The following is a 72089-nucleotide window of genomic DNA, read 5'->3' as shown; positions in this document are numbered from 1 at the left end:
TGTAGACAATCAAAATAGTTCATTACAACATGTGTCCGGAAATGCTTTACTTCCGAGTTATGGCCTTCACAACATTCAAATTCACCGGAACCATACCTCATGTTTTAGAAGACACTCCACTGATCAATCGTCAACACATTCACTTCTTGCATGATGGCGCTCCTACACACTTCAGTCGTACGGCTCGCCGGTACTTGGATCGAAGGTTTCCTGATCGATGGATAGGGTCCACACCTGTGGAGTAACGGTTAGCATGCCTAGCCGCGAAACAAGGTGGCCCAGATTCGATTCCCGGTTGGGGCAAGTTACCTGGTTGAGGTTTTTTCCGAGGTTTTTCCTCAACCCAATATGAGCAAATGCTGGGTAACTTTCGGTGTTGGACCCCGGACTCATTTCACCGGCATTATCACCTTCATATCATTCAGACGCTAAATAACCTGAGCTGTTGATAAAGCGTCGTAAAATAACCTACTAAAAAATCGATGGATAGGTAGAGGTGGCCCAATTGCTTGGCCTCCACGCTCACCTGATCTGAACCCTCTCGATTTCTACTTGTGGGGCCATTTAAAATCATTGGTTTATTCGTCTCCGGTTCCTGATTTGGAATCCCTTCGGAATCGAATTGTGGCATGTTCTGAGGACATACGCAATATTCCTGGAGTTTGGGATCGTGTTCGCAGGTCAATGAGACATCGATGTGAGGTCTGTATTCAAGCAGGATGTGGACATTTTGAACATCTTCTGTAATGACAACGACCTGCGGAAAGAAAATCGTTCCGGTGAATTTCAATGTTGTGAAGGCCATAACTAGGAAATGAAGCATTTCCGGACACATGTTGTAATGAACTATTTTGATTGTCTACATGTGGGAAATACATACCTGAAATTATGCCCCGTATTTTTGAAACACCCTGTATTAGCTTACTATTGACTAAAATCTTTGTATTGGCCAGTGAAGGAAGTAATTAGGGTCATTTAGTGACATCTTGACATGCTAAGGAAAAATGATAATTTTGAGACCAATTTATGCAAATTTTATTCTATTTTTCCCCTAATATGTATGGAAAATTTTCCGTAAGTTTCGTATATCTGGTGCCAATTTCATCATGTTGTATCACTGTATTAAAAAAATACAATTTGATGCCGAAGTGGGGAAGATTTCGACGTAGTATTACAAACATAGGAAACACTTTAAAACTCGACATTTAAGATACAAATTTTGCTTCTGAAATATTGATAAATATTTTTTAATACTCCTACTCGCGTTGGTCAAATGTGAATTTTTCATCGGTGTTATTTTCTACATCTGCCTTGTGAAACCATTTTTGTTATTTTGCAACACACTGAATGCTAAGTTCTTTATCTCAGCGGTTCCCAAAGTATGCTCCGCGGCGCCCTTGGGGCTCCGCGAATGATTCTCAGGGGCTCCGTCCGCGACAGTTATGAAGATGACAAAAATATCTGCTTCCATCTGGTCTCTAGCGAGAAAAACGCAAACTACTTCCATCAAGCGAAAATACTTTCTCAGAAAATAGTTTGCGTTTTCTTTCTAGATAGAAGCACCAATAATAGATCTACTCGTTACTGGAACTATCTCGATCTTTCTTTCTTGCCCAGTAGGCCTACTGAATGATTCTCGAAATTTATTTTATGTTTTATATACCAAGCAAGTAGCGTTTGCTAATTGTGATACGTGGAATCTACAATCTATTGACTGTTATGTTGCCTAAAAAATATATATATACACCTTTATGTTAATTTGATTGCTAAACTTTCGTTGAACTGGAACTGTGGCTTAAGACGGGCTCCGTAATACCTGATAATCATCAGCTACCAACCAGTGCTCAGTCAAAGAGGGATAACAGCAGCTGTAACCTTACTTTAAAAGAAGATAATGCGAATTCCTTGAGATTGAGTTTGGAATATGCTGAACATGATCCTGCTTCAGAGTCTATGGTGCCTAGTGTGCAAGTACTGAAAGGAATTAAAAAACGAAAATATTGTGATTCATATTTGGACATAGGATTCACTGAGTTTGCTGATGGACGTCCACGGTGAGATATGTAATAAAGTTTTGTCCAGTAGTTCTATGTTCCCTGCCAAGCTTAGAAACGGCATTTCAAAACTCATCCTGACTTCAAAAATGAAACGGGAGACTAAGTATTTTAAAAGAAAAACTGACGAACTCAATGCAGTCCAGACAATATTTTTATCTCGTGTAAAAAATAAATAACGAGAAAGCACTGGAAGCGTCGTACTTGATTAGTCATGACCTGGCTCTTGCCGGTAAATCTCACTCTTGCTGGAACTCTTATGAAACCACTATTAGTGAAGATAGTGAAGTGCATGTGGACGAAAAAACTGCAAACTTGATCTCCAGTGTGCCCTTATCAAATAACACTGAGCGTAATCGAATACAGAATCTATCAAACGACGTTATCATAATTTCGCGTATCAGTCAAATGAAATTTTCGCTACAACTTGACGAATCCATGGACGTTGCCGGATTAGCTGCGTTAATGACGTTTGTGCGGTACGAGTTTTCAGGTTCTTTCTTGAAGATATTTTGTTCTGCAAGCCATCCTCCACAAGCGGTACTGAAATTTCATTGAAAACCTTGGGACAATTGCATTGACGTGTGCACAGATAGCGCAAAGGTCATGGTAGGTCCTGTTTCTGGCGCTATTAAAAGTATCAAGAAAGTTAAAAAAAAAACTGCACACGTAGTCATTATTAAAGCGCGGACCTCGTTGCTTTTTCATTGCCTACTGCCGCCATACAAGTTGTCTGCACAAGGACTATACCGAGAGTCTGACGTCACGTCCACATCACTCGTGATGGGTACGGCGTCTCGACGCATTCTCCATACGTACAGCAGTCGGTCGGGCACGTGTAGACCGTGCAGAGTTGTAAACAAGAGTGCCAGTAATGTCAGACGTAAAGAAACAGAAGTTGTTGCAATATGTGGAGGAATTTGGCCGTGATTATTTCACTATACAAGAAGTAAATATATTTTGCAAAGTATGCCATATACAGTTTAAAGGCCACAGAAAAAGTTTCATCCAGAAGCACTGTAAGTCTAAACAACATGAAAAAGTATAACGCTGTTTGGCAGACATGATACACCATCGAGTTCAAATTCATATAAGCCTACTCAGAGAGAGTTTTGTAACGACCTCTGGAATATGATGGTAAGTTGCAATATTCCGTTACACAAGTTACAAAATGCTACTTTCAAATAATTTCTGCAGAAATATACTGGGCGAAACGTTCCATGCGAGTCAACTCTACGCAAAAGATATCTATCCCCGTGCTATGATCATGTCACCAACGGCATTAGGAAATCTGTCGCAAATAATAAAATATGAGTTTCTATAGACGAAACGGCAGATGTGGAAGGAAGGTCTATTGACAATGTTATTGTTGGAATATTATCTACGGACAAACCTTCACAAAAATACATTTTAACAACCGAGGTGCTTACTGCAGTAAACAGTTCCACAATTGATACTCTCTTTGAGACTGCTATGAATCTTTTGTGGCCTGATGGAATACAAAGAGAAAATATCCTTCTTTTGTGACCGATGCTGCAGCATACATGTTAAAAGCAGCACGCCAAATCCGGACTAGATATCCAAACCTGCTACATTTAACTTGCTTGGCCCATGGTCCGCATAGAGTAGCTGAAGAAATTAGGTCGTTATTCACTGATATTGACAGCTTAATTTCCAACGGGAAGAAAATCTTTTTGAAGTCCCCGTCTCGAAAATAGCAATTCAAAGATATCATACCAGGAATTTCTTTGCCACCACAGCCCATTTTAACTTGGTGGGGAAATTGGTTGAAGGCGGCATTTGAACACTACAAGGAAGTCCGTGGTGTAATTCAAACATTTGATGATGAAGCGAGTACGTCATTAAAGGTTGCAAAGTCGTTATTTTTGGAACCACTCTATGAAAATCTGTTGTACATAAAAGATGTTTACAAAGATGTTCCCACAACAATAAAACAACTAGAATCGTCAACCCTCGAAATATCCAATGGGCTCCAACTCGTAGAACATTTGTACCAAAGTCTGTGTGAAGCAAAACCACATCCAAGTTTGGAACCGCATAAGACGAAATTTGGGATCCTGTTGAAAAAGAACTGTGGATTTTCAGCAATGTGTGAAATAAGAGATATTTTGTCGGTTAATGGCGAGCCCTCAGATGATACGTGTGACAGCTCATATTTTCGTTTCGCACCACTTACGTCTTGCGATGTGGAACGCACATTTTCTCAATTCAAAATGTTTCTAAGTGATAGGCGAAAAGGTTTTTCTTTCGACACTTTACGGAAATGTATTGTTCTTTATTGTAATGGAACTGTGGACGCATCAATAGGGGAATCATAAATGAAAACTGTTGTACAGTATTGCATTCTATTAATAATATGTTATTAAAGTTCTAAGGATGTGTTACAATGCATTTATTTACAACAGCGCTGTCATGTAAAGAAGGTGCAACTTTGTCCTTCACCGCACTGAACCTTTACAACGGAGGGAACGTCCGTATCTTCCCCTCCCATCACACATCAAGCTAGGCATACACCACACTATCCAAGCGCAGGTAACTTATGAATGCGGGCAACGAAGACCGTGCTTTAGTCATTATGTACTACACGAACACGCTCTCGTAACGAAAAAATGCCAGCGTTATTAAAGCAAGTATACTACGTACACAACGTCGTCAAAATTATCAACTTTGTTAAGGCACGACCTTTGCAGTGTAGGCTACTCAGTATTCTGTGCGTAGATATGGGAAATATAGGCCTACACAAGTCATTGTTATTACACATAGAAGTGCGTTGGTTGTCGCGTGATAAAGCGTTGTCCCGTTTACTTGAACTTCGAACGGAAGTTTCTTCACTTTTGAATGACCAAAACAGTTTGCTAGCAGATTATTCGATTGATCAGGAATGTCTGTGCAAATTATGTTACTTGGCAGACATTTTTTTTTCAAAATTAACTAATTCAGCACATCCGGAAAATTATATTCGATGTCAATAAAAAAAAATTGCCGCGCTGAAGAAAAAGATAGCGTTCTGCATAGAAAGCGTCGAAAATAATTGATTTCAAACTTTATAGAAGAAAATAACACAACAATGAATGACGCATTCATAGCAATAATAAAAGAACAACTTGGCAATTAGCTTCAAAATTTGAATTCATACTGCCCAAGGGACACTCAGGAATCGATTCGAAAGAAGTATGAGTGGATTGTAGATCCATTTCCAGTGAAGTCAAAACCGGCAGCGCTCACTGCGGTAGAATATGAGGTCCTTATAAATATGATTTCTGACAGCCACTGTCAGGCATCATTTAAAAGAAAGCCACTTCCGGAATTTTAGGCTCAGTAAAGGGAGGATCTTTAGATATTGAGTTCAAAAGTTAAATACGCGGGTGCTCTGGTAAAGGGGGTTAAGTCAAATTGCAAGGTTTGTAAACTTCTCTCCTTTGGTACTGAACAAAACCCCTTTGTCACAAAATATGGAGCACTGTAACTGCATCATAGATGGAAGAATGACTTAACCCCTTTAACACAAGAGAAAAGTAATTGTGGATAGTTCAAATCTGTACTTATTCCAGTTGAGCCAAATCAACTTAACCCCCTTTACACGAGCACCCGCGAATTTATCTTACTGGCTTTTGGTATACTACGTATCCTATGATTCGGTCTTTTCGAGGTACATGGCTACAAAAACAAAATATCGAGCTTGTTTGGACGCAGAAGACGATATAACGTCTTTAAACTCACTTCTGTGACAACGGACAGTGACAAACTCTGCTGCAAGAAATAGGTACATTCTTCAAAGTAACTTCGAGTGTACATGCAACATTGTAACATTTTTTAAATATCTTAACTACTTGTTATATAATGTTGTAGATTTAAATAACATTATCTCCAGTAGGCCTTCTTTTTTTTTACTATTGTTTCCTTTATTAATATAATATATCTTATTATTCATATTTTCATATTACGTATCATGTGTAATATGCTTCATAGAACACAGATATAACTAAAACCTTAACATTTCTTGGGGCTCCACGAGAAACTTCTGCTTCAAAAAGGGCTCCGTGGCTGAAAAAGTTTGGGAACCGCTGCTCTATCTAATACCTTCTACACTCGGCACAATAGGTTTTTTTTGGATTGTCCAGATTGTTTGATGAACTAGCTCCCTTCCCCTGCACACCGAGCATTAGACGGCTTCATTCTGTGGGAAAGCCTAACTTCTTTTTGTTATTTAGTCCACTTCAGCTGTTTCCTGTAGTTTTCAGACATTATTAGTCTGAGTATTGCAGTTTTCTTACTCTTTTTTCCACCAATTGGAAGTGTTTGCAGCGAAACTAGCGGCAGTTGTTCAAAGGAAACATCAGTAGGTGAGGAATTAGGCAAGCCTAAATGTCCTTGTGCTGATGGTGTCTGTGGTGTATTTGAGGGAGTGGTAATGTTTTCTATAAGACGAATTTGACACCAATTTTCGGCTAGAACCAGATCGTACTAAAAAATGTTGCACTTCAGTAAGTCTGCAAGTCAATTCTCTTACATCGTTAATTGTTAATTTATATAACCTTTGCCAAACTAATTGATCTTCCATGTTTGTATGGAGAGTTGTGTCTGTTTCTATTTGTCCGATATCAATTAAAATTAAAATATAAAATTTAATTAAGAGTAGTTTCATACAAAAGCAGACAGACACAGAGAGAGAGAAAAAGGGATAAACGGACAAAGTGGCCCTAAAAACTCTATGAAGGACTGGAAACTTTCCTAAGAAACACAAACATTTTAATAGAGACAGCTCCCCGAAAGGACCACAAGCGAAATCAGGCAGAACTCGATACATGTCGAGATCTCCCCAAAACACTGTCGAAATCTCCCCGAGATACACCTTCATACAAAAGATAACAGCACACTCGAGACAAAGATAATTGTTTGAGAGTAATCACTTCGGCGCCTTTACTGACCTGTAAAATGTATATGCAATAATTTGTGCATCTCTAATAGGACGCACATCCAGTCAAAATAAAATAAACTAAATATGGTATCTCATAAAGGGCGATTCACGAGGATTTACCGTCACTTACGGAGCTTATTTCCGAAGACATTCTGAGCAAACAATGTCATATAAACGTTTGTCCTAATCTCAATATTTTAAAAGTTACACTAATGTGAAGTTGTTTGTAAAATACCTTTTTTTCTTTAGTTTTAAGGGTAAAAGAATATTAAAAATAGAGAATGAACCATTCAGAAGTGTCATTTATTTAATCGGCTAGTGTTCTAAAGCTAAAAATTTATTGTAAGTTGGTTTGTACAGATTTTGTTTTTCAATTTTTAACTAAAAATGATATCATACTTACGAGTTATCACAAAAATTATTACAAATTATACGACTTTAGGAACCTGATTCTTTACAATTTAATTATGCATCCTAATGTAGGGTGTTGAAGATTTTACAAGAGTGGCATGATTTGTAACAATTGTTGTGATAAATGTATAAGAAAATGTAATTTTATAGTTAAAAATTGAAAAAAAAAAAATTCTATACGAAGCAACTATGGAATTCACAACAAATTTTTAGCTTCAGAATACTAGCTAATTAAAGAAATGATACTCCTAAATAGTTTATTCTTTATATGTAATATTATTTTATCCTTAAAAAAAAGAATAATGGTATTTTACAAACAATTTCAAATTAGTGTAACTCTGAAAATATTGAGATTACGACAAATGTTTATATGACATTTTTTGCTCAGAATGTCTTCGGAAATAAGCTCCGTAAGGTACGGTAAGTCCTCGTCAATGACCCTGTATGTCATGACCGAAAAGAAAATTGTAACTCACATTTATTGTGTTTAATGCCTTCTGTGAACGTAAAACACAAATTGAAGTCACAAGATTCACTGACGCAGAGATTAAAAAAAAAAAACAGTCAACACAGATTTCATGTAGTTCGACTTTTTTCACTAGAAACAGTGCTCGCAATGACTAATTTTCTTAAAAGTGTCGAGATTTTCCAAATGTCAAGATCTCTCAAAATGACGCTATGCATATTTATGTAGGTTAACGCCACTATATCAGGAGCAGTCGGAGTCTAAAATCTTTTAAGTACACTCTACTTAGAAATGTTTTTATTGAACAGTACTAGACTCTTGCGGAAGTTTCTAAATATTCTTAAATGACAAAGTTGTTATTTTTTTCTCCTCTCTCTTCTTCTTTTTTTATATTCTTGATATATTACTTAATCATTTGTATTTGTATGCCATTTAGTACGACTTTGCTAATCAACATTTTATGTCTTGTAACCCACATGTATTCTCCTATTAGTATATTAACTGTATAATATATCTCAAGTGAATTAATCGTCGAATTTATCTCGAGCATTTTAGGTCTTATAAATTGTGTGTTTGTGTGTGTGTGTGTGTGTGTGTGTGTGTGTGTGTGTGTGTGAGTGTGTATATTCCACTTATGTTATGTAACTGATTTTGATTATGTGTAATTTTATACTTTATTTTATATATAATGTAACCGATCTTGACTATTTGTAATTTTATATTATGTAACTGATCTTGACTATTTGTAATTTTCTACTATATTTTATGTAATTTCTAAGGTATTTTCTTTTGTGTTGTTTTGTAATCTAATTTTGTATTTCATGTATATTATTGAAACCTGGTTGAGTGGAAGAGAAGGCCTCATGGCCTTAACTCTGCCAGGCAAAATACACCTACTACTACTACTACTACTCCTACTACTACTACTACTACTACTACTACTACTACTACTACTACTACTACTACTACTACTACTACTACTGCTACTACTATACATACCATCAGTTACACAATAACAAAAAAATTATAAAGTCTTTGGTGACTATTTTCGGCCATTTTATGGTCTCCGAAGTTCCCAAATTTGAAAGCATATAATTTTACTTTAGAACTGTTCCTCTAATAAAAAGAAAATAAATTACATTATTAAAAATATTTCACGATATTGTTTCTAGGCTTAATGGTGTAGTTCCATATTAAAAAATTAAGGGTACTAGTCTTGGTACCGTACATTATGTAATGCTTCAACTGAAATACTTCACGGTGTATGCCGTCGTGTAAAATTTTACTATCTCTGTAGACAGGCACATGCCCCTGATAAAACGTTTTCCCAGGTCATTACTGTTCGCTCGTTTCCTTCCTGCTCCATTTTAATGTGATTCTACAACGGGTTGTTAAACGGGAGACGAACTTTGACCTTTAAATTGAGACTGGTTTCATATCACTGGGCGTATTTCAAAGAAGACAGCTTCAAGTACGTTCATTTGCTATCAGAGTAGGTACTGCCAACCCATTGTCTGGTACATTCTTGAAGGAAACATCTTGCAACACAAATTCTCCACGCGATCTTTTTTCTCCAACACGAAAGTTACTGAAATGGAAATACTTCACCACACAGTCGGGGTTTGTCTAGACCTTTGTTAGAATTCTCGTACTTCCTTATTTTCTCGAAAGTTTGCCGTCTTCAATACAAAAAGTTCTCTATGCTGTCTATATTTTTAATAATAATAATAATAATAATAATAATAATAATAATAATAATAATGGCTTTATTTAACCTGGCAGAGTTAAGGCCGTAAGGCCTTCTCTTACACTCAACCAGGATTAAAACTTGCTTACACAGTTGAACATAAAACTGGATCGCAATTAAGTAATGACATACTGATACAATTTAGGTAGGCTACATAATGAGATCAAAAGAGCTAGTTACATAAAATTTACCTCATAAAATAAAAATAAACATAGTGAAATACGTATTAATGTTGTTAGAATCAAATACGAATCACATAAAAACAGAAGCCGACAATTCAATAAAAAAATGTACACAGTAAAAATAAAAATAAACACATTAGTATACATATTAGTATTAGATTACAATTAAGTAGGATTTACATAATTAAACCACGAAGCGACAATTGAATAAAATGTACACAAAAATATATTAATAAAAAAAAGCAACACAGTGGGATAAATATTGGCGTTAAGAGATAAATAAACACGATTTAGATAATAAAAATAAGAAACAAAAATAAAAATAAATACAGTGGAACACATTCCATTAAATATTTGCAACACGTTAGGTCTGGCAACTCATCATAAGATATTTTTCTAATTTACATTTAAAGGAAATTAAAGTTCGGCAGCCCTTGACTTCAGGCGGCAGAGAATTCCAGTGACGAGAAGTAGCAACAGTGAAAGATGAAGAATAAAGAGATGATGTGTGCAGTGGTATTTCTAGCGTGTTATCACATTGTGACCTAGTATTTAAGTTATGATACCGAGAAAGACTGTGGAATAGTACAGATAAGTAAGAGGGAGTAGAGGTGTGCAAAGTTCGGTATAAGAGAGAAAGGCATTTGTTATTATGTTTTCAACTCACATTAACAAACATTTTAATAGGATTAGTAGTTACATTAAGAATTAATTATGTGCATTACCCAAAAACGTATTTTACAAGCACTACACATGAATATCCTGAATTTATAGTATGAATAGTGGAATACAAGAACAAGAAGAAGAATTCATACTAATTTAATTTTCCTAAAGATTATGCACAGATGGTTGTATAATTACACTGGTCAACAATGATTTTGTTAAACGTATATAATGTCATCTGCTGATTTCAAACTAAAGCCATATTTTTCTACCACCCACCATTGTATTGTAATTTTAGAAAAGTTTATTTATTTTTATTGCTATATACAGTCCTTAACATACTAATCGAAATAAAATATTCCAAATATTTCATTTTAATGTTTTAACAATTAACCTATAACTTTAGATCATTGTTCCCTGTGAAGTCAGAATTCATAAAAATAAATTTTATTTCTCGTTAGACTGTGATAGTTAGTGTATTAATTCTCAGTTGAGTTGGAACTTACATTCATAAAACAAGTTTCATAATCTATCTTTGCTTTGTCCTAATTTTAAGTATGGTAAAAGTATCTTATAATGTGAAACATACCTCGAAATACTGTATAAATCACATAAACAATTTTTGTTACGTTTGCGATTAGTTAACTTTGAATTTTACTACACTAGTTAAAAGATCTTACGAGTGTTCTTTTGATTACAAAATAGATGAGGACATGAACTGGGCAAATCTGTTGTGCTGCATATGATTCTACAGGCTGGGCGAAATAAAACTGGCCCGGAAAATCACTAATATTTACATGTATTATGGGTCAGTAACAATGAATATTCTTTGAAGAATAGGCCTATTAATTAATATCTAATAACCCATATTTGTATGGAAATCAGGGTTTTCTGCCTTGTCAGGTTCATTTCTGCGTCAGTCCTATATAAATTCATATATTTCGTATATATTTTCCGCGGGCCAGTTTTATTTTGCCCACCCCGTATCAACTGGTTGGCTAAAAGGATCCCATCATAGGCTTTACCAGTTCCAATGATATGCCGGGAACCTAAGGATCATTCAACAGACTGTTATTTTCTAGGAACCACATCAGAAGATTACAGAGAACTTATCAGCGAACTGATTCAGAACTATAACGTGATGGGGTATCACGTTTCTTAAAATAACTTCTTTGTTTCACATATATTTTTTCTTCCTTCAAAACCTTCAGGTAGTGAGCGACGAACATGGGGAGCGTTTTCATCAGGATTTTTCTGAAATGGAAAGGAGCTACCAGGAAAAATGGAGCCCAAATATTCTGTCAGACTACTGCTGGACACTCAAAAAGAGATGTTTCTCAAGAGAGGTATAGCCTAAAATTTATTTCACACACATGTAAATAAATATGATTTTAGGTAAAATGTTACAAGGTATCAATACTAGAAAAGTCTGAAGTACATTTCTTATAATTACTCAAAAACCCTGGGTGATAAAAACATTTTGAAATCAGCACGGAAAATGCTACAAGAATAGCCCATTCTCTATCTTTTAACAAAAAATATGTTTAATTTTGTTGACCAGTGTTATTAATATTAAAAGCGTTTTGCTTAGAACAATATTCTGAAACACAATTTGCTGTACTTTAAATAGTAATATTTTAATATTTCTTGAAAGACAAATTTTGTAAAAGATAAATATCTGAAACTATATTTATTTCCACACTTCTACAGAAATTAAGTACGAAAACTAATTCACAGTGTTTTGAATTGTTTCTTTTCATAATGATTTCAACTGCAGACAAAATATTGGTAAGTAATCGATAGTTTCCTCGCAAATCACTTTGAAAAGAGCATTACATTAAAAACAATTTCTCAGAATTATAGTAACCGAGCCACCGGTGTTATCAGTCGGCTGAGGAGTTTGCCTGCCGATTGAGCCGTGCATGCCGGCTCAGTCAGCGAGGTCGGCTCATATTCATCAACGCTATTTTTCAACGAGCGTAATCTTTCTGTATGGACACGTTAGCCACAAGTGTCTGAAAGCTTTAGTGAGGAGAACCAAATTCATGTCATTTTTCTCCCAAGTCAAACAACCCACAGGCTACGACCTCTCTATAGATTTTTATTTAAGTCTCTGAAGAATTATTACTGTCAGGCTACAAAAATTATTGACTGAAGTTATGAAAATGAGAAATTGCAAGTGAAAGACGAAAATGTGTTCCAGTCTTGTTTTCTATATTATGATGATCCACGGTCTGTTAAGAGGGTAAAAAAAAAAAGAGTTCATTTGTGGCATGTGTATGAGGAGTAATTAGGTACGTGACTAAGCGGCTGAATATTTGAGGCAGGGCTGAGCAATGAATGCTCTTCCTCTTATGCTAGAGTTTATAGAATAGGCTATTTTCAATGTCAATGATCAATACTATTGAGGAACTGTTTATACACATTATTATTATTATTATTATTATTATTATTATTATTTATTTGTATTGGGATAGTAATATTACTTTTCTTTTTGTATGTCTTCACATGTATAATTTCAACGGTCAGAATTACCCGACATGCGATCGGAATTACCCGACTTTGGAGGGTGAATACGATCGTTTGCAAGAATCACGAAAATATGAAAAAAGATAAATTATGATTTTCGAAAGGGTTATTTCATGCTCCAGATTAGAGGTAATGGAGAAACCTTTCAGTTCACAATATAGTGTTTTTAAAAACATGTTGCATTATATAATCTAAAGATAATTTCTCCAAATTCGATCGGAATCGCCCTACTCTACTTTACTCTATCTATTAAAACGTTTACTATAATGTGAGCGAAGCTATTAACTATTTTATGAAAGCAAAAAATAAAAACAATAAATTTTTTTTCGGTTTACATCACTCTGGAAGTAAGTTCTTCCAATTGTGGTAGTTATTTAATTAATTTCATGAATTTAGTTATTTTTGGGGATTATGTACAATAATCACACTGAACAACAAATTTTTACTTTTTGTCTTGCTTCGAAATAAAAATAGGTAAATATCACTAGTATGTGTGTCCTAAATCTGAATTTGAAATCCAAATTGCCCCATCACGTATCATTATCCGGGGAAAATGAAATGTTTATGGAAAACCCTTTTTTATAAATTTTTTACTGGTACTGGTAAAATTACAAAACGCTAGGAATTCAAAATACCTCATAATACTTGGAAAATGTATACTGAATACAAAAATGATGTTACATAGAATTTTCTGGATGACTTCTGTTTAGAAGTAGACCTGGGACTGTCTTTTACAAGGAACCAACAATAGTCTACAAGCATGCTGGATGACGATCTTCCTTTCGCCTTTCCATTTCAGATATTTCTTCATAAAATCTTTTCGCATGCTCGTCGCTTACCGCTCTAAGGTTAGGAGGAAAGAAATCCAAATGATAATGTAGAAAGTGTATTTTGAGAGACATACTACACCCCATTTTCTCATATGCACTTGACATGGTTTCCACAACAAATTCTATGTAGTTGTCTGCTCTAGAGTTCCCAAGGAAATTTAAGCAAACTTATTTGAAAGCATGCCATGCCATTTTTTCTGTAACGGAAAGTTTTCCTCAAACAAAGACTCAGCCATAACTTTGTGAATTTGTGGACTGACGAAAATGCCCTCTTTTAATATGTCTGCACTCAAAATAGTAAACTTTTCTTTTAAATACTGAAAACCACACTCTTATTTGTTAATTGCGTAGACCTCACTTTGAACTGTTATGAAATTTGCTGAATAGAAGGGACCAATATCTGTTTATATATTAGAAGTACAAAATAATATGCCAACAATCATAACAAATCGGAAATAAGTCATAACTTCATAAAATGCATTAGCTTTTGTTTTGGTTTGCAACTCCCAACCCGCGCAAAATGTTTTCTGGGGGAGCGCTTATCGAAAAGTGAAATCATATTATATCTTAAAAACCTTACGTGATACGAAGAAAAGAGATGCATTTTGGATTCAGCACACACCAAACCATAAGGGACACATTGTTTAAGTCGGAGCAAAATTCTTGTTCAGTGTTATCATTGAAGAAAGATTTCTTTTTAAATTCGCTTGAGAAGATACTAGAAAATCACGAAAATTTCGTTGAGAACTGGGCCACTTTATTACTGGCGCCTTAATCAGCCGTCCCCGACTTCCAGATCGATCTAGTTGATGGACAGTTATGATGACTATCTATTAAATGTCGTAAAACAGAGTTTTAAATCTGTTATCAAAGAACCGTTTAATCGTTCAGATAGGGAAGGATGTACGTGCGGTGACCTCAATGCAGGTTCACGTCACACAAAAGGTCACGAGCTCCATTTCATCCCCCTCGCAGGCCTTCACGTGCGTCATAGTACTCATCCCCTCTCCACGCGCAACCACAAGACGAACTCGAGCAATGTAATCACTTCAAATTGCGTCGCTTTTGTTCCACTTTAGTTTAGAAATAAGGAAATAATTATAATACTTCGGCTTCTTGTTGTTGACGATGGAAAATTCAGTTTTTACTCATTTTCAGCTGTGGAAACTGTTTGAGTAATCGGATATAATTTTAAAATTTCGAAGCTCTTTATTTCTATTTGTCGTCGTCTATGTTGTACTAATGGTAAGGGTTCTCGTATTTCCATCTGACGCACAGTGGTCCAAAATCCATGATTACTTACTTACTTACTTACTTACTGGCTTTTAAGGAACCCGGAGGTTCATTGCCACCCTCACATAAGCCCGCCATTGGTCCCATCCTGAGCAAGATTAATCCATTCTCTATCATCATAACTCACCTCCCTCAAATCCATTTTAATATTATCTTCCCATCTACGTCTCGGCCTCCCCAAAGGTCTTTTTCCCTCCGGCCTCCCAACTAACACTCTATATGAATTTCTGGATTGACCCATACGTGCTACATCCCCTGCCCATCTCAAACGTCTGGATTTAGTGTTCCTAATCATGTCAGGTGAAGAATACAAGTCGTGCAGTTCTGTGTTGTGTAACTTTCTCCAGTCTCCAGTAACTTTATCCCTCTTAGCCCCAAATATTTTCCTAAGCACCTTATTCTCAAAAAACCCTTAACTTATGTTCCTCTCTCAAAGTGAGAGTCCAAGTTTCACAACCATAAAGAACAACCGATATATAACTGTTTTATAAATTCTAATTTTCAGATTTTTTGACAGCAGACTGGATGATAAAAGCTTCTCAACCGAATAATAACAGGCATTTGCCATATTTATTCTGTGTTTAATTTCCTCCCGAGTATCATTTATATTTGTTACTGTTGCTCCGAGATATTTGAACTTCTCCACCTCTTCAAAAGATAAATTTCCAATTTTTATATTTCCATTTCGTACAATATTCTCGTCACGAGACATAATCATATACTTAGTCTTTTCGGGATTTACTTCCAAACCTATCTCTTTACTTGCTTCCAGTAAAATTCCCGTGTTTTCCCTAACCGTTTGTGGATTTTCTCCTAATATATTTACGTCATCCGCATAGACAAGCAGCTGATGTAACCCGTTCAATTCCAAACCCTCTCTGTTATCCTGGACTTTCCTAATGGCATATTCTAGAGTAGAGTTAAAAAGTAAAGGTGATAGTGAATCTCCTTGCTTTAGCCCGCAGTGAATTGGAAACGCATCTGACAGAAATTGACCTATACGAACTGTGCTGTACGTTTCACTGAGACACATTTCAAAATCCATATTTAGGAGGATAAAAGTAGAAAAATGACATGTCAAAAAATGAAATAAAACTCTTAAATTATTTTCCTATATAACTGAGTAACAGTCAATTGATTATCTTAATCAGCGGATGTGACTGCAGGGCGAGATAAGAAGCCGGTAACATGCCACATTTCGCAACCCAACATTCTTACTCAGCAAGTGCCGCGAGTCTGCCGTTTTCTTTGTTGTAAGTGGTCGATTCCATTCATATTTGGTACCAACATGTCAAGCAGTTCTTTGGGTATGTTACATTGTTTGTTTTTGTTACATTTAATGTTATTATAGGATGTCAAATTAGAATGAATGGACAAGAGACAAAATTTAAATATAACCATTGAGAGCTGACTTGACTAAGATAAAGAAAAAACACCCCTTTTTCCCGTCATAAAATGATTTTTTTTCACTTCTTCGAATATTTATCTCTATTTTAAATGAAGTCTTAAAGTGCGCATATTTGCAGAAGTAATAAATTATGTACACTCTTCTTTCCAGGTGCAGTAGTGCAATTTTTGCTCGATTGCAGTTATTTAAATATCTGAGAACTGAATCTGCTTCCGAAGTACAATTCAGAGGATGTAAGGCGACAGATTGTTAATTATGTGTCAAATAAGCTTCCCGAGTGCCCAAAAGGTGGAATAGTAGCTAAAATGTTACATTTTTCCCATAAGATAATTTATCGTTTGTGAGCAAGAGGATAAAGAACATGAGACTTTTTTTTAACGAAATGAATACTGGCTTAGTGAGATACTTATTAAATCAGGTTCTCACGTGATAGTAATGACAATTTAGAGAAAACTTAGCCTACCTCTGGAAAAAGTCGGGGCTGTCCAAGAAAACTTATCCATTACAGCAAGTATGAGGTCGAAACAAAGACAATTCAGAAAATTAAAGCTTGAATACAAAACAAATGTACTACCTGTAACTACTGTATAAAATTTCATGAAAATCTGTTATGAGAAAAGTTAGGTTACTAATTTTGTCTAAATGCATCCCTCTGTAAGGAGCAGTTCTTCTTATACCAACGTAATCAGCGTTTGTATACAAAAAATATACTACCTGTAACTATTACATAAAATTTCATGAAAATCTGTTAGTTAGGGAAAAAGCTACTAATTTTGTCTAATTTCGCCCCCCCCCCTATAAGGGGTAGTTCCCCTTGTACCAATGTATTGAGAGCTTGTATACAAAACATATATGCTACCTGTAACTACAATGTAGAATTTCATAAAAATTTGTTAGATAGTAGAAAAGTTACTAATGTTGTTTAATTGCACCCCCTATAAGGGGTAGTTCCCCTTATACTAACGTAACGAGAGCTTGTATACAAAACATATATGCTACCTGTAAGTACTGTGTAAAATTTCATAAAAATCTGTTAGGTAACTGAAAAGTTATTAGTTTGTCCCGCAAAATTTGCATTAGAAGACCACTGTGTGACGTATAAACGAGACGGACACAGGACAGCGAATTTCTCCTGTTATGATCAGCGTGACATCAGCAACCAAGTCAACACAGATTCACACATTGCAAATGTAGAACCTTCAGTGACCCAAATGAGATCCAAACCCATATCCGTGACATTGAAGCAACATTAAAACTTTGTATTTACTTTGTCCAGCTAAGTCAGTCTTTTCCTTTGTTAAATAATTCATGTTAACTTCATGTCGTGATATGAATTTCTATAATTCTATTTCTCTAACTCCCTTTTTCTCGGAAAAAAGTCGTTGTCCAGACTCTTATAATGCCGTTATTTGATTACTGCGATGTTCTACTAACTGATATAACTTCAAAATTAGCCATAAAGCTACAGCGTGTCCATAATATGTGCATTAGATTTATATGCAACATTCGGAAATATGACCATATTTCACCATACTTCGAACAGCTGTCGTAGCTCCGACTTGAGAAGCTCAGAAAACTATATTCACTCTCGCTGCTGTATCAAATCCTGCACACTTCTTACCTCTCATGTCGGTTTCATAATCTCTCATCTCTTCGCTGATCTCAACAAGAAACTATTATTCTTATACCTAAGCACAGAACATGCTGTTATTCTCAATCATACACAATCTACACTTCTCGAATCTGAAATCTTTTCCCGGTGACATTAAAACCTGTCGGACAGTTAAAATAGGCAGGCAAAGAAGGCAACAAAAATGTAAAAAAAGGGCACAATAATCTTTACAAAAATTAAAAAAAGGCATAATATATTTTAGCAATAAATTTAATTTATATCAACATAACTCACATATTTACTTCATAGGTGACACATGGTGACTTATGAAATACTTTTAACGTTCTTTTCACAAACCTTACATAACAAAACTGTTCCATCGGTTGAAAAAATTCACTAATGTAAGCATGAATTTTACTTTGCAATGGTTTGCTGAATTTAGGCATTCTAGCTAAAAGGCTGGTCCACAATAAACCGGGAACGGAAACGTCAATGAGAACGAGGACGGAAATAACGTTAAAATAAATGTATTTAATGTGAGCATTTACAATAGTTAGGGGAATATGGGGCAGGACGGGGTATAGCCTCTATCTTCCCAACGAGTAGTGCAATCTATCCAATTTTTTTTTTTTTTTTTAGAACTTCGTCAACTCATGTAAATATATCATCACACAACACTTACTGCCATTCCTTGCATCTGTTGTATGTTATTCGGTTGCTGCATCATATTGTATCATTCATTTGCAACTTTAAAGTGTTCTCTTGTCACACGTAAGTAGAATGGAGATTTATTTAGATAATCTATTTTAATGTCATATTATAGAGTGCTTACCTGGCTTTTAATTCCGAAACTTTCTTAAATTTCGTGCGTTATTTTTCCTGCCAATACCTCATAACTTAGAAATTGTGACTATGGGGCAAAACGGGGTGGGGCATAACAGGACAGTACGTCCTGCCCCACGTCATATTTAATTAAATTTCACCTCCTGTAATGGGTTGTTCGTTCTGTTGTTTGTCAGAAGAAGGTTAGATTAGATGCGTATCATGTCTGAAATGGGCTCACAATTGTTGCGCAGGAGTAGACAGTGAAGACGAGGATGCCACGCACATTTGCGTATTTTGCGAATTACTTTTTCTCAAGGAAACTTGTGAAATGTTGTAGTATTCACACTTTCAGTATATAATTTTTGTCACTTTTGCCATTTAATTATTAAAAAAAATAGATACCCCATTTTGCCCCGTACGTGGGGCAGAACGGGACAAAACACACATTCCGAAAAACTAATTTATTTTAAGTTTATAATGACCGGATTTCACTCGAAGTGCATATTTTTTTACTTGTTTACAATGTAATAAAAGCATATACAGTATGTCATAAAACCCATTCATTTACATTATTTGATACCAAATAAAAACATTCAAACATTAACTACCCCGTCCTGCCCCATGTTCCCCTAGTTGTGAATACTCACATTTAAATAATTTATTTTAACAATAGTTAGTTGTGAATACTCACATTTAAATACATTTATTTTAACACTATTTCCGTTCTCGTTCTCGTTGTCGTTTCCGTTCCCGGTTTATTGTGAACCAGCCTTAACCGATCTTATACCTTGTCACCCGACAATAACTGAATGTTCCTCACTCAAATTTCTTTCTCCTAGAATAATAAAGAAGTGTAGCACATAATTGTAAAAGAAAGATTTGAAAATATGAAAGAAAACAATTGAAAATACTACGTAACAACTTCTATGAGAACGAGCTTAATATTTAAAATTATAAAGCTGATTGTTGGTATTGTGAGGACCTGACAATATTATATTTGAAAATGTGGATTGTCGATCATTATTCATATTACACCAATAATATTAGAGCACGATTATTAGCAGATTAAGCACCGAAATAAATTACTTTTGTTTACTTTGTTAGTAAAGTTAGTCATTAAGTGTTGGCTTAGGCTTCCACGGCCAGTGTACATGGTATGTGAAGAATCTTCCAGGCTTATACCGTGTTGTCTTGCTGCTAGTGGCTGACGTTTCGACCGCTGTGTTGTGGTCATTCTCAGAGCAGTGGATAAGGAAATAGTGTGTGAGCTTGTATGTGTGTATATATATATATATATATATATATATATATATATATATATATATATATATATAGGAGTCTCAATGGGAGAGGGCTTCCAATGTTAGGTCGTGAATTCTCCTTCTGGCATATGATTGGTTCTTCGTTGTCCAATCCATGCAGACTTTTACCGGATTGGACAACGAAGAACCAATCATATGCCAGAAGGCGAACCTACAACCTATCATTGGAAGTCCTCTCCCACTGAGACTTATATGCAAGCTCATACACTATATCCTATCCACTGCTCTGAGGATGACCACAACACAGCGGTCGAAACGTCAGCCACTAGCACCAAGACAACGCGGTATAAGCCCGGAAGTTTCTCCATATACGAAAGTTAGTCACTCTTTCAAATATTTAAATTTCATACACATTACATTACAATTAATTAGATACAAAATTGAAAATAAACAAGAAATATTGCTTTAAAATGACAAAAAAACACATTTATTAGTAAGAAACATCTTATAAAGGCAAAACAGGGAAAATAAAAATTAGCCCTATCACTTTTATTTACTTCAAATCACATTTATATCTATGGGAATAATGATTTACTTCCACCCAATAAAAAAGGCATTTTGCCAAACATCCGGGCTCTAGATAACCGTATATTTAAATATCTAAATAATTTTATTTTTACTTCATAAATTATAGTCCTAAGTAATCTTTACATTTCTAGTGCATTCAGGTTAATTGATAACTTAGATAAGTTTCAATAACAGTATTTCACATTATTATTAAAATTAATAACAAGATTAGTTTAAAGACTAGGATAACAAATCAATGCTTAAAACAAGGTTGTCCGCTGTCTCCTTGTTTATTTAATATATATTAATGCACTTATTAAGGACTGGCAAATTGATTTGGCCACACATTTTGTGATCGATAATAAACCCCTTAACACTCTGCTCTACGCAGATGATGTAATTATATTAGCTAACACCGAAGACAACTTACAAATGGCAATTCATAGGTTATATCAAAAAGCAAAAGAGTACAATTTAGAAATTTCTATACACAAAACAAAAACCATGGCCTTTATTGGTAAAAATTCTATAAGAACTAAAATAGTTATCAATAACTCTGGAGTAGAGCAAGTAAATGCTTTTACTTACCTTGGCTGTAATCTCTCCTATATTCATTCTCGAGATATAGATAATAAATTAGCCAAATTTCAACAGCTGCTAAGAACAATTAGAAATACACTGTTTAAGAAGGTCCGGCAAGACACAATTTTGAAATCCTACAAAACAATGGCCATTCCAACTTTGCTATATGGATCAGAAGCTTGGACTCTAACAACTAGTCAACTGAAAAGAATAGAAGTAGCTGAGATGAGATTACTAAGACCGCTAGCAGGCTACACTCTCTATGACCACAAATATAATGAAGACATCCGACAAGAATTAATATCGCAGCCATTACAGAGACAATCCACAAGTATCGGAGCAACTGGCATGAGCATGTTCTACGGATGCCAAATGATAGACTACCCAGGAGATTATTAAATTACAGACCCCTTGGATACCGAGATCGTGGACGCCCGAAGAAGCGATGGAGAGACCAGCTTTTCACCTGAGACGGAACAGGCCAAATGGCCTAAACCTTGATAGCTAATGATGATGATGATGTAGATTATTATTATTATTACCGTATTATTATTATTATTATTATTATTATTATTATTAATTCCTTACACCTCGGCATCTTACTGCGTTATTACAAATACATTTCTGTGGCTAAGTATATGGGATATGTATGCTTTCCTAATAATTATAACATTCCTTTATAAAATTTCCTCATATTTAAATATATATAAATTAATGGTACACACGGACTGTAGCTACTTTACTTCATAATTATAGCAATAATAATTTATATGATCTGCCAGAGTCGAAACACCTCGGAGATTCGCGCTTCCTCGCAAGCCAGGTGTTCATTTACGTCACACTGTAACGATCTCTCTTCTGAGTGCATTTGCGCGTATGTGTCATATCCATCTATCTGCTCCCCAGTCAGCGGAAAAAATTCGATCCCCACTGTGAGTATTTATTGGGCCTACGTTGCTGGATAATTTTCTTTAACACTTTTTCTCACTAATATAATCATGACATGAGTGAAACACTTCCAAATATACAGGGATATCATTTTATTTTTACTTCAATTTTTATTGTACCTGAGTTTTTTAATGTACTTCACTCCCACCCCTTCTACTAAGAAAGTTCCAACTCCACACAGAACCAAGACCGCAGATAGTAAGCAGTACTGAGTTACTGAGTATAGTGCGTTCCAGAAATATGTTCGCGTTTTCCAGTGACGAAAGAGCTTTCAATATTGAATCATATTTTCGCACAGGTACTGTCCGTTTGCCTACGTCGCATCCCGATTTCCCCCACCTGCTTCTGCTCGCCCCTCTGTAATAGCTGGGCTGTCTTAGCCCTTTTCTGAAAACATTAATTTCTCTTAGGAATTGGAAGTTTACGTAATATTATACAGCTGTTTAATTTAACTTAAATAAAAGGGCCTCGTTAAGTAATTAACTGTCACGTGATTTCCTCCCTTTCTACAATCCTGCCGCATAACCACTTGGACGGACAGTAGATAGCATGTCTGAGTAATTTTATATTTTCGGGTCGGGCAGAAGTGAAGATTGAATTTACAGTACGTAGAGTAAGTACAGAATTATTTCAACATGAGTTACTAGTACGAAGGACGAAACTGGCAATTGGAATTAGATGCAATAGTCTATAGTGCGATAATATGCACAAAAGAACTGAAGCCTGTATCGAAATGAACGGTCACCATTTTCAAAATTGTGTTTAAATATTCATATTATGATTATTTTTCAATTTAACTTCTTTCTCTATATTGTACGCTAATGTGCTGTAGACAGTATAATATACACTGCATAATGAATACGTTCGCATGGATAACTCACTTCGTGAGTAAAAACACTTATTCTTAATACAGTACTGTATTTTGATTAAAGAAAAACCTAATGAAAATTATCAAACTCAAAATCGCGATATTTCCTAGTTTACGTAAATGGATGAACTACTTTTCTTCCTTCCTATGCCTAATAGAGTGATTTGTGTTTTACGCCAGTATCATCGAACTCCAGTCTTGGAGGGGGGAGCAAGCGGTGTTTCCGGTTCTCTAAAGGTATAGACAGGTTAATATTAAAAATGTTAGTAAAAATAAAATGATGTCCCTGTAGTAATCAACACTCATTTAATTTCGTTTCCTGTCCTGTCATATACATACACATACACTCGTAGCATATTTAATTCCGAGATGGTGGTTGCACTTCTGGTTGACTATTCGCATTATTATTTTCTGATACAGAGATATTTGAGCCGTTCAGAGCAGAAGTGGTGTAAGTCAAAAATGGGTAATGAGGGTTAAAGTCAACATTCTGTAAAATACAGCGCAAAGTAGCAATTAATATTCAATTTATTTAAACTATTAGTAGTCACTGGATAGCAAGAAGGCCATATTAATTGCTGCTTTGTGCTGTATTTTACAGAATTTTTACTTTAAACCTCATTACCCAATTTTGACTTACACCACTTTTGCTCTGAACGGCTCATTTAGTACACTATCGTTATTAAAAGTGATACTAAAATATTTCTTCTAGAATATACCTGGATCTTTTGAACTAAAATATTTCCATTAACGTCTTGGTGATGTACTTTGTCTTTGTTTAAAATCCCATACTTCTTTAAAAATTTTCTTATTTAATTTTTCTTAAAATTTTGTTCAATTTCGTTTACTTTTTCATTTAACCATTTCGTCTATTTATGGTTGAATAACTTTATGATATCTTCACTGTGTTAACTTTTGGTTGACTAGATTCGAAGTGGTATCGTTCGTTGTCTTTTTATCTGTGTAAATTATATTTGCGTCAATGGAGATGTAAACTCTGCTGTTTCGGCGAATTCCGGTACGTAGCCGTAGCCTCATTATATTACTGTCTGCAGATGTTTTCAAAATCTGATTCTTCATTCGTCAGAACAATATTTAATATTGCTAACAAATGTTCATTGCTCAAACGAGACCTACGTTCTGATTTAACATATTTCATTAAGGAGAATAATTGTTCACATAGATATGTGGAGCACAACACGGCTAACATTTTGGAACCAAATTTACGAAGGTTCGGGTATTTTGAGTTTGGCAGTATTTAAAAAGTGGTTTAGTCATATAGACCTTGACACCTACTTTTAATGACTATGTTATTTTGCATTTCTATAACTTAAACTTTAAATTCAAATGCACATTTCGCACATCAACAGTTATTGGATTAGCAAACAATAAACATTATTTCAATGTACCGAAGTACATATGATATTTCCATGCAGATATTCTGCGTCATCATACAATGAAAGAGTAATGGAACGGAGAAAAATTCTCTCCGGCGCCGGGACTTGAACCCGGGTTTTCAGCTCTACGTGCTGATGCTTTATCCACTAAGCCACACCGGATACAACCCCGGCGTCGAACAGAATTGTCTCTGCATGAAAATATCATATGTATTTCGGTACATTGAAATAATATATGATATGCGTAAATCACGAAGTGATTTAAGACGGCGCTTATTCCGTCGGATCCCGGCCAACTAGTCACTCATAACGAGTGCACCTCAGCACATGTGTGGACTTCGGTCCTATGTTCATAGACATCTATGACGTAGTGCAGAGGGCGGCAACTAGAGGGAACCCAAGAGTTGGAACTCAATGAGAGACAATTCTGTTCGACGCCGGGGTTGTATCCGGTGTGGCTTAGTGGATAAAGCATCAGCACGTAGAGCTAAAAACCCGGGTTCAAGTCCCGGCGCCGGAGAGAATTTTTCTCCGTTCCATTACTCTTTCATCGTGAAACAATAAACAATTATTTTCCATTTGTTAGAAATTTCTAAATCGCTGACAAACTTTATATGTAGGTTTTCTAATAGATTGCTGTAATTTTGTAGTTTTTGTTGTGTCACATTTTCTACAGAGTTTAGACTAGGAAAGTGATACAGGTTGTTTTCTAAAATTTAAGATTTCCACAGATCTAGTTTCGAAATGAATGCTTTCACGTCTCCATACGCATCCACTTTATATATATATTTTTTTTGTTTTCACTGCAAATGTGTATGTAACCAGTGGCGGCTCGTGAACTTGTGGATTGGGAGAGCTGCAGTAGATTTTGGTACATACAAATTTCACTTCTTGATACCATTACTAATAAGTATAGGACAAAAATAAATGCACTACATATCGAAAAACCAAAACTTCCTGACTTAGTTGGGAGATGTCTGTGGCATCATTTGTTAATAGCTAAAAAAAACTAATACCATCGATTTCAGTCTGAATTTCAGATCGGCAGACACTCAACTTGCAATCTACCAGTGCATTCTGAATTGTCTTAGAATTACCTTTCAACAGTGGCATGTTCCAAATGATTTTTGAGAGGCTCGTTTAGATTACTCGCGAACTGTAGCAACCTACGAAATACACCAGTGTTCTTCGAATCGTTTTTTCATCATGTCCCCTAAGGGGAAGTTCATATTGGGCACAAAATTTGATACAATCAATATTTTTTTTTTAATAATTTCACGATTTTTTCTCACTTCTTGATTATGTTTGAGAATGTTTGTTCTGTTCGTTTCACTTAATTGCACAGCAATAGGCCTATTAGTTTTGCCTAACATAGCCAATGAAACAACATTTTTCAGGTGAGGCTGCGAAGATTCGTGGATTTTGCTTTTTTAGGGCAAATGTCCTAAATGTGTCACACCACTCCTAGTCCATGCAGCATCACCACCGAAGAGGAGGCAAGGAAAACAAAATATATTTTTTTTTGTTCACATCCACGTAACCACAAATGCTTAGCGTAAATTTCATTGTTATATTTCCTTACATATATGCACTATTTCGGCTGGATGAAGCTTGAGTAAGATTTAAGTCGGGTAACGGACGACCCTTTAATTTCACTTCATTACATCAATCTTCTCCGCAAGGGAAAGTTGAGAAAAATAAAATTAATATTCTGTAATTCACACACACTCATGCTTGCATATTTGCACTGGTTAAGTTACGGTATTAAGATGTCACACCAAAGCAACACTCAGATATACTGATGGTCAACAATTTTCTAAAACTGGAAAATAAGTCTCTTTCGTATTTTACGTGCTATATCAAAAGGATTCTACTCGTGCAATCATTTTGAGTTAAGGCAAATATTAGGTTCTGCTGGAGCCTGGATATATACGTAATAATAAGGCAAAAGAGAATATTAATTTCGTTATATTAACTCTGTAAGATTCTACAACAATAAGTATGTGAAAAGAAAATAAAAATTTTGTCATTAAGTTTCAAGGGAATAGAGAATCCATTTGACGCAGCATTACAATAGCGGTGTGGGAGGGGAGGAAAGATCTTCCCTTGTAGCCTGGCTCTGCAAGTCACTGCAGCGAAATATGGGTTTTAAACAGCGGCAGTTTCCCTCTGCTTCCCTTCACCTCTCTACCCCTGACCAAGCAAGACACACTCTCTTACGAGCTGTCCCACCCTGCAGATCCCAGGACGACTTTGAATGCAGTGTCAATTCCAATACAGTTGACGCGCAAAAAAGATAATGCATAAGATAATAGTACATATTCCCGGCCAGAGGAAATATGAAGCAATTTACCAACAAAAGCTGTAACAATTCTTCTATAAATTAAAATAAATATTATTTTTATTTTCCTGTCAAAGCAGGGAGTGCTGCAGCTCCGCAGCTCTTATGGACGAGCCGCCCCTGTTAAATAATTTAACTGATTGAAATGTTCACATACATCGCTCGGAAATACCAGGTCATTTAACCAATCTTCGTCTTCTAATTCAGAAACAGGTAATCCCTGTGTTCTCATGAATTCAGTAATTACCTCACGAAGTTCGAAGAATCTGTGCAGCATCCGACCGCGGCTGAGCCACCTCACTTCAGTGCAGTAAATTAAATCTTCATAATGTTGACCTATATCTTTCAGAAATGTTCGAAACTGACGGTGCTTAAGTGCTTTAGATTTTATTTTATTGATTGTCGTTATGATAATGTTCATGACGTTATCCATATTCAGCTTTGTAATTCAGTAAATTTGAGCTTGTTTGAAGAGGTTGAAGATTTTGATAGAGATATTGTAAATGTTAATCCGCCACGGCTTGCTGACTGTTTTGAAGTAGAGCTCTGCTTGTTTCCATCCACACGGCACAGTACTTCGTTCGAGACTGCGACTCAAATTGAGTCACGACACAGCGATTGCCCATCTATGGTTTAAGCAGAGGGTTGAAGAACATGCAACTTTGACAACGATACAGAAACTCTTTGCCACGTGTTGGGCTTTTGTCGGAAAGGAGAGTTATTGCGTAACAACAGGCATCATATAGTCCGTGGAGCTTTCGCCTGTCTTCTTCGGAACAAGGGTTGTGAAGTTCATGAAGAGATCCACTGTATTTCTGAAGACGACTCTCACAGAAGAGCGGATATAATAGCAATAAACAGGCAACAACAGAAGGCTATTATCATAGATCCAACTACACGCATGGAGAGAGATCTAAACGAAGCTCATCAGGTTGATCAGGAAAAGAGGGCCATTTATGAACCTTGTATTCACTACCTTAGTGCCAAGTATAACGTCCCTCTCTTCAATTGGTCAGTGACAGGTTTATTTTTTGGTGCTCGGAGTTCTTTACCAAAATTTACATATAATTTTTTAAAACAATTATCAGTATCATCTTTTGAAATTCAAAAAATCATCTCTCAAATTCTTAAAGATTGTCTGCAGATTATACAGTTTCATTTCTACCACTTAGAAGGCCTTAATTAAGGATATGCTAATTTTAAATAAAATCTTTTATTTATAAGTATAATTTTATAGTCATCTTCTAAGATTTTATTTTATAATTGATAATCAATGGTGCTTAATTATTACATTTTATTTTTATAACAATATTCATATTTAATTGATTATATTTATTTGCTATTAATTTCCGGATTCTCGTGGTCATCCTTAATTAAGGCCGAACGAGTTATTTCTCTCTCTCTCTCTTTGGTATCCCAATATTCTTATGTATAACAGAAGAACCATCAATAATAGTAATTTGCTTAAAATAAAACATTTTTTTTTAAATTTTGACAGTGCATATTTTGTTATTTTTAATATATGTATATATACATATATATATATATATATATATATATATATATATATATATATATATATATCCTGATTTTTAAGTGCATGAGTGCATGCATATTTTGCCGTTTTTAGAGCATATGAATTCGCCCCTACATATTACCGACGCATAATTTCCTGAGATAACGTATCTGTCAGCATTGTGTAGCTAAACATGAAGGGGCGGATTGAGAGGAACTACCGAGAAGGACACAAAACATAAAAGGGAAAGGTTGAATAAACATGACAGACCTGCTTCTGCAAAGCGAACTTCGGTTCATTTCATGCTCGGCTAAAATGAACCGAATAGGATTTCAACACTAGTGACGACATCACCTCATTCTAGTGCCCAGGTCAAGAAAACGTGGAGATTTACCTCCATGCCTCCTTGCGCATTCATGGCAAACAGGGTGTAAAGATATAAACTGCCAAAAATATTGGTGGTAGAGTTTAAATAACTGAAGAAAAAAGTCGAATAAAGTTTTGCTGTATCTGTGGAAGTTTTACCAGAAAAAAAAAGTGTTTTGTAAGTCTAACGTTTTTGAAAAAGAGAATAGAGTCATTATTTACTTTGCCCGATATGTACCCTGAAACAGTCGTTTGTTACTCTGTTGTGTATTGATACCGGTATGTGTTGCATTGGGCGGAAAGTCATTCACGTTCAGTCGAAGTGTAAACAAATAATTACACTACTGTCAATCTTAAAAACATGGTATTTCACAAATTAAAAGTGAAATTATAAGAAAAAAGTGAAATTACACTAGACATGTTGTTCAGTGGACTGATTTGTACTGTCTGTATAATTTTGACAGTTTATACCGTTTACATAATGTATAAAGAGAATACCTTTGCCTTTTAACCTAAGTGAGAAAATAACGTCTGAAATCATGCTCAACTGAATGATTATTTCTTATATATATTCATATTAAATGACCACACGGTCCTCTATTGAATGTCAGTGTCTTTACGTAGTCATCACTTAGATACCTACTTATTAGCGGAGAAAAATTCGTTCTGCAACCGGGAATCGAACTCAGGACCCTCACCTTGGCGGACTGAGTGCTCTTTACATCTGAGCTATGCTGGAACCTCATCCACAACAATGGCCAAACTTTTCATTTCAAAATGATTGTGTAAATTAATTTATAATTGTAATAATTTGTGTAGTAAATTAACTTCTCTGTTAATATCTAGCAATTTCTTTTGTTTATTAATAAAACTTCTACGCATTAAAATCGCATAAAGGATAAAGTTATGTAGTTACACAGTTCTTTGAAAACTTGTAAAATATTAATTTTCATAGAATAATTTCTCACTTACTATTTATTATTTATTTATTTATTTTAGTGTTAGTAAATTTCAAATGAATAAACTAGCCCACTCCTGAATGAGTAAGACTCGTGCTCAGGAGGGGATTTCAATACAAACAAAATGAAATTGAGAGTGAATAAATTACAGATTAAAAGGTGTTTAACATCTTTGAACCAAACTATAAATCCAGTACAATTTCTTTTATATATTTTTTAATTAATTTGTAGAAGATTAATGGTTAAAATAATATTAGAAGAACATTTGTTGAATAATCTAGGACCTTGACTCATGCTATGATAAAACGCTGCATTGGTTTTACATTTAGGTTCAGATAAACGCAGAGGATTCATATTTTTAATCCTATATTTATGTATATATCTTTCAAAGTTAACATTTTTTGTGTAAAATATTTTAATAAAATAAAATAATAAATTTGTTTAATGTTGAAAACCTTGAAATATTTAAACAACAGTTCAGTTGAGTAATCTTTCTGCTTGTAAAAATTGTAAAAAATTAAAAAAAATGTAAAAATTGTAATTGTAATCTTGTAAAATTTTGACTTGTTCTACATCTTAAAACTTCATTGCTAATGTAAGATCTGTGGTATGTAATAAAGGAAATGTAAAGGAAAAAAAAACTTACTAATCTACAAGTTTGATTACCATTCTGTCTCACTGGACTATTGCAATTTATTAACATAATTTTGTAATTATAAGACTAGATGATTCAGTTATTTGTTCATGAAAAATAAATTACGTCATGGTAAGGAAAGGAGACGTGTTAGGTCTATTAATGGATAAATAAAATAGAAGAAGTGTATATATATTTCAATAAATATTTATTGATTTTCTTTATAAGAGGTCTGAAAGTGGAAGACATATATACAAAGGGATGGTTTGTATACATATTGAGCTTCGACCTTCTATGTCTATACAGTAACACCAAGTACTCACTTCACATTCTCTAGACGTTACGTTGAGAGTTATCATAAAATTGATATGAATACCATTCATATTAATTGCATGGAACACAACATCTCAAAGCCGATATAAAACTTCCACTAGTTTTGTTGAATCTGGTACTTTTATCACTGGCCTAAGTACATTATGTTATAATAAATATGTAAATAATTGAGAATTAACTTAAGATGACATTATTTAATTATAATTTATCACAAAGATGTTCACTGTCATGGATGAATATGTTATCTGTACATAAAAATGTTCATGGCAGTTTTATAAATCAATGTTTTAATTTATAAATTAAAATATCCAAGTATATCAGGAAGAAGAAGATAGAAGTTTTCAATTTATATTAATTATGCAAGTAATATCGAAATGAATTTGGATTTTAAATGTTTAATCAAAATTACTGAAAAGAAAATACAAATTTCCGTGACTTTCTTCATTCAGAATACATGATTAATATTAGCCTAGATCATATATGTAACAGGTAGCTCATCCCTGTGTTAAAATCGGCAGAACTTTGAAGAGAACAACCGCCAGGATCACCACCCGTCCGCCGTAAACGAACACGAGATGGCAGTACAGTTGCTAATGCAATTCAAATGGGAATTATGACGTGACTCCTTATGTAACAACTAGATGGCAGCATAGTAAACCTACAAAAGTTGTTACCGTCAAAGCCTATAAGGCCGAGCTATTTGGGTCTATATGATCTAAGATATTAGTAATCTTGTTAGACGAGAGTGGAATAAGTATATCTATGCAACTTGAAGACGCAGTATATAAAGCTGCATTTTTCCTGTTTTTAGAGATGTAGTAATGTCATTGTAACGATCTTGTTAGAGTTTTGTGCTACTAAACTTCATTCGTATATTGCATTCCTATGACAATATTTGGCATGAATGATGTTCAAAACACTTAGGATATGTACAGATTACAAATTCGTTTAAAAAGTCTGGCTATCATTTTCAACATTTCAAGGAAAAATTAGCTATATACAAGAATTTATTATATATTTGGCTACTCAGTAATATCTAAAATATTTAATTACAGTACGAGTATATATCAGTTCAGTGCATATTTTTCCACTCGAGTTATACTTAAAAAGATTCGGGTGAGTTATTTTTTGTTTAATTAAGGAACTGCAGCTTACACCAAAATGCACAAGGTTTCCTTTGAAAATCGTGTTAAAAACCATGTCTTGAAATGTTCCTGGGACCACAAATGCACTTATACATTTATATGTCATTACCAAATTAACGTTTTTCAAAGGTAATTATGTGGTGTAGGATATACCGATTTGTAAATTTAAAATTTTAGTTCATTCAGATCGTAAGGCAATTTAATTTCACAATAATTACTTCAGAAAATACTTTTTTGAATTCGTTGTCATGAAAGTACGAATGTAGTACATGTTTAAAAATGTAATATTCATCTCCTACGGAATCTAAAGGTTATTATGACTTAAAATATTTTTATGACATTTAAACTTTAAATAAATAAATGACTGTTATTTAAATGTTTGTAATAATTGTAATATGCCAGATTTGAAAATTAGTCAACTAACTGTATTTCATACACTAAATTTATTGTCCGAATACATTTTTACATATTATATAAACTCTTCTTGTAATTGTCTCAGAAACTGAATTTGATACTTCTTTAAAATTTAAAAAGTCAAAAGAGAATAACAATTAAATTTACAATATCAAAATTGCGCAGACAAATATGCGATGCTTTTGTACTCACAATCCTATTTGATTCAAGAGTGAGACCAGGTCAGTAAAGAATTACTTCTAATTCTTTATGTTGAAATAATATGATTGATTTAATTCTAACCAATTTTATACACCAAGTGCTGCTTTTATAAGGATTGTTTGATTCTGGAAATTGACATTTTGACACTTTCTACAAATTTATATGATACTATTGTGTCATATTAAAAATAATGTATACATCATAGATAACTCCTTTGGCTGTAATATTTCTTACTGTAGAAATTATACAGCTTGAATTGAGATGAAGAACGGTTTTTAAATGCCATACATTACACAGATATAAGTATTTACAAGTTGAACATTATAATTGTTACATTATTTGATGTTAAATGCTCGGAATCACGTGAAATGTTTATTTTAAGATAACATGTTATATGTATAACACTTTTGTACTTAAATTATCAAAGTACAAAAATATAATAAATTGTTGGCACACTTATTTCCAGTCAGTTTAATCTTATGTAAGATTAATAATTCTAGTGAACTATAGGCCATGCATTTTGTTCATAAAATTACTCTCTTTTCAATCAGTTATCTAGATATATAAACAAGATATTTGATTTTGGGTATGTTTTCATATTTATACTGTTATTAATACATACACATTTCAAATATTTGGAATTATATCACAATTTTAACAACTCGTTAGGTGCACGTAAACACATCACAACCTATAATCTAACATGATAGGAAAAGTTATTATATCTCATAATACAAGTAACAATTTCCATTATCATACAGTAGATATCATTCTTTCTTATAGAAGTATACTTACAGTTGCAAGAAAAAGCGATGAGAAATGATATAAACATATTTTATGTCATCGTAGCATTATAAACCGGTTTTTACTACATCCAATATCGTGCGTAATCGGCTTATTATAGCACGCGTGCCAATAAAGACAATGCCATTCGCTATGACGTAATACGTGAACTTTTGCTATCTTGCTTACCACTTCTACGCGCGCGACATAACAAGAAATGAAATGCAGGACAGAAGGTAACGTATCATTTATTTCCAATCTTTAACGATTTTGTATCACTTTTGTAATATCACATAAAACAGTTCTGTGGTTCAGAGAATCTATATTAACAAAATAGAGGAACATTTGTAACATAACCTGCAAGGTCATCCATTTATCTTTATTCATTGCCAATGCCAGACACAACTAATCGATACGAACATACGACGATTCTGTCAGCTATGGATCCCGAATTTCCTTTATAGTTTATTTCCTACAATTTATAATGCTAAGATGGCATAAAGTGTTGTATCCAACTCGTGGATAATCATATTATGGTACTCGTGAAAACATTCACTCATACTATAATCATCAAGATTTTGTTGCATACATAAATATTACACAACCTCATCGTATTTTCTCACTTCGTGAATTGTTGGCAACTGGAAAATCATCGTTATACACTTCTAATAAAAGTATCGTATTCTTTGTGCAATACGTACTTAGTTGAAAGTGTTTATTAATATTCTAAGATTGATCAGTTATGGCTCATTCGGTTGTAGTGTAAATCGTATGACATCAGTATGAGAATGTCAACGTTCTTTTCTCAAGTGTTGTTTCTTATTTTGTAGGTTGCCATACATGATCAGATGTGTAATGCAAATTATACAATTTATATCTTACACTACTATGTATATTACATCACATCTTCGTTCGGAGCGATTATCAGGTAGAAAGGAATGTGAAATTAAAAATATTTTCATGAGCATAGTTCCTATGTATAAATATGGTCAGAACGCATTGTAAAAGTCGTTATAAATTCTTGTATTTAAGTAGAAATGGAGGAGAATGTAACGATTCTTTTAATTTTACAATAAAATCGAGAGTTTCAATCTACCACTTTAAAAGACATATCACACTTTATTTTTGTGTTTATAAAATTGAAAACATTTTATAAACTTCTTTCTTTGTGAAAAAGTCACCAGCCGGAGAGTAGGCATGTCTGTACCTCAAATGTAATGGAAAAGAATAAGTAAACTGCACTCTGGTATCATCAGAAAGGTGTCCGTTTGATATTGATATTATGCTATTGAAAAAGATACAGTACTAAACTTTTTTATTCCGGTACATTCATTACCGTAATTTCACAAATAATTCATTTTAATGCTTCCCCTTCAATCCCTGAGTTTAGTAATGTGGACAAAGGGCGATATCAAATTAATTACAAAACCATCTTCAAAATTTTATGGCTATCTTTTGTTTGTATATGAAGTAAATTTATGCTTGACATTGAACGTGATATTTTAAGATATGGTCGCTGTGTTCAGGTGTTATAAAATGAATATATTGTCGGTTTACAAGCAAAACACATTAAGTCAAAAATATTACTTCTGAGAAAAAGGCGTTTGAAAGTTCTTGACAAAACTGAATTCTCAAAATACTCTTTTTAGTAAGTTGTTTCTCCTTATGTGTATTTTATTTTCAAATTCTAAGTTTATACATACACATTATGTGCATTATAAACGCCTTTTTCTCAGAACTAATATTTTTGACTCAATGTGTTTTGCTTGTAAACTGAGGATATATTTTGATGACCTCTTTTGATATTGGTTTGTTTAGTCTGGATAATATACTTCTACGAATGGACGGTAATTGTAAATCTAGAAATAGTAAGTAAAATTCGTACACTGATAAAATTGATTGTTAAAAATGTATTTTATTGGTGTAATGCTACGTGATACGTGATTATGTCAGAAAACTCTCAGAAAGTAGGTACCTTGGTAATACGCAACTAATAAATTTTCCAATTAGTGTGACAATTTTAAAAATGTTAAGATTTGCGTGTAAGAGGTACCGTAATGTAATGAAAAGAAAACATTGTGTAGTAACTACATGAAAATATACTTTCAAATAAACTTATGCGCTGTTTCAAAACTTAATTTCCAACTGCTTCATTAGCATAAATGAGAAGTCGTTAAGGGCTTTCGAGCAATTTATTATTAATTCTTTGAAATTAGTTACCTCCCAATCGTCGAGGATCATTATGAGCTAAATACTCGTTGTTTAGCCGTTTGGTAGCAAGCTCGAGTCCTTTTATTTGAATATAAAATAATAATTATTTAGATGGAATACTTCCTGTAAATGGTATTTATTAAAGTGCTAACATTGATTAGGAAATATTTTTGCAAACATTCTCCTGCTCCTGTTAACAGTATTAGTGTGTTAATCCACAGCTATATTCAGATCAAAATCATTGTATGAGCGCAAAAACTTTGCAAGATATTGATAGAAGATTTTATGCAACGTACTGTACCAGAAAAAATGGCCCGCCTGAATTTTACGAGTTCTAGATTCAACGCATTACGCATGCTCAGTGCTCCAAATCAGTACACGAGCTCGCTTTGACAGTTACTGAAATTCATTTATGGCGATTGTTGTCGTAACCTGAAAGACATTTGAAAAGATGCAATGAGAATCGAGCTGTTCTTAAAAATACCGGTAAATGATTATTTAAAAGTCGTGCAGAAAAATAGAATGATGGTAAATGAAATTATCCTGCATAATTACTAAATAATAAAAAAAAAAACTCTTCGGTTAAATCATTGTGGTGTGAATAGTGCTCTATAAGATGCTTCAAGAATCGGGCCATTTCCTGTTTCTGGGACTGTACATTACTGAAAAAAAATCTAAGCAAAAATTTGTTTGAATCCATTGAGAAGGAAAGAGATGGTAGCAAACAGCCATTTTCACGGTGGAAATACCTAAATGTAGATATGTGATATGTAACACCATTTCAAAAATGAGGGGTTTGAGAGTAAAACATCGTGTTAGTGTTTTGAAGTTATTAGGTAGATAAACTTTTTTACATGCAACAGTTTGTAGGCTATAGTTACCAGGAAAGTAAAATGTTTATACTTCTGCTATCTGTTGAGAGGTTGGAAAAATAACTACTGCGTTAGACGCAGAATCAAGATACCATAATATACGCTACATATCTCATTTTAACCAAAATGTCAGTTACCATGTTTTACGCCCGAGCTCCTCAAATATGGATAAAGAGGCTAGTTCAGATTTTAACATATCCTCTTAGTGTAGAACCTATCGGTTTCGCTGGAAATCGAAAAACACTAGAATGGTCGTCTGAGGAAAATAAGAACGTGTTTCGCGACATCGCTGTTATTTTACAATGTAAAAACTGTGGACACATCACATACTATGGCCTGAAGGTGGAGAATAACACAGCCAATGCTCGACTCTACTCGTCGCCGCACCAAGACCAATCAAGCTCCTCGGTGTCCCCCGTGTGAGTGAGGTCGGAGCGGAGCAGTTCCCCCGGGGCGCTGCTGAACGTGGGCGGTCCCTGCACCAGAGACTCGTTATCAGCATCATTCAGAGGAACATAAGTGATACACGATTCACTCTTGAATTGGTTTCCCGCCATTGGAGGCAACTCCAGACTTCATACATTTTCAAATCTGGGGATTGCTTGATGGTCACACTGGAGCAGCCATTCCCAAACCCTTTTCGTCATTGCTTTCTGGTCGATTGTCGTTTCAAGACCATAACCGGTCAGTAATTTCTTTAGCCTGTTTTTACTCTCGTCGACGAGGTGGGTTTTGTCGTCTAACTGATTCAGATACATGTTAATTGATTCGCGCCTTGAGATGGCGATTGCTGATGAAGAGGCACCGGCACCGGCACCGGCAACCCCACAACTGGAAGCCCTTCCTGATGTTTTTCGATCCATCCACATATCTTTAAGATACTTGTTGATCTCGGTAACAGATGCTCTCTTATCCGGCTTTCTTTCTAACAATCGCCTTAACATTCTTAGGAACCGAGAAGTGAAAGCACGGAATTGTACTGGAACCTTAGTTGTTTTTCTTTTCTGCCATCTCATAAAATTACAATAGGCTCCATCAGAAATGTCAGCCGATTGCCAAGGAGGACATCCGGTCATGCAAACAAATATAATAATCCCTAGTTGCCAACAATCTGATGTTAATTTACATTCATACCTTTCATTACTGACGAGTTCACAAATTTCTGGTGGCAAGAACGGTTGCCACGTGCATCTATGCTTAGTTACTAATGTGCCTTCTCGAACAGTCGCACCAAAATCACAGAGTTTAATGAGCGACATATCAGCTGCAAAAACTAGAACGTTCTCTAATTTCAGATCTCGATGCACTAGCTTCAAGGAATGCAGAAACCCGACAGCGGATGCCAACTGTTCTGCTATTCTCTTGCAGTACAACTCAGATAATCCTCCGGCTCTTACAGATCCGGATAGGTCTCCGAGAGGAGCGTATTCTTGGGCAAATACAAAACAGTTCTCAGTTGTGAAAGCTACTGGGTATACAGAGAGAATGTTCGGATGAGGACTTAGATAGTAGCTGTAGTGGTACTCCCTGTTGAATTCGCTTTCTGCTGTGAGTTCCATGTGGATAGCTTTGAGCACCACTTTTGTGCTGGTGCGTCGGTGCCTGACAAGTAGAATTCTTGCGAAGCTGCCTTCAGCCAGAGTACTTTGGATGTCGTATTCAGCCGAGATGTCGATGTCATCCAGTCTCGTCTTCTGAATGTTGTGTATCCCGTACTCTCTGTCCCTATTCTTCATCTTGACGTCTCCGTTGTTGGCAGCGAAGTGCAGACTGCACTTTTACCACAAATCCTGTCAAAGAAACAAACATACAAATAAGGACATTGTTTTACAAGAAAATATAAATTTTGTATTATATTCGACATCCATTATTTGAAAAAGACATAACACTTTTTGCTACATAAAACGTCGTTACTATATCTTTGATAACATATAACAAATTGATCAGTCTTATGGATTTTCAAGACAACAACTTTGATCAATTGCACTATGCTGCCATCCAGCGACTGCAAAAGAAGTCACATAATAACTCTGGTGGAATTGCATGGAATAATAGCTTGCAGCAGTACTTCCATCTAGCGGTCGTTACTATACACTATTTGAAAGTATTATTAGATATGGATTACTTTATATGGAAATAGTTCTGATTTTCCAAACATTCTGTTATTGCAGAAAAAGGCAGTTCGTATTTTAACAATATCACCACCCAAACTATCATGTAGATCTCTTTTCGAAAATAAAAAGATTATGACAGTGCACAATCTATATATTTTTTAACATTTAATGCATCTAAAAAAGAATATTAGCAATTATACGATTATAGAAGATCTTCATCACTATGAAACCAGAAATATTGATCACTTAAACGTACCATTTGTCAGGTTGCAAAAATACAATCTAGCTATATAATTACAGCAATAAAAGTATATAATAAGATACCTACAAGTATAAAGGCACATAATGAAAGACAATTCAAACTTCAGAATAAGAGATGGCTACAAAACAGTGCTTTTTATAATATGAATGAATTTTCTGAAAATGATGTAGTATTTTAGTTGAATTTTATTATTTTTTAGTTTTAATATTGGCACATTGTATTTTATATTATTACATTGACGAGGCGTCTTGTACTATTGTACCTTCAGGCAAATAAAGACCATGTATATGAATATGTTACTAAAAATTATTTTCAACAGTGGAGGCCCCGGTAGTTCTCTTTTTATGTTGTCATTTCATATAATGCGAATGGCGAGACTGTGTATGTCATCAGGGCTACAATGTAAAAGTTCAAATTATCCGAACTACATTCTTGCTTATTTATTTATCTGTCTGTCGAGTAGTTTTATACTCCTGCTTGGGTTTATCCTAAACCGATATTTCATGTATTTTCTATATAAACTGTAAATACACATACATGCTAAGGTTCTTTAATCCAGGATTAAGTCCACACCAGTGGAGTAACGGTTAGTCCGTCTGGCCGCGAAACCAGGTGGCCCGGATTCGAATCCCGGTCGGGGCAAGTTACCTGGTTGAGCTTTTTCCGGGGTTTTCCCCTCAACCCAATACGAGCAAATGCTGAGTAACTTTCGATGCTGGACCCTGGACTCATTTCACCGGCATTATCACCTTCATTTCATTCAGACGCTAAATAATCTGAGATGTTGATACAGCGTCGTAAAATAACCCAATAAAAATAAAAAAAATCCAGGATTAACATGAAGCTGGGATAATGGGTCTATTCAAATGGAACAGTGGTTCAGTAACTTGATAATAATAATAATAATAATAATAATAATAATAATAATAATAATAATAATAATATTAATTCTATAATATGTCATTATGAAATTCCATAAATAATGGAGAGAGTTTGGAATTTAACGGGTTACATCAGCTGCTTGTTTATGCGGATGACGTGAATATGTTAGAGAAAAATCTACAAACTATTAGGGAAAACACGGGAATTTTATTTGAAATAAGTAAGGAGATAAAGAAAGTAACTTCCAAGAAAACACATTATATGATTATGTCTCAAGGCCAAATTATAGTATGAAATGTAAATATAAACATTGGAAATTTATCCTTTGAATAGGTGAAAAGATTCAAATACCTTGAAGCAACATTAACAAAATATATAAATGACACTCAAGAGGAAATTAAACGCAGAATAAATATGACAAATGTCTGTTATTATCCAGCTGAGAAAATTTTTCCATCCAGTCTGCTTAAAAAAAAAAAAAAACTGAAAGTTAGAATTTATAAAACATTTATATTATCGGTTATTTTTTATGATTGTGTAATTTGGACTCTCAATTTGAGAGAGGGACAGAGGTGAAGGGTGTTCGAGAATAAGATGCTTAGGAAAAGCAGAACTGACGCGTTGTATTCTTCACGTGATGTAATTAGGAACATTTAATCCAGAGGTATGAATAGGCCAGAGCATGTAGCACGTATGGGTTATCCAGAAATGCATGTAAAATGTTAGAAGACCTGAGAGAAAAATACCGTTGGGAAGGCTAAGACGTAGATGAGAGGAGAATATTAAATGGATTTGAGGGAGTGTGGTAAGATGGTAGGGATTGGATTAATGTTGCTCAGGATAGGGACCGATGGTGGGCTTATGTGAGAGCGGCAATGAACATTTGGGATCTCTAAAAGTAATTGTTAAGTAAATAATAATAATAATAATAATAATAATAATAATAATAATAATAATAATAATATTTACTTACAAATGGCTTTTAAGGAACCCGTGGGTTCATTGCCGACCTCACATAAGCCCGCCATCGGTCCTTATCCTGTGCAAGATTAATCCAGTCTCTATCATCATATCCCATCTTCCTCAAATCCATTTTAATATTATCCTCCCATTTACATCTCGGCCTCCCCAAAGGTCTTTTTCCATCCGGTCTCCCAACTAACACAATATGCATTTCTGAATTCGCCCATACGTGCTACATGCCCTGCCCATCTCAAACGTCTAGATTTAATGTTCATAATTATGTCAGGTGAAGAATACAATGCGTGCAGTTCTGCGTTGTGTAACTTTCTCCATTCTCCTGTAACTTCATCCCTCTTAGCCCCAAATATTTTCCTAAGAACCTTATTATTAAACACCCTTAACCTATGTTCCTCTCTCAAAGTGAGAGTCGAAGTTTCACAACCATACAGAACAGTATAACTGTTTTATAAATTCTAATTTTCAGATTTTTTTACAGAAGACCGAATAATAACAGGCATTTCCCATATTTACTCTGCGTTTAATTTCCTGCCGAGTGTCATTTATATTTATTACTATTGCTCCAAAATATTTGAATTTTTCCACCTCTTCAAAGAATAAATCTCCAATTTTTACATTTCCATTTCGTACAATATTTTGGTCACGAGACATAATCATATAGGCTACTTTGTCTTTTCGGGGTTTACTTCCAAATTTATTGCTTTGCTTGCTTCAAGTAGATTTTCTGTGTTTTCCCTAATCGTTTGTGGATTTTCTTCTAACATATTCACGTCATCCGCATAGACAAAACGCTGATGTAACCCGTTCAATTCCAAACCCTCTCTTTTATCTCGAACTTTCCTAATGGTATATTCTACAGTGAAGTTAAAAAGTAAAGTGATAGTGCAATTTAAAAACAATTCTTTTGCATACAGAAATATTCGTTATGTTTTTACCAACATTTCCCATTTCTTAATATTCTAATTCTTAACTCATGAATTTCTTTTAAACAGTTTTTTCTGTTCCCAAAAACTTTGTATTTCGCGACTTAAGAGGTTTCTCAGAAAACCGACTTAGTTGTTGATTAATGTTGGTTAATGTAAACTTATTTGCTTAGAGTATGCACTACTCAAAAATTATATTTTCCAATATTTATTTCAAATTCCTCTTAGTAAGGTTGTGATCAGGAGTGGTAAAGTATTGTGAACAGGAGACGATTAATGGAAGGGTTCAGAGCCATAGTGGGCCAAGCGCCATTTATTAAAAACTGAGAAAGCATTGGTTAAAGTTAAGTAAATACCATAATTTAATTAAGATTAACATACCATTTAATTTTAATGTGCATACTTTATCTTACTTGCTATTTGTTTTGTTAAATTATGGTAATCACTTAATTTTAACTCTTATTTTCTCCGTTTTTAATAAATGGCGCTTGGCCTACTATAGCTCTGAACCTTTCAATTCCTTAACGTATTACTGAAAGAAAAACAATATTAGAGGTGTATAGTTCCAAAAGTCGACATCTGCCATTTTTATGAAAAATGAGATACGATCATTTTTTATATTTTTGGTTTGAAATACATTGGAAAAACACTATTTCATCCTCCAAAACTCGATATTTCTAACATAAATCAAGCTTTAAAATATGGAGTTTTTTTCCAAAACCCGACTTATTTTGTTAAGGTATTGTTCCAAAGCTCGACATACACAGTTTATTCCAAAGTCCGACATTTACACTTCCATTGTGTGAACTATGAAAGCCCGTAACGTTCCAGAAGTCGACATCTTTGCTCAAAACAAAGAAAGTGTGTGATTTCTTGACGCCACTAATGTTTTCTTTTAGAATATCATAATTCTTGAGTGCACAGAACTTACTGGGAAAATCGACAATGGAACTTTAGCTGAATAAGAATATGCTTCATTATATTGGTACTTCAGAGCTGTGCAGATTTTTACAACGTGTTTACGTTTGTATGAGCTTCTTATAGAAGTAAAATTTTCATAGAATCTCACATACAAATTTCGCCTTCAGAGCCAGGGCGTGGAAGAAAGAGAGTCGGTGATACAAAGAATTAGACAAAACACAGAAAAGGGATAGGAAGTTAAGTTTTATGCTAACTGTAATGTTTGTCTTTACAGTGATTGTGCGATGCTTGCCTGTATTTGATAATTTTTTGTATTGGTTATTGGTAGCTACTCTCTCAGAACTCAAAACTTTACCCATAAACCAATGAAGTTCCTAACTCAGCGTGATATCAACCACTTTTACAAAGTGTTTTACAGCGTCCCTAATAAGTTGGTTCAAGATAAATTCATACTGAATACACAACAGCTGATTATCCTAAAACATATTTTGTTAACATAACAGTTTCAACAGTGAGATATCAGGGGATGGGAGCAGGTCATGTTCTACCAGTTGACCGACAAACTTTCTTAAAAATCTTACAAGTGTCAAAGAATTGGGTGGGACTTCTATTTAAGTGGCATTTAAAAATTGGACTTCCGCCAGTAAAAAAAGAAGAGAAGAGGATACACGTAGCAAGAAATATGAAATAAAGTGATATGCTATGAAAGACTTCATCGAACAATTAGGTAAAATGAGTCACTCCATTTCCTCCATACCAACGGATAGAATTTTTTATGGAATTGAGAAGGAGGCAAAGAAGATGAACATAATGAAATCCGAAGATTACTGCAATATCTTCAACAACAATGACACCATAAACAAGTTAAGTATAGACTGCCCAGTTTATGACTGGAAACGAATATACAAACTGTTTTGAAGCCACCAAATGGCTGGCATTTCAAACTAAAATTCTGTAAAAGAATCAAGATAAAGGAATAAAAAATGGAGTTGCGATAAGGGGTGAACAAAACTATAAAAGAATTGTAAATTTGTACAAAGGATTTTGAAAAAGGGGAAAACGTGCTCTGGATGGAAAAATCACACTTGCACAAAAACACATGCATAATCTATAAGGAAGAACTAAGTAATGTTAACAAATTACTTAAAGAAATGTTTAAAATAACTAGAGAGACACGGAAACTTTGGAATATTGCAAGAATATCACAGACCGTATTTATAACCAGGATGAGTGCGAAGAAGATTGACTATCTGTGAACCACAGGAACAAGAGAATTTCAGGATTTAAAATGTACACTTAATGAAGGTTAAATATAATATTCTGATGATATATATATATATATATATATATATATAAATGACAATTGTTTATTATATTCCATGGATTCAATAAAATTAATAGCTTTTTAGCATAAAATGTGGATTATTTATGGGAACTAATTTTATTAGAATTTCCAAAATCCGACATAAAATTTATTGTTAGTTCCAAAATCCGACATATATTTTATTGTTAGTTCCAAAATCCGACATGTACAATAGTTAGTTCCAAAGCACGACATGTCCAAATTTAATAATCTAATAACTCTTACAAAAATACATACTTTTAGTTCAAACATGTAATTTTATCCTCAGCTTTACTATTAAAGACTATTATAAAAATTTCCTGCACATCTCAACACTGGAAATACTACAGATAGTTTTTTGGGTTTTTCTCTAAACCACTTTTAAAGCAAATGTCGGGTTTTGGAACTATACACCTAATTTATTCCATCACTTTGAAGTGTCGACATTAACTAGTAGTTCAGTGTACAATGTGTGCACCGCATTGGCTAGGCACTGGCTCTGCACCGGATCCCTACAGGGACAAGAAATGTGGATGCAGGACGCAGGGAGACAGAATGAGGTGGATTGTCTGAGCAACCCCCGGGGGTCGCGTGGGTGGTAATGTTACTGCTGCTGCTGCTGTAACTCCTGGACTTCTATAAATAGACTGGAATGTAACCAACTCCCCTCTCAGCACTACCCCTGCTCTCATCCCTTAACAAAATCGATATAAGCTGACGTCATACATGACGTCACAGTCTGTTACGCAGCAATCATCCCCCATTGCTATTCTCCCCTCGGAAGAAACATCGCGTAACACAAGAAATGCTTTTCATAACACTGGCGAAATGTTGTGCTTATATATGCGATTATGTAAGTCAATAACAGCAATTTTTCACAATACATTATGAAAGCGATAGTATTAAAAGCTTATATCTGTTATTGTTATACAACTTGTTTGATGCTGAATTGAAGGTGTAACTTATAAGAAACAAATTATGTACAAAATTTGAATAGATGTAGAATACGTATGGAGAAGGAGAGAATTTAAGAGTCGCATTTTATATCCACTTGTACAGAGTAGAAGTCAAATAATCCTGCAGGTTAAAAGGGACGATATGATATATTTAAATTAATATAAAACCTATACTACGTTTTGTGATTAAATACACGGTTGATTAGAAAATTATGATGGAAGTTTCAGCAGTCTGACAAAAATACCCCTAAGACACTGCTCCTTCTTCTCGTAATATAGAAGTAAGAGGTCAACGAAATCAGATCTGTTCCCCTAGGTCAGCGGTGACCAAACTGGGTATCGCTCTACAAACCCTCTACCTCTAGCAGGAACAGAAGGTTTCGTACAGAATGGAAAGAGGAATTTATTCGCTGTTCTGTCGGAGAAAATGTAATATGTTGCTTTGCTCAACGGTTCAATTAGTAGTAGTATATAGAAGCGACATTACAGGGCATTACGCTGAATACACAGGCATAACAGGTGTTATTGTTATTATTATTATTATTATTATTATTATTATTATTATTACTATTATTTATCAGCAAGTGTTACCATAATTCTTTTATACGGTGCCTGAATATATAGATAGACATACATCTCCCTTGAAGGATAAAATAATTATTAGACTACGATATATCTCCATTTCAATTTTTTAAAATCCTTTGATGAATATTATCAGTTATTTACTAGTTATTGATTTAATAGCAATAATAATAATAATAATAATAATAATAATAATAATAATAATAATAATATAGAGAAACTGAATATTACGTGCTAATGTAATAATGAAACGAACTATTAAACTCCAAGAACTGAAATCAGCCATAAATCATTGTCATGAAGAGAAAGACATAAATAAAATGTAAGGAAGCCAGCTATCTAGTGGCGAACGAAATAGCTCGTTCTCTTAACCCTTCCAACAGAGGAGAGTTTTTTAAAAGCATAATGATCAAGGTGGCTGAAATAATTTGTCCAATGAAAGTTATTAATTAATTTTGAAAAAAAAAACTGCGCTTTCTCGACTAAATATCCAGAAGAGAATTAGGAGATTTCTGACTGTGTTCATGAGGAATGTTTAAAAGAAAAGCAAGAAAATTTATATTTATTGGCTCCTGATGACAGTAGTGACATTACTGATACAGCAAAGCTTGCGATTTTTATTATATATATATATGTATTATATTTATTTAACCTGGCAGAGTTAAGGCCGTAAGGCCTTCTCTTACACTCAACCAGGATTAAAACTTGCTTATATACTTGAAAATAAAACTGGATCAGAATTAAGTAATTAGATACTGATACAATTTAGGTACATAATGAAATCAAAAGAGGTAGTTACATAAAAATTTACCTCATAAAATAAAAATAAACATAGTGTGAAATACATATTAATGTTGTCGGAATCAAATACGAATCACATAAAGTCAGAAGCCGATAATTCAATAAAAAAAATGTACACAGTAAAAATAAAAATTAACACATTAGTATACATATTAGTATTAGGTTACAATTAAGTAGGATTTACATAATTAAACCAGAAAGCGACAATTGAATAAAATGTACACAAAAATAGATTATTAATAAAAAACAACACAGTGGGATACATATTGGCGTTAAGTGTGATAAATAAACACGATTTACATGATTATACAATACAAATAAGAAACAAAAAAGAAAATAAAAAATAAACATAAATACAGTTGAACACATTCTATTAAATATTTACAACGCGTTAGGTCTGGCAACTCATCATAAGATATTTTTCTAATTTACATTTAAAGGAAATTAAATTTCGGCAGCCCTTCACTTCAGGCGGCAGAGAATTCCAGTGACGAGAAGTAGCAACAGTGAAAGATGAAGAACAAAGAGATGATGTGTGGAGTGGTATTTCTAGCGTGTTATCATATTGTGAGCGAGTATTTAAGTTATGAAACCGAGAAAGACTGTGGAATCGGACAGATAAGTAAGAGGGAGTAGAGATGTGCAAAATTCGGTATAAGAGAGAAAGGGAACTTAACTTCCTCCTCTCATTTAACCTGAGCCACAATTTATCGAAAGAAGGCGAAATGTGATCGTAGTAGCGGACATTACAAATGAAACGAACACACGCATTATGAACACGTTGCAGTTTCTGGGATAAATCCAGCCTGAGATCACTGAATAAAGCGTCACAATAATCGAAATGAGGCGTAATAAGAGTCTGTACAAGCGTCTGCTTTAATTTAGCTGGATAGTGGTACAATCTTTTGAATGAGTGAAGAGTGGAAAATACTTTCTTGCATGTGTGTTTGATATGCGTATGTTGCATTACTTTAAGTGTTTAGTATAGTTTGTTGGTATATTTTGTCTCATTTGCGTATATCGTGGACGAGTACTGTAGTCAAAGATTTTGAAACAGTTACTGTCATTCGATATCAACATGTAGTTAATAACTTCCTTGTCAAAAAGACTCTTCGCTGTGAATGATACTTGCATCTTGTTGTTGCGTATTTGTTACACGCATATTTAATTTCTTTTGAGTTCAATGGGATCGTTTAAAGGAAGAACATCGTCTTGTTAGCGTGCTTGTAAACAAATAGTGTTTCGCAGAAACCAAAGGAACTGAGGTTAGTGCATACATTTACAATTTGCAAAATGTTTTATGATTTTTCGTCTATTTAACGGTTTCTTTCTTGTAAATATGAAGTGATTTCGATAAACACGATGGCGTCAAATAATACGCCAAACACATGCTATTTTCTCTTTCGCTTAAAGTCTTTCTTACTTCTCCGTGCTAAAAAATTTATCGTTCTTCCGACCTTCAAAATGTTTATGTTTCACACCGGAAAAAACAAAACGATTTGTGACTTACATGAAACATTTCCTGACTGCCAGAGAAGTTTTATATTTACTGAATCTCTCCCTTCACATGCTGATAATAAAATGAACTAAAATAGATCTTCTAACAACTTACATGTACGGCGGTCTTGGTTCTGCCTTGTGAAGGTTTAGCCATTTCACGGCCTCTGTCGAAATTCCAAATAAAAGACCAGCGATTCAGTTCAATAACCTTGTTGTATTATATTGTCTGCAGGAGGTGGTAGTGTGTTGGCAAAGAAAATATATGTAAAACTAAACGGTGTCATTAAAAATAACACGTTTTGTAGTGATATATTTTACGTATTTTGTAACAATCTCATTCTTTGTTATGTTATCACAAATGTATTTCTGCTTCTGTTTTATTTTTCCAATCATTAAAAGATTTTGTTTGTGTCATAGAACCATTCAGTCCTATTATGCCGAAGTACAATCGAGATTATCCTATGGTATACATTCCTGGGAGTCAAGTACGAAGACGAGTGATGTTTTCATTGCTCACAAGCAAACGTTCTGATGGGGGGAGATAAAAAAAGTTAATTTTCAGTTTCTTCCACCATGTTAATAATGTCAAAACAATATACAAATTTTGGCCACTCGACCGCAATTACGAGGCCGTCCAGAAAGTGATTTTCCCTGGGGCCATTTATAGAAAAAGCACAATTTCATGGAAATATTTATTGAAGCAGATAGAGAAATTGTTGCGCTATTTGTCAACATATCTCCCACTAGAATTGAGACATTTGTCATACCATGCGATCAATTTTTGTGTCGTAGAAGTCAGCCGCCTCAGATCGGAACCAGCGTTTGACTGCGTCTGCACCTCTCACTGTCGATTCCATGATGTGAGAAATGTCTCAATTCCGATGGAAAATATGTTGAAAAATAGCTCAACAATTGCTTCTGTACCAATAAATTTGTACATGAAATTGTGTTTTTTTCTGTTAACGACCCCTGGCGAACTTATTTTTTACAGCTCTCGTAATTGCGATCGAGTGGCCAAAATTTGTATAAGCACTTATTTTTACATTATTAACATGGTGGAAGAAAAAAAAAACCTTTTTATCTGTCCCCATCAGAACGTTTGCTTGTCAAAAGCATGTTGTGAGATGCATGACAGGTGTTGATAATCGTACATTATGTAGGGATTATTTTGAGTTTTAATATTTTAACAGTTTATGCTTTATATGTTTTTAAGCGTATGGAATTAATACATTCTAATAAGAACCATTTTTTTGATCGAAATAGTGATTTTCATTATTACAGCACTCGTTTTAAGGACAATTTTAATATTCCAGTACATCGATTGACAAGTTTCAACAAACCGTATATGGTCTATGACTTGAAATATATCTGCAATGCTTGGGAAAAGTGGCATAAGTCAATTTCCACAAACAAATTTTATTAGTTTATTGACAACTTACAGAACATCTGCTTGCTTGGCTAAAGAGACATAAGTATTTCTCCCATTAGAATAATCCATACAGAAAAAATCAAATCAACATAAACCTGTGTGAAGACAGTTTTTTCCTTATGTAAAATTAACATTTTTGACTTGTGCCACTTCTCCGAGCACTGCAGATAATGGTTTGCCTCATGAAATAAAAAATACGAATGATTTAAGTTATTTTAAAAGAGAGATCAAAAGAATTTTAACAAACCTCTGTCCCTACAGTTTAGATAAAATACGTGTGGGTTTGCATTGGTCCTAATTTATTCTGTTTTTTTTTTCTATCTTAATTATTGTTTTTCTTTGACATGTCCTATGATTTTAACTCTTTTATGAACAAACAAGGAAATAATGATAATAATAATATAATAATAAATATAGGCAACATAAATAAAATAATGTATTATTCATTGAAATAAAAACGAAACCTTCCTTTAGTGCGCTGTATACAAAAGGAATATTTCATAATTTAAAAAACTTGTATATTTGATTCATTTATAAATAAATTCTGTATGCCGTACCGCACACAGTTTTACACAATTTCACACAGAGGACTGTATACAACATAGGAGTGTGGTCGAGGTAATTTGAGTATAGTGGGGTAATTTGGATATATGTTACAATTTATTGAATAAAAGTTTACCTAATCTTCAAACACATGCCCATTTAATATATAAGCATTGTCTATTTCACAATTTTCTCTCATGGAGTGTTAAAAATTTGTGTTGATGACACAGATACTGCCTGGTAAAAAAAAACTGTTTTTTATTTACTAGTGTATGAAATGACACGTCACATTCAAAGCCATATTGTTGGGCAACCAGCTGTGATGCAATAACCAAATTCATGCATATGTACATAGCACATATTTAGAAAATGTTTTAATAAATGTAGTGACATATAACTAATAATTTGTTAGTGAATTACAATTTACAAACGTGAGGTAACTTGGGTATAATTAGAGGTTAATTTGTAACTGGCTTAATTTTCGTTCCAGATCATGCCATTTACACAAATTATGGGTTGTTGAAAGACGAATATCCGAATTGTTTTCTGTCCCTGATTTTAATGAGAAATATTTTAAGTTTACAAAATAATCCTTATCAAGAACTTAAGTATTTGGTGAAAATTGTTGATCTTGTTAGGTCTAATTAAGAATTTAAAATGTCTACCTAACCTCTGATTCTGTTTTAGAATACATACACTAACTATGGTTGGGTTAATTTTATTTTATAAGTCACATTATGTTTGATTTGGTTAAATAATTATGTAAATTGTTAAAAAATGACTGGATTATGCTGCTTGACAAATATGGCAATCCTCTTGTGTTTGGAGTAAAAATAAAAATGTATGCAATTTATATATGTGGGTTATCATTATTTACCTTCGAAGTCTTCACTTAATATTTTCCAAGCAAACTGTGGAGAGTGAAATGGATAGTTATATTACTTATAGCTTATGAAGTGCCTCAAAATAGAAACCATTTACAGATTGTGAATATATAAAGGAGTGCTTGGAATCAGCAGCAGAAATGTTATCTTCGAAAATATATTTGAAGGGACTCGAGCGTAAAATATGGTAACTGATATTTTGGTCAAAAATGAGATATGTAACGTATAATATGGTATCTTACATTCTGCGTCTAATGAAGTACTTAGTTTTCCAGCATCTCAACAGATGGAAGAAATATACAGGTTTTACTTTTCTGGTAACCATACAAACTGTTGCATGTATAATGTTTATCTACCTATAACTTCAAAACACTAAAACGATACTTACCATGTTTTACTCCCGAATCCCTACTTTGTTTTCAAATGTAAGTTTATCAGGTGTTACGGTCGGGTAGAAGAGTTGGAAAAATACCCCACGATAATGAGACGAGACTGAAGAATGTGCTTCTAAATTTGTATCATTTTTTATAGCAGCGAATGACATTTAGAGTACTGGCCATTTAGCTATTTTCATCACAGGTATTGACAAAGGCTTCAACACCACAGAGGAAGTGGATACGACCTCTCCAATAAAAGGTGCTACAGAGGGAAGTGATAATGGGAATATTTTGTCAATAGGGGAACAATTAAACTTAAAGCTGGATGGTCTACCTAATGTGTCGATGGGGCTATTTCATGGGAAGGTTCTTCTGACATAAGTTCAAAATAAGGTGCTAAGTATAGTAGAAATTCCAAACAGTTTAGTTGAATTATCTACAATGTAAAGCTGTGTGTACAAATTATAACCTTTATATTTATACATATTGATTGCAATACTTTTAACGCTGTATTACTTCGGAACATATAATTTATTTCTTTCATGTGTTAAAACTAGGTTACCTTATTGACTAGTTTCAGCCTGTTGTAGGCTATCTTCAGAACTGGGTGGTCCTGGTTTTCGCACCTTATGATTGCTGTTCCTGTGGGAGTGTGTTTGTGTAGTGTAATGTGGAGTCAAAAAGTGTGTGTTTTCTGAAATTGGTTGTGTGTTGAGGATTTCATGGGGGTGTGTTTTTCTGTGTATGTGTGTGTGTATATATATAAATAAATAAATAAATAAATATATATATATATATATATATATATACATATCCTATTGTGCTAGTGTGTTTAGTTTCTGTTTTTTTCTTTTGTTGAGTATGTAGAATTTCAATGTCTGTATTTATGTTGCTGTAGTTGTGGTTAGTATTTGTGATGTGTTCTGATGTGGAATTGTTTTGTGACATAACAAAATCACAAAACAATTCCAGGCCAATGGCGAGAAGTTAACGCTTCCACCATTACAGACAATCGGCATTTAATGGCAATAGGGATATCAGTCTCCTACGTTCCCTCCCCCTTTACCCCCAAGAAAATTCCCCTTGTGCTACGTAGTATTATTATAGGCTAAGTAGATTTCATATAAGTATAAAACTAGGGTATTAATATAACTCTCTGCATTATTGTAGATTCAAATAATTATGTTTATGAAATTGTCATTTTATTTAGGTGCTAAGATGGGCGAAAAGGAAATTATAATTATGGAAAGGGATCTTTTATACGTCCCTCTAATTTATATGAAGAAAAATATACGAATGCTACAATTACGAGAAATAGCGAATACTGAAGGAATAATTAACGGAGATGTAATGGGAGTAATGATAGTATTTCAGTCGAGACATATTCCTATGTTTTTCAGTCGTTACAAAGAAAATACTTCTACTACCTTTTCGTATAAAATTAAGCATCATGAAACAGTTTGTTAAAGCTTTGCCAAACACTGGAAACTGCTTCTGGTACCTCTACAAGATGTTCCCTCATCTATCAGAAGCCAAGTTGACATTTTCGTTGACCAAGACGCAAAATACATGTTAGATGAAGGCTTGCTCCCTGTGGTGACTGAAGTTGAAAGAAAGGTTTTCATTACTTTCAAATGTGTGTTTGCAGAAAACAGGAAGAACCCCTACTATGCTGAAAAGTTAAGTCTTGGAATGCTCAATGAGCTTAAAATTTAACTTTTTAAGAATCTTGGTTCAATGAACTGGGAGTGAACTTTTCTTCCAAGGTATTAAGGAGAAGGAAAGACGATACAAGAGGAACAGCAACATGTTCACGTTCACCGCCAAGAGAGAAAGGCAGTAAAGGTCTATGATTAGAGTTCATTTGTTAATAATGATAGCCTAATAGTTTTGTAATGGTTATATCTAGTATTTGACACAGAACACGTTTTTATTTCATCACTTTTCATCTTTGAATACAATAACGCTACAGTAAAGTAACGCTACATTAAAGTACAATGACAATACAAGTTGTGTAAAATTAGCCTATGTCATAGAGAAAATCGGAAATCAGTTTCGTATTGAGCGCTTCGAAGAAACTACCTATATATTTATTGCAAATAATATAATATATATGTATACATACACATACATACATACATACATTTTTATTTTATTAGGGTATTTTACGACGCTGTATCAACATCTCAGGTTATTTAGCGTCTGAATGAGATGAAGGTGATAATGACGGTGAAATGAGTCCGGGGTCCAGCACCGAAAGTTACCCAGCATTTGCTCGTATTGGGTTGAGGGAAAACCCCGGAAAAAACCTTAACCAGGTAACTTGCCCCGACCGGGATTCGAACCCGGGCCACCCGATTTCTCTGCCAGACGCGCAGACCGTTACTCCACAGGTGTGGACATACATACATACATACATACATACATACATACATACATACATACATACATACATACATACATACATACATACACAGAGTGAAAGTGAAATAGCCTTGCAGATTTTTAGAGTGAATAGCTCATGTTGTATGTAACAAAAACTATAATATATTGGTGCAAAGTTAATAGTTTTTTTTTCAGAAACAAATGTTTTTCTCAAATGTTTAACAGTCTCTTATTCGGTAATTATTGCGAGCAGGATCGTGATTTTTGTCCATATCGATAGGAACACCAATAAAGAATAATTTATCCTTCTGGCGTATTTCAATATTGTGGACGGTTTTCGTGTGAATTCAATTTTTAAAAACCTCTGAATCCAAGTAGGAGATTTGAGTAATATTGTTCTGTTATTAATCTCCCCATTGTTTAGATAATCAATCACAATTCTGTAGTGCTCGGGAAGAGTGGCACAAGTCAAAAATGTTAATTTTACAGAAAGAAAAAAACTGTCTTCACACTAGTTTATGTCGATTTGATTTTCTTCCGTATTAATTATTATTGTAATGGGAGAAATACTTATGTCTCTTTTGCTAAGCGAGCAGATGTTCCGTAAGTTGTCAATAAATTGATAAAAAATGCTTGTGGAAACTGACTTATGCCACTTTTCCCAAACACTGCAGAATTACCCCTTAGAATCTCACAACACCGACGCCATGACTTTCCCAGTCGATTGAACAACGTTTACTTTCTTTGGAGACGGAAAATCACTGTGCTTCCATTGTTTCGAATACTGTTTTGTCTCTAGTATGTAGTAGTGGAGCCAGGTTTCATCAGTGATCACAAATCGGGCGTATTTTTCTCGAATCGAGCCAGACAATCCCTCGAAATTTGGCGTCGAGTGTGCTTTTGTTCCGGTGTTAAACATGGAATCCACATTGCGGAGACGAAGACATTGGCTAAGATGTGGCGCACCTGTTCAATTAAGATACGCATAACCTCGCTAATTTCCCGCACTTTCATTCATCCAACGGTCATTCATCACCATATTGTGGATTTTTTCAACGATTTCTTCACTTGTTGTTACTGAACGTCCACTGCGGGGATAGTCTTCCATATTCTCTCGACTATGTTTAAATAGTGCCGCCCAGTTTTTCAGACTCGAAAATGCTGGATCGGATTCTCTCTGTGTAGCATTCATGTCTGCTTTAATTCATGTTGGTCTCGTTCCCCCCCCCCCCTTTTTTTAAGAAATATTTAATGACAACACGAAATTCGATATTTTCCATTTTTGCCGTTCGGCGCACTAACTTAAAAATGAAACTACACAAAAGTAGTCAACAGAAAATTATGATTTTTGTGCATGAACTAATGTAAAATAGCCGCTAATAATGGCGAATATTGTTGATACGTTTTCAATGCAATATATGTGTCAGGCTACGAACTATACAAACGCATCTCTTATTATGGACACGTTGTAGCTTTATAGGCTAATTTTGAAGTTAACAGTTAGTAGAACATCGCAATTATCAAATAAAGGCATTTTAGTACTACGTTAAACCAGTTTTAAAAAATAAACTAGCCCTCCACACCACGTCCATGATATAACACTGTAAAAAGTACTGTAATATGTTGCGAATTGATACATTGGCGCTTTCACTGCAAATTGGGCTCAGATGTACTTTTGAGCATTTAACAGTAATAATTATAGTAAAAAGAAAGCTTTTCGACGTACTGAGCTTATTCTGTATTTTCACATTTCGTTTATTTCTTTCTCTTTATTGTTGTTTACATAGTCCTACATAAACCTGGCTAGTAAGTGTCATCGCAGTGACATTCATTTCATGTGATGGGAGGTAAAGTGAAGTCCCACTCAGTTGTTATCCGAGTGTGAGGTGGTATGTGTTAAAATAAAGATTGTTAGGCATTTCAGGCATTTATCTTTTCACGTGTAACGTCTGTATTCCACCAACACTAACAACAAATGAGTCGTTCAGAGCTAAAGTGGATCAAGTCACAAATTTTCATAAATTGAGTTTAATTCATTTCCGGATTATCTGAAGTTGGATATCTTCCGAGCAGTAATGGATCAAGTCTTAATTCCAAGCATTCGGCGGTAGGTGACACCAGTCACTTTTGGCTCAGATTATTTGTTCATAATGTTCTGAGTCATAGTGGATCAAGTCACCAAAGCGTTACATCAGTTAACATCACAATTGTTTATATTTTATAAATGTAGAATTTGAGAATGGAACAATAAAATTATTGTTAGTCAAATTAGATAATCCACTAGAGCAAGTTAACTTTGTCCTATTATCTCAAAACTAGGACTCATGGATGGACTTGATCCACTTTAGCTCTGAACGCCTCAAATATGAAAGAATTTTATGGAAATTACACTGACGTCATTAGACTTCGGTTGCCATAGAAATGCTTACGCCAGCGCCGTGTCCGTGAGCAAACTCAACAATGTGAACGAGTGCATTTCTATACACTAGGAGAGTTCGCGTGTACATAACCTAATTTTTAGGGTTTATTGTAATCTACCGGGACATCACTTTATTTTTACTTGCATTTTTATTGTACCTGCGTTTCTGAATGTACTTGACTCCCACCCCTTGCAGTTATGTTCTTGCTCCCGTCAGCCACACAAACTTACGGCCGCTGTTGCATTCGAAGTCTACTAGCAGTGAAGTAAAGAGTACAGAGTATAGTGTGTTTCAGAAATATGGTTGCGTTCTCCATAGAAGGAAGAGCCTATATTATTGAAGCTTATTTCCAGGGGCAGGTATTTATGGAGATTAATTTTATCATTTGTGTTTTTTAATATTGGTGTCGGCGGAGATTGTTGGAGATTGATTTGTACTTTTGTTGGATATTAGCCCTGAACTGGTATCGCTTTTTTAAGTGTACATTACGATATCAAGCAATATGGGTCTATATTGACCCATGGATACCAGTCGAGGGTTAATGGAAATTTTGGAAAACATAATTTTTTTAAATTATAATATTAACTCAGTAGGCCTATGAATATTACTTTCTAAATAAATAACATTAAAAGTCCATTGGATTCTGGTAAAGGTGCGGCATGGCCAATAGACAATATTTGTTGGATTGAGACTGTATTTAAACACATGTACATTAAAAGCGAAAAAAAAAAAAACTTGTAGCCCTCAAATTGGTACTTTCAAATTATTAGTGAAATGTTGGATTCTCCGTCTTTTGAGTTCACTAATGTAATGAGAACACCTGGAATACCATGTAATGTAGCCTACTTGAATGTGCAACAAATTCAAATAGAAAAAAGTCCGAAAAAACTCAGAATATGAAATTCGCTATAAAACGACACAATAATAATAATTCGCGAATGTGTCCATATTTCGCTATTAGAACTCCATTTCGCGATCGTTTTATCCGCATATTATTAATCAGAATCACTTAATTCGTAAAGATTAGTAAAAATCTATTGTATATCTATTATGTCGTGATTTTCGCGATCTCCGTAAATACCCGGCCCTGCTTATTTCGCACAGGTACGTGTGTAGCATTACTGAATAACTTTGAAATGAAGATTAGAGTTACAGAAAATACGGTAATATGCTGAATAAAGTAGACATTATATAATGAATAAAACCGCCTGAATAGTTGAGTTTGTGAAAAAAAAATGTTACTACTCTACTGTATTTTGATAAAATACCGTAAAAGTAATGATCAAAATGAAAATCCTAATATCGTATTTCCCTTTTCTCTCCTCCTATAGCTAGTAAAATGATTTGTTTACATATTGCACTAGTAACACCAAACTCCTGTAATGGAAGGGGGTAACAGTGTTTCCGAGTATAGCCAGGTTAATGTTAAAAATGTTGATAAAAATAAAGTGATGTCTCTGTATGAGCGGCTTACAATATATTTTAAAACATGTTATTCCGTTTATTATTATATGTACGTGAAACAGATGCGTATACAAACATGCGTAGCTACAGAAAGTAAATATAGACTAGAATAGAATGTTTTATTTTCCCTGGCATAAGGTCTTTACTTCCACTCAACGAGCCTTAATCAATACAATAGTGAAATTCGTATTTAAATTATGAATATTTACAATACACTTAAAAGATTCTCCAGCAATATTCTTCAGTTAAGTTTTAACGACTAGTACATGTTTATTTAAATTGAGATAAAACCTATAGGAAAAAGTAATAACTTAATTTATGAATTAATGTAATTCAATTCAGTCTATAGGCAATATGTAAAGAATTATAATTAAGTTGAGATAGCTAGTTGGTTAAAATTATGACAATTCATTTAATATAAGTTTACTAGGGAGCAAAATTTAAATCTAAAATATATTGATATAATAAGAATATTAACGTAATGACATTTTGCCATTAGAGGTTTTATATTCAATTTAGAGAAATTAATGGTAATAGTAAGAATGGACAGATATTAGTTTCATTATAAGTAATAAATATTAATCAGTAATTAATCTGTTAAGTAAGAATTTATGTAATATTGACTTAAATGAAGTTATTGCACAACAACCCCTTACATCACTCGGAAGCGAGTTCCAATTTCTAGCAATTGAAACGTATAGGATGAAGAATATAAAGATGTCTTGTGGTAGGGTATAATGAGTAAATTGCTATGATGAGACCTAGTACTTAGCTGATGATATGCGGATAAATTTTGAAAACCAGAAGCCAAATACATTGGGGTAGCTGTGCGCAGAATTTAAAATAAGAGAATATAAGCTCGACAATAATCACATATAGAGGCATAAATAGCAATAACAATATTTTACGGAATATTTTTATGTGCTTTGTATACACCAATGGTTCCCAAACGTTTTGAAAGTTCGATCCACTTTTGAGCGAAACTTCAGTTTTGCGACCCCACTACCGTATCTTTTCTTCACCCCAATCGAAAAATATAAATCCCTGTAAAATCGCAAAAAAAAAAAAAAACTATAATTTTATTCAATACTAGTGGTTACTACCCAAAGTACGATTTTAAAGAACAGTTTTTTCAATTTTTCAGAAAGAAACTCAAAACAATTGAATGGATATTGAATCCTTTGTATTCAACTGGCTGAAATTCCAAAAAATATGAAGGAAAAACCAATAGAAATATGTACCTACTGATGAGATGTTTAAACTAGACCATTTTTTCGCAGAGCGTTGACCACTTTTGCATCAAAGGAATACCTGGAGTTTGCAAAAGTAGCTTTTAAATACAGGGTGCGTCAGAAAGAACGGATGGATTTCACATGGCAAGAAAATTGTAAAGATTCATCAAATCAAAAATTTATTGTTATCAACATATTCACCAATACATGCAGTTTATTTATGGAAAACAACATTATCCATATGATGTCCTTGGCTTTCAATACAGGCATCGAGGCGTTTTCTGATGTTCGCCATCACTTTCACAGTCATAGCTGGTGCAATTGCCACGATTTCTTCACGAATCGCTGTCTTCAGTTCGTCCAGTGTATGTGATCGATGTTTACAAACTTACGCCTTCAAATGGTCCCAAAGAAAGAAGTCGCAGGGCGCGAGATCTTACCGTAGCCTCGGACAATCTCAGTGCAATAGAATTTCGTCCAGGTGATTTCTTTTTTAATGTTGAACCTGTGATACGAAATGAAGCCACCCACCGCAAAATTGTATTCCGAGTTGGAATCCTAGCGTGACGTCCGATGTCGAAATGAGTCCTGAGTGGCGATCACAGACTCTTCATTTTTCAAAAATGTCTCTACGATGAAAGCACGTTGTACACCAGACCAACACCATGTTCTCAACTGAAACTGCATTCTATGGCTGACCCAACAGTCGTGGTCCCCCTCACTATATCTCTCTCCTCGTTGCGTATCGATAGTTTGAAATCCATCCGTTCTTTCTGACGCACCCTTTACATGTATTTGACAATTGCAACCTTGTATTCATGCAAATTAAGTTTATGATCTCGATCAAAACAAGCGCGAGAAAATTCGAATTTGAAAGTGATGTCACTAAGTGTATGTCGAATACTTAGTCCAGATTTGAGGGACTACGTTTTCAAAAATACGCATACTTTTCACATGCATTATTATTATTATTATTATTATTATTTATTTTATAACTGTTGAAACATGTTTTAATTTTTATGTTCAGCGTTGTTTATCCTTCTATATTTAAAATAAATATATGTTAATAGGGGTTTTTGTTTTATTTTGTAAATCATCTCGCGATCCACCTCAGGTCTTTACACGATCCCCCCCCCCCAAGGATTCGTCACCCCCCCTTAGGAACTACTGGTATACAGCATGCCAGTTAATTGTCAATTATCTGAGGTTTCGAAACAGTTCTTCAGTTATCCTCTTAATACTAGATTCTGTTTTAATACATATTATTATTATTATTATTATTATTATTATTATTATTATTATTATTATTATTAGATTGACTGTTAAGCTTATCTGATTCTGTTTATTATGGTCCGTCCCAGGCGTCTGTGGAGTCGAAAGACGAAACAAGACCTCCGCGCAAGTGATATGTGGGAGGGCTAGGACCAATGGCTGCTCTGGGGGAGGTGTTAGTTGAACGAAGTTAGAAATCGCTTGCAGGAAGGGAATAATTTCTATCTGAACTCTACTCTACTACAGTCTACTATATACAGTCGCGAAGCTTGAGGTGTTTTTTTGCAAATCTCGTGATGAAGCGCTCCAAGCGGTTAGCAACTAGAAACAATAGACTGTCCATGGTCGACTTTGGACTGTGTCGTATTTCTATCGAGTGCTAGCTCGTTGCGTATTTCACAATGATGCTTGTGAAATGTTCGTTATTGATTGTAATGAAAATGTTAATGGCTAAAATATAATAATTGGAATAATAATATGGGACAAGGAGGAGACGTTTGTAGTGCTATAAATTGTAGCAACAGTAAGAGAAAGAGGCCAGAGTTATCCTTTTTCCGATTTCCGAAAGATTCAGAAAGGTCCCTGGGTTTCCACAAGAATGCTGTGCAGAAAAAAAACTCTTAATTTTGAAGTTCTTTGTGACTGTTAGAATACATTATATCCTTAAATTTCACAATGAAATGTTTCAATCTAACCGAAAAGACATTAGATACCGGTTAAAGTTCTGTCACTTAGGCTGCTAAATTTCCAGAGAAATAAAGGTTAGGTCTACTTTTTTTTTCAGAGGATATATTTTTAATTGTAGCTATTAATTTTGTTATTATTTTTATGTGTTATTTTACTAAAGACATAGAAAAATTAAGTTTGTTTTAATGAAATTTATTGATCACGTTTTATTTTCAATTCTGGTGGGATTATTATTACTTAGGCCTACTTTTTTTTTCAAAGGATATGTTTTAATTATAGCTGTTGATTTTGTTGTTATTTTTATTTGTTGCTTTACTAGAGAAGTAGAAAAAGTCTGTTACAATAAAATTTATTGATCACGTTTTATTTCCAATTCTGGTGTGATTATTATTGCTTAACCTCATCCCACTTTGTTAACTACGTAAGCCTACACTACAAGTACCGCCGGTACACGTAAGTTACTCCATTAATTCATATTTCCATTATTATTGTTGTAAAGGGAAATGCAAATTAATATTTATTGGTTTCATAGTTCATTATTGCTATAATCTTGAATGAGTGAAGCTATTATAGTAAATTTCAGTTCGTTTTGCACAAACAAAAATTATATTAACTTATTTCTTGCAGGTATCTTCGAGTTTATGATGGAATTTAATATACTTCATTAAAATAATAAATTAACTTTATGCATTTAATATTTCAATAATGGAAGGAAGGTGTTAATTTTTCCAAAAGAACACGACAACGAAAGTATAACATATTTTGTCGTCTGCTAGGAGAGAGATCTGCGATGATGAGGCGATAGTAGCAATCCTAGTGGTGGGCAACTACCCATGTTTGCATTTTTACTACATATTGAGCTTCGCGACTGTATATAGTAGACTGTGACTCTACCGTCAACCACGAGCATCTTACCCCTTAGGGGCCTCGAGCTGATGCTGCCCGCAATACACTCCGGTACAAATAGACTCCGCTCCCACATGCGTGAAGTTACTCTACAGATGCCTAGGACGAAACAAAGACACACATCTTACAGTAGATTGTATTTATTTATCCTAGTCCCATTACCCTTCTACTGTATAGGCCTACACGTTACACGCAATCATGTGTTTTTTTCAAATCACTTCTCACTGTTTATTAAGAATGGGAATAGTCCGCTAATCTAATTATGAGAAGGGCTTCCAATAAGTGCTGGTAATAGGAATCGGTAATTTATTTATGACATCAAAAGCCTTCCTCAACTTGTAAACTAAGTTCGCTCATAGAAGATTTGGAAAATTGTGGTCTTGAAAAGTAATTTATTTACAGATTTAAAGGAAGTGTACTATCTTTCTAGTAGCCTGTTTCTAGATCACGAAAATCTCTCTTCATTTAATTATCCTTGCCAAGCTTTATTTTCAACAGTAATCTCACTAGAGGTTTTGATTTATCTAGAGAAAATCAAAACTCGAGTGGAATTTAATTGACTATTACATGATTAGAAGAAAGTATATAAAGATTAGAAGTAACGAAGTACTCCAATACAATAAAATATTAATTGACTTACGAAAATACTGAACTGTCTTCAAATGTATTATTGCACCATCTCACATTACAAATATTCCGCTAGATGGCAGTAGTGTGTTATGATTAACTGTTTTCTTGTTATCAGTTGTGCCAACTATAGAACCTTCATTCAAATCTGTGGACCGTTACTAGTATGAATCGTTACTAGTTAAGAAGGCATTGTTGATTCAGTTTCATTTTTATTAAAACATTTGCATTCCACTTCAATTACCCGGATCCCAGTAATCAACGTCACTTGACAGATGATTTTCAGTAAATCTTAATATTAAACAATCTCTGATACGTGACTATCCATAATATCATACAGCAGAAGCTATAACATAAGCTGAATAATAATATAAACAAGTGTGAGAAAAGTTTTAATTAGGAATGATGAAATAAACAAGAAAAGTTTTAATTAAGGATGATGAAATAAAAATAAACATTAATAATTTTAAAAGGAATAATTATTGAAAGTACAATTTTTAAATTTGAATGTTTTAATGGTTGGTCATTTAGTTGATGTTACATTGGACGTGTGCGTAAAAGAAGTGGAACTCGTTGCTGTACATGGTGTATTCCTTAACTTATTCAGGATTTCCGAATGCTGCTCTTCATTTATTTGTAAATAGGGTTTCAGGGAAGATGTATAGCTATGACCAGTGATCTTTATTAATTCTTGTTCTTGAATGCCAATGTGAGTCACATTTGAAACTGCTGTGCATCGACTGGAGTGGTTTGTAATTTTCTGTTTTTGAAGTTCAGACCAGTGCAGTTTGAAATGTTGGCAAACAAGGAAACAAATGCTAGGGTAGTGATAAAAACAAACAAATGCTAGGAAAGCGATAAAAGTAAAACAAATGCTAGGGAAGCGATAAAATTGTGCGGTAAGTAGCCAGGATTGGTTGAAAGACGTCCTTTCGTACCGTTTTATTGGTCAAAAGTAGTATGACATAGTAAAAGTGTAATAGTCAATAAAAATTACTGGAAGGATTTCATTATCACTTAGCATTATGAAACTGATAGGTAATTATTCGATAAATATGCATATATTATGCAATTAAAATTATTGAAAGTAACAATACATGAAGTTCTTTTATGTAAGCCTAATCTGCCTTGAATTGACAGGATGTTTTTTAATCGATAAATTAAAAAAATACATGTTATATGTTATTTCATCCGCATTATGTTACCTAATCAAAGACAATGTGTTGTTGTATGTCTGCGTGTGTAATGAAGAACTATGAGTAATTTAGAGACAATTTTATTTTAAAATTGAATAATATAATTTGAATGGGGTTTGAATATTAATTTGCAAAAAGCACATTATATGTACATGGCAAAGGATGTAGATGAACTACTCACCGAAAGGGGAAAAATTAGAAAGTGTGAGCCTTTTAAATATTTAGGGACAGTTATTAGAAATACAGGAACATGTGAAAAAGATAAACAAACAGAAATTGCTTTGGAAAAATGTGCTACAAAAGAAACCAAAATTAAAATTTATCAGATATTATACAGAACATACGGAAGTGAAACTTGATCTTTAATGGATCAACAGAGGAACAAAATTAGGACTGTCGAATTTGACTATTTGAGGAGAAGTTTACATAAGATAGGACAAGATAAATTTAGAAATTAAATACTTTGGAGAGAAATGTAAATTAATACATCCATTATAAAAAGAATGGAAAATCAAACTCTTAAATTGTATGGTCATATGCAAAGAATGGGGAATGAAAGATGGCCCAAAAATATTTTCCAGTGATCACCACCAGGAAAGAATAAATGTGGAAGACCAAGATTGAAATAGAAAACCCATGTCAGAACTGTAATGGAAGACAGAAAATTGAAGAAGGAGGCTGGAATGATAGGAACAGATGAGCACTGAAGACAGCAAACCTATAAAGGGGGCAAAACCGAACAGGAAGAAGAAAATTTCGTACCTAATAATGTAACATCTGCGCTATTATTTCTAAAAGTAGGAATCACGTAAAATTTAATCTAGCCTGAAAATGTGATATATATGTATATACATAGGATTACTTTAGGATAACATTATATTCTTCTGAAAAATTGTAACGTTTTCAATTCCAGGAACTACTACATAAATATTTACAATTTATTTGCGTGGATATGTTATGGAGAAATTATATATGTTGGAAAAATTCGAAATTAAGAGGAGGAAGAAGAATTAGACAAATAATTAGAGTACTAGATATTTAGAGTTGTGTAAAAGTAATGAAAGCTGTGAAGATTGCATCAGTTTGATAGAATAGGAGAGAGAAAGGAGTGCGTTATATGGCAGTAAAAATTTTTAATAGCCTCCCTATCGATATAAAAAATGAAACTCAAAACATAAAATTATTTAGGGCCAAATTAAAGAAGTACCTAATTTCTCACGCTTTCTATTCTGTAGGTGAATTCATGACATTCAATAACACTTCATGAAATTGATACTAAACCTATGTGTCGTACTAGTAGACTATATTGTAAATCTCGTCTGTATATATTTCATCTAGACTGTGACTATAAATTAAGATTTTATAATAGTATTAAGTTTTTTGACTTGTTCCATATTCTAGCTGTAAGCATGTATGAATACCATGGAATTTTAATAAATACAATACAATACCAAAGTGAAACTGATCCTGAAGATACAGCTCGTGACGTTAATTGGTGAAATAAAGAGCTATGTGAAGGTGTAATCCACTCCAGAAACAAATCGACTGCCCACTTCAAAGGGAAACAAGTCAAAATTTAAAGTTTTGACAAATTTGCATTTTAAAACTTCATATCGCTGTGAAAAATTCAATTAACATACTATATTTTGAAACTTATAGTATATACAAAACATCATTAACAGAATTTGTAGTAATTTCAACGTTTCTTTGATTTTTCACATCAACATGAAGCTTTAATAAAATGTAGGCTTCTCAAAATTTTAAATTTTGAATTGTGTCCCTTTTGAACTGGGCCGTTGAAATGGAGGCTCTTGATTTTTAATAATGCAACATGACAATATTAAAAGGGGTAAGTCTCATACAAGTAACTTTGTATTGTTGTACTTGATCGAAACTAGATCGTACAATAATAAAATTCATCTTGATTTAATTTTTAATTTATGTCCTTTCGAACTAACTGGAAAGTTCAGCACTCCATGAGAGTGCACTGGTATTTAATATGGCATTCGAAATACAATTTTGATGAATACGAAGATTTATTAATGACTGGACTATAATCGACTAGATTTACGAATGATAACGAATACCACAACAAATAAACTTTTGCAGTGCTAATGCCATAAATGTTTGAGTGAGAATGCTCTTTGTATTCTTGTCATAAAAATGTTTTATTATCTTGGGATTATTCTCGACATTTGATAGTAAATCTCTTAGTAAATTTATATAAAACTATTTTATTTGGTATTTCTCTAATGTAATATAAATATTCAGGAGTTCTTTGTGCGGAAGATCTCACAAGATTTTCGGTGACAACATTGTTACATTGCATTGTTATTCCAACGCCTTCATAGCTTCTATACGGATGTCAAAAACTGTCTGAACACATTTTTAAATATTAATGAATATAAAGTTCGATATTTATTTTAATTTTCAATTTACAAAGGGTATGTTATTAAATTTATTTTATGAATTTATCAATTGAAATTAAAATTACAAAATATACGACATTGACTATTTTTGAAAATATTCAGAGAGACGGAGAGAGAAAGGGTGAAAAAGAGAACTATAATTTATACATTCTGTCTTTTAGCATAAAATATTAAGCTATTTGAACTCACCTGTGAATATTTTGCGTGAAGACGATGCACTTCCAATGGCAACGTGGGACGAATCTTTCCTTGGCTATGCTTCAAATGACGGCCAGACGTGTTGATGGCTTGGAAAACAGATTGGTTTTGCAGAACTGAATCCGCACACGACGATGTTTATATCTCGAACATTAAACGCAATGTGTATAACTCGAAAAGTGAGCGAAATATTGTAAAGTATATTTCGCGCGTACTCGCTCACGTGTCGGAGGCGTCGCTAGTATGAGACGTCTCCCGGCGTGTGCATGAGTTTATAGTCTGGACTGTGAGGTGCAGGTGGCGGCGTCGTAGAGGGGACGCAGGGCGTCGCACGCACCCCTGTCCGCGCACAGTTACATCACCATAGCGACGGATTAACCTTTTGCGAGTCTGTCGACAGCTTAATTTGCTTGTCTCCTGTAGTATTATTCTCATATTTGGGCCCTTTGACATTCTCGTGGAATTTCTTTTAAATAGAAACTCCCTAACCCTTCACCTTTCTCCTTTACGTGCTATTTCACGAAGTAGGTCAAGAGATTAGTTATTGTCTGACAGTATTTGAATTTAAGAAGAATTGGTTGGGGCCTTTTTGAATGGCGTCTCATTATGATGAATAATTTGACTTAGATTCGCCAGCTGATACAGTCTTGTTAACATTCATATATTGATCGTGCTTCAGTACAAACAGAGAGGAATATATTTTAAACATCTTCTTGATTAACAACTTTAGAGGAAAAACAAACTCGACATTTATTAATGACAGTATTGTTTATGTCCGATCTTTGTGAGCTTTATGCGTTAAAACTGTATTTAGCAATGCAATTACTCGGAAATATTGAAATGAAATGGAAGACCTGAATTGACAAACATCCTAAGTCCAAAATTGAATGAATTTGACATTTACCTGACATACGTTGTATTTTGCATAGGTTACCATCCTATAAAAAAGAATATCGCAATTTCTACACTACAGTAAGACTGTGTTTTTTAATCATACATATTTATTTCAACACCCTTATATGACAAGACTGTCTAGTTTTCTTGCTCTCCTGAACAATTTACTTCAGTGGACTTCGGATGTTTGCCAATTCAGGTCTTCAGTTCTTGAGATAACACCATTCTTTACAGAAAGTCTGTCTGAGAAATAATAATAATAATAATAATAATAATAATAATAATAATAATAATAATACTTACTTACAAATGGCTTTTAAGGAACCCGAAGGTTCATTGCCGCCCTCACATAAGCCCGCCATCGGCCCCTATTCTGTGCAAGATTAATCCAGTCTCTATCATCACACCCCACCTCCCTCAAATCCATTTTAATATTATCCTCCTATCTACGTCTCGGCCTCCCTAAAGGTCTTTTTCCCTCCGGTCTCCCAATTAACATTCTATATGCATTTCTGGATTCGCCCATACGTGCTACATGCCCTGCCTATCTCAAACGTCTGGATTTTAAGTTCCTAATAATAATAATAGTAATAATAATAATAATAATAATAATAATAATACTTACGTACTTACTTACTGGCTTTTAAGGAACCCGGAGGTTCATTGCCGCCCTCACATAAGCCCGCCATTGGTCCCTATCCTGAGCAAGATTAATCCAGTCTCTATCATCATATCCCACCTCCCTCAAATTCATTTTAATACTATCCTCCCATCTACGTCTCGGCCTCCCCAAAGGTATTTTTCCCTCCGGCCTTCCAACTAACACTCTATATGCATTTCTGGATTCGCCCATACGTGCTGCATGCCCTGCCCATCTCAAACGTCTGGATTTAATGCTCCTAATTATGTCAGATGAAGAATACAATGCGTGCAGTTCTGTGTTGTGTAACTTTCTCCATTCTCCTGTAACTTCATCCCTCTTAGCCCCAAATATTTTCCTAAGCACCTTACTCTCAAACACCCTTAACCTATGTTCCTTTCTCAAAGTGAGAGTCCTAATAATAATAATATTATTATTACTATTATTATTATTATTATTATTATTATTATTATTACTAGCCGTACCCGTGCGCTCCGCTGCACCCTTTAGAAATAAATATAAAGTAATTACATAATTAAAATAGGACATTTGATCCAGGGAACATTCTTGTTTTATAGAAGGATAAATCGTTTAATATGTTGCTTAATTTAAATTGCATCCAAATAATTAAAATGCGATCATTTTATATCAGAAGTTACTGTAATAACATTATAGCATTATGTCCATCTAGGGAAACTACACTTTCCAATGGTGAAATAATTAATTATACAAATCGGTTAATTTAGCTTCCGATATTACTTCATACGAACACAGAACAATTCTCTGTAGCCTATCTTTCATAACTTTCGATTGTTGCTGTCCAAGGCCCCTTGTAGACGAAGTCATTTGTTTTTTAATTCATTACACGGCCTTAGATGGCAGTTATTTTAATTTTAATACTCATTTATCTCATTAAAAATATTAGTCCTATCAAAATTTTTCAAGGAATAAAACTTATCGCAAATTATTTTTAAAGAAACTTTTGTTATGTAACATTTTTCACAAAAATCAATAATAAGCGAGATATTTCGATTTATTTAATTCAGGCCCCCTTATAACCCCCCTTTTAAATAATGTATTTTGAATGCCATATAGCCTAAAATCTAAGTTACAACGAACTCAATTCATATTCCAATTTTCATCGAAATCCGTTCAGCCATTATCGCGTGAAAAGGTAACAAACAGACAGACAGACAGACATACAAACAAAAATGTCAAAAAAGCTATTTTCGGTTTCAGGATGGTTAATTATATATGTTAGGACCAATTATTTTTGGAAAATCGAAAATTACCAGAAAAATTTCGGCTACAGATTTATTATTAGTATAGATTATTATTTATTCTGGCCAAGTTAAAGCCATCAGGCCTTCTCTTCCACTTAGCCAGAAACAAAAGAAGCTGATACAATTTGCAGTGATAGAAGTTAATGATTACAGACTAATATCTAAAGAACACAAAAAGAAATGGTATAGTCATACAAGCACAAGTTGAGTAAAATAATACAAACATATGTAATAAATAATAATTACAAAATAATATAAGACTTATAAGTTACACTCAACGAATATGCAAGTGGTAAGTGAAGCAATATTACAAATTACAAGAATTACAAATTCAAACGTAAATTATAACTATACAACACTGAGAAAATTATATTACACACATACACAGAAAGGAGAATTAAACATGAATGAGGAAGCAAGAAAACATTTTCAGAGAAATGAGTAAAATATGTACTAACAATTTGTAGTATTAAAATGAAGATTTGTAATTTCAATGTTAAAAGTACATACAACAATAATGATAAGAAAAAGGAACGGGAAAATTAAATCTGAAGCTATGAGTTACGTAGCTTAGTGCTGATCACGTGTTTGAATAATTTACTTTTAAATTGCAATAGCGTTCGACAGTTCCTGAGGGAGCTGGGTAGAGAGTTCTAGAAACGAATTGCTGATGCTGTGAAAGAGGAAGAATAGGGAGCTGTTTATGGCAAGGCATGTATAATAGTCATTTTTAGAAGAAGTACGCAGGCTGTGATATGAGGACAAGAAATTAAAACGCACTGAGAGATTGTTAGGCGATGATGCGATATAGGAAAATTAGTGAATGAATATATCTTCGGTCCTGTAATCTTACCCATTGGAGCGTTTCAAGAGAAGGTGCAATGTGGTCGTACTTGCGGATGTTGCAAATGAAACGTATGCAGGCATTATGAACACACTGTAATCTTTGGGCTAAGTTAGAATTTAAATCTGTTAGTAGAATGTCTTACAAGGTAATCCGTAAATCAAATTCTAATCTTTGATTAGAGATCACAGTGTAACCAGACAACAAATGACTGGCAAAGAGTAGTATTAATATAGTCAACAGATGAATTTACTGCAAACTTGTACTATATTTACGTATTTGTCGATCTAAGGCAGTGCTTCCCTAAAGCCTTGGTTTTTCTGAACCGACGCATGCGACGTGCGAGGTTCGAGGCCCGCCTCGCACAAATCCGGACTACACGAGAGATAGTGAGTGGTTTCTATAACTGCGATATGCGAGGTCTGCGCACCTTGCAGCCATAGAAACCACTACTATCTCTAAAGCAGTCCGGATTTGTGCGAGGCGGGCCTCGCACCTCGCACGTCGCATGCGTTGGTTCAGAAAAACCAAGGCTTTACTGTGCTCCGCGAGGTTCCGCTAGGTGGTCCGTGTATCTTCAACGTTCTCTTGACCAAAATTTAACTAATAATGTTCGCAACTTATTTTATTAAAGACTCGTCTTTTAAGTTCAATAAAATCTCAAATTAAAGTCAACTCCGTTAAGGCGAAAATTGTCCAAACTATGGAGGGAGGTTACGGCTCCCACCTTTATAGACATTCGGCATTAATGGCAGTAGGGATGACAGTCCTAAATGCCAATCGCTTTCACCTCTAAGGAAATGCCCCTGGTACTCATTTCTGTTAGAGGTTGAGTAGATCCCAGAACCATAGTGCGGCCGGAGGGATTAGATTGGATCAATAGAGAAAATCCATGACACCATCGGGAAACGAACCCGAAACCTTTTGGCTTTGCAGCCTTAAAACCTTGGTTTTTCTGAATCGACGCATGTGACGTACGGGATGTGAGGCCCACCTCGCACAAATCCGGACTACACGAGAGACAGTGGTTTCTATGACTGCGAGGTGCGCAGTCCTCGCATCTCGCAGTTATAGAAACCACTCACTATCTCTCGTGTAGTCCGGATTTGTGCGAGCCGGGCCTCCCGCACGTCGCATTCGTCGGTTCAGAAAAACCAAGGTTTTGCCACGAAGCTATCGCACGCCCCTTAAGTCGGCGGAGCTCGCACACATATTTTCCTAGCATAAATGTTCGCTCCGGGTCTGTCAGACCCAATCTACTCGTAGATATTAAAAAATATGATGATCTTAGGCTAATTTTATTATACAGTCTTTTTTTAGTAAATGTTTTTACATGATCTTCTTCTTCTTCTGCCTGACAGCGTTAGGCCACAAGGCCTGTTACGGTCTCACATAAAATTTTCACGCCATCTCTTAGCAGGACGACCCACAGGTCTTTGGTCATGTGGTACATAATCTTAAATTGCCTTTGGGAGTACTATTAAGGCTGGTTCACAATAAACCGGAAACGGAAACGAGAACGAGAACGAAAATATTGTTAAAATAAATGTATTTAAATGTAAAGATTCACAATTAACTATTGTGAACGTTCACATTTAAATACATTTATTTTAACATTATTTCCGTTCTCGTTCTCGTTACCGTTTCCGTTCCCGGTTTATTGTGAACCAGCCTTTACTCATTCTTTCAAAATGATGTTTCCAATTAGACTGATATTGAACAATGTAATCTAAAACTGGTTGAGTTTTTAGTTCTTTAAAATTTCACAATTTCTTTTCAGATCCCATTTAGTATAGCCCGCTGTTCTTCGCATGAATCACATTTCATAAGCCTTTATTCTGCTCTTATCTGCTTTCCTCAATGTCCATGCTTCGCTGCCATAGCTGAGCATCGGTCGTGCCTACTGTGTGTGTTGTAGAGACGTATGCGGCAGTGGCGGTTCCTCCATGGAACAGAGGGAACAGGCTGTTCCCTTCCTCCTTGCCCCCTTAACTGAGATTGTGAGATATACTTCATTCTAAAGGATAGGCCTACTTGCAGTTATCGAAAAGCGAAAACAGCTATCGTTAGCAGGCTTACTGCAGTGAAGTGAAAACGACTCGAGCCCTTCTCGTCTGCTGTGCGTGATCATGTGAGTGGTAGTCTCAAGCAATGTTTTCTCCGAAGCAGTCTCGAGCGGACACGAACTTACCCGAGTATCGCTGGAAGCTGTAGAGTTACCTCTTCCCTCGCGGAGTATTGAGAAGTATGGAATATACTGTTTCATCAAGCTAGTTTATTTATATAGTGATAATTTGGAAAACAATTAAGTTCGAAGAGTTTTTCGTGTGACATAATATTGTGGTGAAATTATACAATAGTTCTTAAAAATCCGTACGATTTACGCATTCACGGCCTGAGTTAAATCTGACGAAATAATGGCAATGGAACAGGTGACTGCTGCCTGTTCCAACATCAACGAGACAGAGTGACAGCGCTCTGAATGCGAACCGAGACAGCGAATGTTGTGTTATCGATCAGCTGCAGTCGAGAGCGTTTAGTTCGATCAGCTGAGAAAAGCGCGGTTATTTTAAATGGCAAACCTACTCCTCTCCTTACATAAATTAAAACCAAAATAAAATCTTATACAAGACATTTTCAAACTAGTTACTATACTTTTGTGAAATGGTTAACTGGGTGCTCATCAAGCGGTAAACTGTAGGTTTAGTTGAGGTATATTTATTTTTAGTTAACGGTATTATATATTTAGGCCTAATA

General features: G+C 34.4%; 1 protein-coding gene across 1 annotated transcript; it reads right to left on the bottom strand.

Moving 5' to 3' along the window:
• Positions 1 to 36693: 36693 nt before the first annotated feature.
• On the bottom strand, positions 36694 to 65942 carry meng (serine/threonine-protein kinase meng-po). The gene is made up of 2 exons (XM_069845961.1): positions 65663 to 65942; positions 36694 to 38148 (listed from the first exon to the last, which is right to left on the bottom strand). The coding sequence occupies exon 2, from the start codon at positions 38092 to 38094 to the stop codon at positions 36934 to 36936; it is 1161 nt and encodes a 386-aa protein (XP_069702062.1). The 5' UTR covers positions 38095 to 38148; positions 65663 to 65942; the 3' UTR covers positions 36694 to 36933.
• Between the last annotated feature and the right edge of the window lie 6147 nt (positions 65943 to 72089).

This window comes from Periplaneta americana, chromosome 14 (genome assembly GCF_040183065.1).
Source record: "Periplaneta americana isolate PAMFEO1 chromosome 14, P.americana_PAMFEO1_priV1, whole genome shotgun sequence".
Lineage (NCBI taxonomy): Eukaryota > Metazoa > Arthropoda > Insecta > Blattodea > Blattidae > Periplaneta > Periplaneta americana.
The sequence above is the reverse complement of the archived record's forward strand: the minus strand, read 5'-3'. Positions and strand labels throughout refer to the sequence as shown.

Excerpts from the sequence above, each read along its gene's own strand:
- meng (XM_069845961.1), bottom strand. The coding sequence starts at position 38,094 with ATGAAGAATAGGGACAGAGAGTACGGGATACACAACATTCAGAAGACG.